The sequence below is a fragment of the Macrobrachium nipponense genome, chromosome 39 (assembly GCF_015104395.2).
Source record: "Macrobrachium nipponense isolate FS-2020 chromosome 39, ASM1510439v2, whole genome shotgun sequence".
NCBI classification, from domain to species: domain Eukaryota; kingdom Metazoa; phylum Arthropoda; class Malacostraca; order Decapoda; family Palaemonidae; genus Macrobrachium; species Macrobrachium nipponense.
In genome coordinates this window covers 12,680,662-12,752,750 of record NC_061099.1, presented here as the reverse complement: position 1 = coordinate 12,752,750, position 72,089 = coordinate 12,680,662, and the positions used below count along the sequence as shown (strand labels likewise).

General features: G+C 37.8%; 2 protein-coding genes across 5 annotated transcripts; one reads left to right on the top strand and one right to left on the bottom strand.

Moving 5' to 3' along the window:
• Nucleotides 1-18,638: 18,638 nt before the first annotated feature.
• On the top strand, nucleotides 18,639-29,002 carry LOC135210136 (RYamide receptor-like). 2 transcript variants are annotated; one of them, XM_064242955.1, is made up of 4 exons: nucleotides 18,639-18,750; nucleotides 20,406-21,388; nucleotides 23,460-23,528; nucleotides 25,896-29,002. In XM_064242955.1, the coding sequence occupies exons 2-4, from the start codon at nucleotides 20,513-20,515 to the stop codon at nucleotides 26,286-26,288; spliced, it is 1,338 nt and encodes a 445-aa protein (XP_064099025.1). In that variant the 5' UTR covers nucleotides 18,639-18,750; nucleotides 20,406-20,512; the 3' UTR covers nucleotides 26,289-29,002. The 2 variants fall into 2 exon arrangements, with proteins under 2 accessions (XP_064099025.1, XP_064099026.1); XM_064242956.1 differs by having other exon boundaries at nucleotides 18,693-18,750; nucleotides 20,453-21,388.
• A 4,061-nt stretch (nucleotides 29,003-33,063) lies between these two features.
• LOC135210134 (C-type lectin 37Db-like) lies at nucleotides 33,064-65,599 on the bottom strand. 3 transcript variants are annotated; one of them, XM_064242951.1, is made up of 6 exons: nucleotides 65,209-65,599; nucleotides 49,857-50,033; nucleotides 42,262-42,365; nucleotides 40,184-40,292; nucleotides 37,486-37,612; nucleotides 33,064-35,484 (listed from the first exon to the last, which is right to left on the bottom strand). In XM_064242951.1, exons 1-6 carry the CDS (start codon nucleotides 65,282-65,284, stop codon nucleotides 35,367-35,369), a joined length of 711 nt encoding a protein of 236 aa, XP_064099021.1. In that variant the 5' UTR covers nucleotides 65,285-65,599; the 3' UTR covers nucleotides 33,064-35,366. The 3 variants fall into 3 exon arrangements, with proteins under 3 accessions (XP_064099021.1, XP_064099023.1, XP_064099024.1); XM_064242953.1 differs by lacking the exon at nucleotides 40,184-40,292 and adding an exon at nucleotides 38,031-38,139; XM_064242954.1 differs by lacking the exon at nucleotides 49,857-50,033 and having other exon boundaries at nucleotides 65,209-65,596.
• Nucleotides 65,600-72,089: the final 6,490 nt, after the last annotated feature.

Below are 72,089 nucleotides of genomic sequence, written 5' to 3'. Positions count from 1 at the left end.
GCTTCTATTCCAGGCTCGTGTAGTCACATCCTGGATAGCTACCCTCTCCCCTATTTGTAGGGGGGAAAGATCCTTGGCTTTCTCATTATACTTGGATGATATTCGTTGCTCAACAACGCTTCTTTCCCTCTCTCTTGCGGACAAGGCTTCCGACCAATCTCGGTGACGAAATGATAACTTTTTAACATTGGCACCGAATCTCGAAGTTGGCGACCCATGGCCAGCTGTGCAGGAGACTTATCTATACCACGTAATGGTGTATTTCTATACTGCAATATCGCCTGAGCTACCTTGTCATTGTCTAGCCCTCCATCAGGTAGAGTATTGCCCATTAATGTTCGTTTGGCGGTGCGCACAGCAGCTTCTGCCCGCCCGTTGGACTGGGGGTAGTGAGCAGACGACACTCTCATAGATACCCCCACTTACCAAAGAAATGTCTCATTTCCATGCTCGTTAGATTCGTGCCCTCGTCCACTGATATTTCTTCAGGTGCTCCCCACTGCATAAAATATCTTCTAAAAACTGGGATCAATCTCGCGGATGTAGTTCCGTTAGCGAAGAAATAAATTTCCATCCATCCAGTCAGTCGATCGGCGTAGACTATATACTGCCTCCCTGCTACTTGAAATAAATCTGCAACAGTTCTCTGAAACGGATATTCGGGAGGGGGAGTGTATATAATACTTTCCCTTTGTTGCGAAGGTGCCGCAACGTTGCAATCATGACACTGTGCCCTATAATTTGCCAAGTCACCCTCAATCCCAGGCCAATAAACCGCCTGTCGTGCTCTTCTGGATCATGGAGTCAGTTGATTGATGACCTGAATGTAAATTGGTTGCAATGCGTAAACGTAGTGCCTCCGGAACTACCAGACGAACATGCCCCTCGTCATATGCATATGTGACTAATCCTTTCCTTCAATGACGCTCAGTCTATCACGTACATTGAAAAAAGGTTTTAGGCAGGGCTCCACTTGAGACCTTGACGACGGCCAACCCCCTTCGCTGACACGTCGCTGCAATAGTAAATAATCAGGATCCTTCTCTGCTTCCCCCTCATGGTAGCCCAGTCCATAGTAATGACGTCATCCGCCAGCGATGACGTCATGGAGGCAATACAAACTTCGTTCATAAGTTCCTCCTCTTCTTCGTCTTTGACGGTAGTTTCACTGCGAATCACTGGGTATCTTGATAACGTATCGGCTGCCGAATTCTTCTTCCCCCGGCAAATATCTTATGGTAAAACTATATTGCATATTTTTGTTTTCTCCTTCAACCTTAGTAGTCTCGGGTTTGCAATGTCTTTTAGGCTCCTATCCCCAAAGAGTTTTACCAAAGGTCTATGGTCCGTGATTAAAATGAAATTCGGGCATCCCAATAAAAACAATCTCGATTTCCTAAGGCACCATACTACTGCAGCCGCTTCCCCCTCAATGACGGCATAGCCGGCCTCCGCCTCCGTCAGGTGCCTGCTGCCACATAATGCCAGTTTCCATCCCCCCTTACAACAAAAAGGGGCATTGAGATCCTCGCAATTGCAATATTGTTGCAATATAACAAATCCCATTCCTTCTCTGCACCAATCGGTAACAACAGCAGTGCGCCTTGTCTTATCATAATATGTCAGTCCGTCGCCCAACATCTTGCAAATGCTGTCCCGGGCTGCAACAAAACTGTTTTGAAGGCGTTGGTCCCAATAAACTTTCCGATGGGGGGATTTCTTGAGAAGATCCCTGAATGGTTCCATTACCGGTGCTACAGCCACGAAAGGTGCAATTTGGTTCACAAGTCCAAATCAAGATCTTATATCCGTGATAGTTGGGCTTGCAGGCATGGGGAAGTTCTTAATGGCACTCATACGGTCATTAGAAGGTCTATAATTATCCCAATCAAGTTCGTACCCCACAAACTCTACCTGTCTTTGACAAAATCGGAATTTATCCGGATTCAGCGTAATACCATTATCTCCACATAATTGCAAAAAATCACAAGTATGCCAAAAGGCTCCCTCAACACTGTCGTCATATAACAACACGTCATCTATGCACTTGTACTTTCTGTGTACATCAATAATGACGTCATCGAACCTTTTCGTGTATGCATCGGGGGCCGCGCAATGACCCATAGGTGTTCGACAATACTGGTATCTCCCCCATGGTGTAATAAACGTTGTCAACTGTCGGCTCTCCTCATCTAATGGCACCTGGTGGAATCCGGCATAGGCATCAACTACAGTCTTATATGTACGAAGTGGCACACCCGAGACCATGTCAAAAGGAGCACATGTGTGATGCGTTTCTTGTTTGCAATTCTTATTCAGCTCTTGATAGTCCACGGTCCTCCGTGGTTTACCATTTTTCTTTGCTACTACTACCATCCTCGCACACCAGACCGTAACTGTACCAGCAGGGACCTCCCTAATTACTCCCAATTTGACATCTTCGTCGAGCTGAGCCTTAACATCGGCCTCCTAATGCTTAGGAACTGGTATAGGTGTATGGCACCTTCCCTCAGGTGAATGTGGTGAGGGGCTCCTTTCATCATCGGCAGAGGGTTTCTTGAAACGTTGAACGTAGTCTTCGAAAAACGTTGCAGTAGCCAGTCCCTTAGCCTAGGGACATTCTCCTCCGTGGCAGCGTATGGCATCTCGCGCTGACGACCACCACCCCCTACCCGTGTGCGAACGTTTTCTTCAGGCGTTTGGCGGGGGTTAGTCGACGCAGAGGGTTTCCGAGTGACGTTATTCACGGTAGCGACAGTATGATGGGGTAACTTTGTATGCACTAGACCTAGTGATTTACACACTCCTAAAGACATATAAAAACGGGTAGCACCTTGCACAACGATAACACTAGTGCTCACTGATTTATCACCCAATTCTATTAGCATATCAACAGACCCAAATATTCTCAATGACTTCTCCCCTACGTGATTTACAATGACATTACACCGGGAGAGATTAGGTACCTTCAAACCCAATTTTGGTAACAAATCTACCCCTACTATACACACTTCTGCCCCTGTGTCTGGAACAGCCTCAACAACGACACACTCACATGAAAACTCATGCTTAACCTTTATTTTCACCATCAGCAGTTTCCCCACTGCCACACATAGGCCTACCTGGCGATTGTCCGCAGGTGGATAGGCAACAGTGCATGACGTAATAGACGCGTTCACAATAGGCGCCGTTTTGGCGGGCTGTTGCCCCCCTTGACGACAGAATTTAGCAAAGTGCCCCACAATACCACACTGAAAACAGTTAACATTATCAGCAGGACATTTTCCCTGCCAATGAGAACGACCACCACACTTTTTACACCTGGTATCTGACTTACTGCTACCAGTAGGTTTCGAGCTACTACGGCCACGGCCGTGTCCCTTGTCACTATTATTAGACCTATAGCTAGCAATAATTTACTTTCACCTTCTAACCCACTTTCAACTGGGCCTAAGCCTATCTCATCCCCATTTACCAAACTAACTACGTTTGCCCTTCCACGAGCGCTAATACTATCCTTTTCTGCGGATTCATAAATTTCACATTTACGTAACAATTTCTGCACAGTATTGAAAACCTCATGATCCTGTAGGATCTCTTGCTTAAGTCCCACATTGCTTAAACCACTTGTTATCCTCTGAACTAACACAAAATCATTCAGATCAGCTCGACAATGAGGACACTTAAACCCACAATCTAAGGCCAATTGTTGGCACCTATGCACAAAAGATTTCGCGGTTTCTTGATCGCCTGTTGCGCTGAGAAAAAACTTGTCCCATGCCACTGCCTTATTCACAGACTTCGTCGTGATCTCCTCCAGTCTGTCAAATGCCTCAGAGGTCGTTAATGAGTTCCACTGAACCTCTGAGTGCGTTGCATCTATAGTCATCCTTAACTTCTCATCGCAGTTTACCGGATACTGATAAGTGCATTCTCTCCTGAGACGTTTCCTAAGGCCAGCCAATCACTCATAGAGCGACACCATTCTCGAAAACTGCTTTGTGTCATCTCATAGCTACACTTCTCAGGGCACATCGCCCTAACACCTGCCGAGGCTGAACCATGTGGTCTTCCTTGTGCCATGAGGCCAACCAAAGCCTGTAACAAGTCCTGTCCCTCGTGGTGCCGGCGTGGCATTCCTGCTTGCAGTGCCCCTGGGGGAACGTCTTGCTGTGCCCCTGGGTGTGTTGTGATGGCCTCGTCTCAGCATCTTGTAGGTCCTGCTTTGGAACGAGAATCACTGCGCCATGTAAGCAGGTTGAGACATACTCGGGACCAGTTGATTCCTTTAATGTACAAGAGTTGATTACAGATCAATGGATGAGCGGGAACTGACTCGTCTTTTCCTGAACCCCGTGCAAAGAGTTACACATAACAGGGAAAACATATCGTACCTCAAATGGAACATTCCTACAGTCTGCATTTTTTGTTAGCTGCACTGGTCATGCTTATCTGAAATGAAAAACATACAAAACTCATTAATACTCGGTACCACTTTTATTGTCTGGGAAATCATTGCCCTCCACATACTCAAACAAGCAAATAAAAAAGCAAAAGTTATTAGCCATAAAAGATACTCTCACCCCTCCCTCCATAACCAATAAAATAAAAAAAATAAATAAAATTCATGACATTTCCATTTAAGTTTTCCCATAAATAAAAAGGCAATTGGGTAACTGCAAGCATAAAAGCCTAATCCAGCCATTCTCAACCTTTCATTAGCCCCCTCGGCTTTATGTATTTCTCCATCAAACCTTTTCTAAATAGAAAATTATAAAAACCTGTGTACGAGTATGTGTGTGTACTGTATAATGCATGAAAGAGACTTTGTATGTAAGTATAAATGTATGTTTGTATGCACGTATGTGGATAGAAAGTTATCTTTCACAAACCTCTTTGGTTGAACTTCAATGTAGTCTCCTCCTCCCAAGTCTATGCTAAACTAAAAGACGAATCTTTTATTGAAGAAGAATCAATGTAACGGTTGTAACCCATATACCGTTGCTATTAAAATTGTTTATAAACATACTAATGGTGGTCGTTCGGAAGTTTACTAGTCAGCATAATCTCTCTCTCTCTCTCTCTCTCAGTAATGCGATATTACATTACTATTACTTAACCCTTAAACGCCGGAGCGGTAAATAAAAAAATGACTCCCGTGTGCCGGAGGGGTTTGAGAGTGAGCGCGTAAGCGGAAAAAATATTTTTTTCAAAAAATCACAGCGCGCTTAGTTTTCAAGATTAAGAGTTCATTTTTGGCTCCTTTTTTTTGTCATTGCTTGAAGTTTAGTATGCAACCATCAGAAATGAAAAAAATTATCATTATCATATATAAATAATGCGATATATGATAGCGCAAAAACGAAATTTCATATATAATTGTATTCAAATCGCGCTGTGCGCCAAACGGTTAGAAGTAACAAGTTACTTTTTTTTTCGTTGTAATGTGCACTAAATTGCGATCATTTTGATATATACACCATTGTAAAACGATAAAAGAACACAGAGAAAATATTATCACAAAATGATGCATGAATTCGTAGCGCGCGGATGTAAAAAAATAATTTTTTAAAAAATTCACCATAAATCGAAATATTGTTATAGAGACTTGCAATTTGTTTCAAAATGAAGAAAAATGATTGAATATTACGATACTGTAAGAGTTTTTAGCTTACAAATGCAGTTTTCGACCATTTCGAACGAGTTAAAGTTGACCAAATGTCGAATTTTTGTTTAAAAATTTTTTTTATATGCAAATATAAAAAAAATGAGAAATGCTACAACCTTCCAATAATTTTTTGTTATATTGTGCATGTTTTGCGCACATTTTCATATATAAAACTTTAAAAAAAGCGTAATATGAAAAGGCACAAATATTAGGAGAATGTGACCTACGCGTTTCCGAGATTTTCGGCCGAGAATCGGCGCGCGGACGGAATAAAAATATTCTTTTCAAATATTCACCATAAATCGAGATATTGTTTTAGAGACTTGCAATATGTTTTAAATTGAAGATAAATGATTGAATATTACTAGACTGTAAGATTTTTATGTTACAAATGCGTTTTTTTACCATTTAGGTTGAGTCAAAGTTGACCGATCGTAGTTTTTTTCGTACTTATCGTACTTTATATGCAAATATTTAAAAAATGGTAAATGCTACAACCTTCCAACCAATATTTTTTGTTATATTGTGCATGTTTTTGCGCACATTTTCATATATAAACCTCTAAAAAAAAACGTAATATGAAAAGGCACAAATATTAGGAGAATGTGACCTACGCGTTCCGAGATTTTCGCCGAGAATCGGCGCGCGGACGGAATAAAAATATTTTTTTCAAATATTCACCATAAATCGAGATATTGTTCTAGAGACTTGCAATATGTTTTAAATTGAAGATAAATGATTGAATATTACTAGACTGTAAGATTTTATGTTATATATGCGTTTTTTGACCTTTTCGGTTGAGTCAAAGTTGACCGATCGTAGTTTTTTTCGTACTTATCGTACTTTATATGCAAATATTTCAAAAATGAGAAATGCTACAACCTTCCAATATTTTTTGTTATATTGTGCATGTTTTTGCGCACATTTTCATATAATAAACCTTTAAAAAAAGCGTAATATGAAAAGGCTCAAATATTAGAGAATGTGACCTACGCGTTTAGGAGATTTTCGGCCGAGAATCGGCGCGCGGACGGAATAAAATATTTTTTTCAAAAATTCACCATAAATCGAGATACTGTTCTAGAGACTTGCAATTTGTTTTGAAATTAAGATAAATGATTGAATATTACTAGACTGTAAGATTTCTATGTTATAAATGAGTTTTTTGACCTTTTCGGTTGAGTCAAAGTTGACCAATCGTAGTTTTTTTTCGTACTTATCGTACTTTATATGCAAATATTTCAAAAATGATAAATGCTACAACCTTCCAATATTTTTTGTTATATTGTGCATGGTTTTGCGCACATTTCCATATATAAAACTATAAAAAAAAAGCGTAATATGAAAAGGCTCAAATATTAGGAGAATGTGACCTACGCGTTTCCGAGATTTTCGGCCGAGAATCGTCGCGCGGAGGGGAAAAAAATATTTTTTTCAAAAATTCACCATAAATCGAGATACTGTTCTAGAGACTTGCAATATGTTTTAAAATGAAGATAAATGATTGAATATTACTAGACTGTAAGATTTTTATGTTATAAAAGCGTTTTTTGACCTTTTCGGTTGAGTCAAAGTTGACCGATCGTAGTTTTTTTCGTACTTATCGTACTTTATATGCAAATATTTCAAAAATGATAAATGCTACAACCTTCCAAAATTTTTGTTATATTGTGCATGGTTTTACGCACATTTCCATATATAAACCTTTAAAAAAAGCGTAATATGAAAAGGCTCAAATATTAGGAGAATGTGACCTACGCGTTTCCGAGATTTTCGGCCGAGAATCGGCGCGCGGAAGGGAAAAAAATATTTTTTTCAAAAATTCACCATAAATCGAGATACTGTTCTAGAGACTTGCAATTTGTTTTAAAATTAAGATAAATGATTGAATAATACTATACTGTAAGATTTTTATGTTATAAAAGCGTTTTTTGACCTTTTCGGTTGAGTCAAAGTTGACCGATCGTAGTTTTTTTCGTACTTATCGTACTTTATATGCAAATATTTCAAAAATGATAAATGCTACAACCTTCCAATATTTTTTGTTATATTGTGCATGTTTTTGCGCACATTTCCATATATAAAACTATAAAATAAGCGTAATATGAAAAGGCACAAAATTAGGAGGAATGTGACCTACCATACGCGTTTCGGGTATTTTCGGCCGAGAATCGGCGCGCGGAGGGAATAAAAATATTTTTTTCAAATATTCACCATAAATCGAGATATTGTTCTAGAGACTTGCAATTTGTTTTAAAGTGAAGGTAAATGATTGAATATTACTAGACTGTAAGTAATTTGCTTACCCCAAAAAAAATATTTATAATATATATATACTATATATATATATATATATATATATATATATATATATATATATATATATATATATATATATATATATATATATATATATATATAATTTTTTTATACGTAAAATATATATATTACATTCTTCGATTCTGGTACCAATACATAAATAAAAGGAATGCAGGTGACACTTCTCTTTTCGCATACAATGAAATGTCTTATTATTATTTTATCATGCATACATACATTCAGATATATAAAAAAATTGTAATAAATATAAAACTAAATATAAAATAAATGCAGAATACTCACTCGTAATCCTGACTCTTCGTTCTATTCTTGTTTTCTCCCTCCTCCATTGAAGAGTCTTGCATTTTTTTCCACTCGACATGACGAGGTACAGGTGGAGGAGGGAGACGCGCGCCCTTACTGCTGATGGACCCGGCGGCCCCGTGCGCCCTCCGCTGTCGGTTTAGGGGGCGCGCTCCAATACATGACCTTAGTGTGGTACTTTCGGTCACACTCCCTATCCTGCAAAGAGCAACTTTGCAGAGACGACAGAAGAACCGGGTGTCTCTCCTTCTGCCATTCATATGGCACACCCGGCACCGTTTCTGCCTTCGCCCTTGTAAGGCCTCCAGTATGTGTTCCCCTGGCTGCAGCCGACACGCAGGGTCCACTACCCGACGAGAAGCAGTGATGGCGGGGCCGGCAGCAAGAGGGGCGTCCGGCAGCAAGGGGGCCGGCGGGCAGCAGGGGCGTCGTCAAGCAGGGGCGGCGGGCAGAAGGGGCGGGCGGCAGGCAGGGGCGTCGTCAGGGCAGGGGCTGGTCAGCAGGGGCGCGTCAGCAGGGGCGGCGGCAGCAGGGGCGGCGGCAGCGGGGCTTCGGTCAGCAGGGCGGCCGCAGCAGGGGGCGTCGTCAGCAGGGGCGTCGGTCAGCAGGGGCGTCGTCAGCAGGGGCGGCGGCAGGTCGAGCGAGTTGGCCCTCCTATCTGCCCTTTCCTCTAGGGGCAGATCTGCAGCTCGGGGCAGGGGGTCACTTATGGAAGGCCACTCATCGGGATCGAAGTTGATGAGGGCATTCCCGGCTACTTCTAGGAACTGTATGTGGGTCAACCTCGGAAGATTGTCACCGCGGTACCCACAGTACAGTATGTAGGCATTTTGGAGGGCCAACTGAAGGATGTATTTGAGGAGCTTCTGTGTCCACCTTCTGGTTCTCCTGGCGAAGGGATAGTACTGGATGAGCTGATCAAAGAGATCAACTCCTCCCATGTGCCTGTTGTAGTGCCCAATGACAGTAGGCCGCTCGGTACAAAACTCCTCAAACACAACTCGGCCCTGTCAACGTGTCTTCTTCCGCTGTACGATCTCTTTCTTGGATGGGTTCATGACTCGTCGTAATCATGGGGACAAGTCGGACACCCTTCCAACAGAATGACGAAGACAGCGCCCTTCCGCCGCCACTCTGTCTCTCCTCTTGCCAGGTGTTGCGGATGACTAGCGAACCTCTTGAGGACATTCGGGGCCCACGCACCAACTGAAGGGTACCACTGACATGAACACCTGCTTCATACAGTTCCTGGGCCAGGGATAACCGAGTTATAATAATTATCCATAAAACAGGTGATATCCCTGGTTACGGAACGTCCCACAAGGTTGAATACAGTGTCACGCAGCGTGGAGAAAACCCCGGTATACACTGAAAAGTCCACAACGTATCCAGTGTTGGCCTCGGTAATGAGAAAGAATTTCACACCATATTTCTTTGGCTTCTTGGGGTTATACACTTTTATACTAAGACGTCCTTTGTAAGGCATCATCCCCTCATCCAAAGACAGGTTCTTTCCAGGAATCACGAGATTACTACACCGCTCACGGATATAATCCAACACTGTACGCACTAAAATGAGGCGATCACTGTTATTCCGGGGTATGTGGCCCTTCGGTTGAAGGCGTTGAAGTACCTGTCCATCGCCAGGAAATTATCACGGGACATAACGCCAGGCACATTCGGCATACATAAAAAATAATTTCTCCTCCAATATTGCCTGACGTCGACAGCAGGTGTCAAACCAAAATAAATGTGGAGCCCCAAAAAATGTGCCATGTCAATGAGGTTGCAACCCCGCCAGTAATACGACAAGGTCGTCTTCAGCTCATACCGGCAGTACCGAGCGTAGTCCACCGTCTCGTGTACCAGGTATTCCAGCAATTCCCGCGTCAGGAAAAGCTGGATGAACCCCAAAACAGTCAGGGGTACTGGTACGGTCATCCCAGGGGTTGCCGTGAAGGGGTGCATGTTAGGAGGGTGGGGTCCTCCGTCCACCCCTCGTCACTCTCCGACGACCGACCTTCACCTTGGCTGGCGCGACGAGCCGACCTTCTACGTGCCCGTGCGCGCGCACGCGCACGGGTTGCGGGCACGATCACAATACCCCCCCCCCCCCCCCCGTTGGCCACCATCACCCCTCACTTAGGCCCTCACTTTCTGTATCGTCCTCTGCGATAAAACTTGAGCCCGTATCCCCACCCTCCCCCTCCTCCTCAGATTCCCCCTCGTATGCACTGAATTCGAGCTCACTTTCGGGATGTGAGCCTCGAACGGACATTGGGGGCAAATATTCATCCTCACTTTCATCGGGACTGATGTCCTCATCACTCGATGACCATCCGCCATCAAAATGAGGACTTGCGACATGTTCCCGATCAAGCTCCGAAAGATATTCGTCTATGTCCCTTGGTTGGAGGCCTCCCAATGCCTACGGAATGCCCCTAAGGATGCCCACATGCTTCCTAGGGGTAACCAAAGGCATACGATGTGTTCCCGAAACACTTTCAGCCACACGTGGCCGCACAGAACGGCCTTGAGGCGCGGGGTCATGCTGGGTGCTTGGCCCTCGCCAGCATCCAGGTCCAAAACTCGCCTTACACGATCCCTTCCGACGGGTAAAACGCGCCTTTCACGGTTCACACGTCGTTGAGACATATCTAGGAATGTCCTGTAGAAATACAAATGCTCAAAGTCTCGCACAAGTCCAGAAAAACACGCTTTTCACGAAAGATCGCTCTCGGATGGTGCGCTACTGATGCTGGCTGGAGCGAGAAGAAGGGATATCGCGCATGCGCACCTGGGTCACGCTTCAAAACAAAACAAGGCCTTGATCCGCGAACTCCCAGCATTCCCCAAGGCGCGTGATTCAAAAGTTTTAGGCTGGTAGGCCTATAAGTATTTTCCGCGAATTTTTAAAAAAACTTTCGTACGTCGACGTAAAATACGTCCAGTCGGCACCCGACAGACAATTTAACTTGACGTAAAATACGTCCAGTCGGCGTTTAAGGGTTAAACAGAGAGACTTAAAGGTTTTTGTCAAGGGTCATAGTTCAGCCTTTTACCACTCTACCTCAATCGTTTACTGCTTAAAAATTTCATTGGCAACTAGAGAGAGAGTGAAGAGAATATTGAATATTTCATTGTCTGCAAAAATTACCATGTATATTGAATCGAATGATGTTTAAAGTAAACTCAAGCATGATAAACAGAATTTTCTGTGGTTCCCATTTTTCAAATTTGGCCTTGTGGCCCCTGAAAAAATATCATGGCCCCCGAGGGGGCCATATATCCATATGGCCCACATTGAGAAACGTGGTCCTAGCAGACATCACACCACATTTTCATTAGGCGATGGCAGGTGTCAGGTGGACATATACACATCCACAATCGGCCAACAGTTAGCTAGCCATCTATCTTTTTACAAAGTTCAGCTACCGATTCAAGCTCATGCGGAGAAATACTCCTAAGGAGATGGTATTATTCCCATAGGAACAAAAAACTGTTTTTGAAATTGTCCAATACACAATCTATGCGTGACATATTTAGGCTAACTGATCTGATCTGCATATTGATAAGTAAATGGGTTGTACAAACTTCAAAATAAAGTTATAGCAGACTTGCTTGAATATGTTAAAACTACATATATAACTGGTCACTAAATGGCAAGGTATGGGGGCTTCACTAAGGAGGGATTAATCTTTAGAGGAAATTCGAAAATGAGAGGAAGACGCCACCGGCTACCATGGCAACGAGTTGCTGTCCTCTGACATGATTAAATTTCGAAGTTTCCTTTACATTATAACAGTGCATTAATCTATTAAACTCATATACCACTGTATTAACCTTCAGTTTTATTTTTGACTATTATTGCATCTAACAGCGGCGCTCTACAATTATCCAAACTGGCCTCTATACAAATTTTAAAGGTAACCTCTGTATTTCTCGTCATCACTGTATTTTTTATTTTTTGTATGGTTTATTTGACATTGTTATTATTGTCCTTCTTCCAGACGAATTTTCGTACACTGAGAGATATAAAAAACATTTTGGGGATAAAAATTAAAATCGCCATCATATGTAGCCTATATGTATGTATATATATTTATATATATAATAGATAATAATTATATATATATATATAGTATATATATATATAGATATAATATGTATGGATTAATAATTATAATAGCTACTATATATATAGATATATATACAGTAGAGATATATATAGATATATTATATATACCATACATATGACATATAATAACAAATGCGTAACGATCATTATTTCCTATCACAGAGAAAGAAAAACCTAATAACCAATGTATTCAAATCATAAAGGACCTGCTGTTTATAGACGACAAGAAATCCAGATAAACGTCACAAGCATTTTATCAGGATAAAAATATATTTGAAAAATAATTAAATGGAATGCTGTAAACGCAGTTTCAAACGTGCTATATAGAGACCACAACCAGTGACGGTCAAAGACGGAGTGACACTGTGACCGTGGCAGTGTGACGGTGGTGATCGTTTCGGTGGCAAACTGGCAACTGGTTGGTGGTGTCTTCACTCTTCAACATATCTGCTGTTCTTCAAGTTTCCGGTTTTTGAATGACATTAATGAAATCACAGCGTCTTGCCTCACAGGGAAATGTTTGTTTTCAGTTCCAACATATCCAGGTAAGTCTACTGTATGTTTATTAACCATAATGTTAATCCACAGGCTCATTGTATTAGCATTTTTAATGGCAGCTAGAAGATAAGCCTATAGGCAGTAGGTAGGTAGTACTAGATAGAATTTTAATTTACTTCACGTGATTGCATTAGCATATTTTGCTTATTTAAGTGTATATAATTGTCTGCGTCATGGTGCAGGCCTTGCCTAGTATTAGGTAATTTAGGCTAAGATATTTGGTAAATTCAGTAGGCCTATCTTAACTTATCGCCATATTAAACAAATAGCAAACCTACAGCTGCATAGCCGCTCGTAAGTTAGCTTAGATATTCACAAACATTAGGTATAGGCCTAGAATAGGCCTGGTTGTTGTTAATGATTGCACATAGATGGTAAGTACCTAGTATATACCTAGGTAGCCTATACTCTGTTTTTTTCCATCTGTCCATCCGCCTGTGGTGTTTGCGCATGGTAACACTGTATCCTGGGCTTTAAATAATATCTTATTCCGAATATTAACGGTATTAAGGGTGTAATTCGCATACAGTAAATCATTAAAACACTTTTCAGTTGCAAATGTACACCCAGATATCCTTTTATTTACATAAAACTTACACATAGAGTAACTATTTAAAGCCCGGGATGCAGTGTTACCATACGAAAACACCACAGGCAGATGGACAGATGGAAAAAAACCGAGTATAGTGAACTTACCTAGACTCTAACCTTGGGCCTAGGCTAAATGTTACAGATTAGGACTTCTTTAATTTAGCCTACTTTGGTAGGTAAGTAAGATCACAGTATAGCCCGAGCACAAGTAAACAAATATTTGGGTCATGTCTTAGGCAGTGCTATGTGGCTAACCCTATCTAAAGTGTTGTAAGGCCTAGACCCTGGGTATGGCTTGGTGAGATTTTGATAATGTTCAATGAGTTAATTTCTTGCTAACACTGTTAACAGTACCAATGGTCAATTGACGTTCATCACTGTGCCAAGACACAAAATAAAAGTGCTTTTATTTTGAGAGTTTAAGCCCCCCACCCCCCAAATAAAAATAAAACTAAGAAACTACAAAAATATATACATGTGTTATAGTTGATTATATCAATTTAGCATCTTCCTTTTATCTGAAATTTAGAGCACTGTATCACTGGCTATCAGTAGACCAGGGATAAGCTGTTAAGAAACATGACAGAAAGAAGCATGTGAAGAATATGTACTCTTTAGCAACTTTTGGGATAATGAAAGGGGCTAGGTAGTAGTTCAGAATCATCCTAGTTGCATTCGCCTGTATTGTTATGCACGATGTTACGCTGAAGGTCCAGGAGTGCAGAGCCCTCATTGGCCAGGTAAGGGGACATTGCTCCAGGTTAAGGTTGGCTTAGGATGTATACCCAAGACATTTTTTATTAAGTGAAAGCCACTGCCTGGCTGTTTTTTGTTTATCATCAATTTTTGGCAGGAAAACCAATCATATCGTGTGTTTCTCCATGCATACAAAACATCTCTTATGTAGGAGTAAATCCTTAGTGTGAGCTGGAATTGGTTGTTGCAACATGGTAACCATGGCTGAGTTAAGGTGCCTTGCTGTCAAGTTGAAAATACCCCTTAAACGCCGAATGGACGTATTAAACGTCGAGTCAAAATCTCCCCCGATTTCCGAATGGACGTACCATACGTCGGCTCAAAAAAGTTTTTTTAAAAATTCGCGGAAAAACACTTATAGGCCTACCAGCCGAAAACTTTTGAATCACGCACCTTGGGGGATGCTGGGAGCTCACGGATCAAGGCGTTGTTTTGTTTACAATCATTATGCAGGCGCGCAAGCGCGAATTTCTTTCTTATCGCACTAAAAAGTATCAGTGACACATCTCAAAAATTATTTTGTCACTTTGACATAATTTTTGCACCGTTTTAAATTATCCGTTACATGAAGTATTATATATGAAAATGTGCGCAATTTCATTTAGAATAAAACAAAAAAATACTCATGATTGTAACTTTTATCAGTTTTGAAATATTTCCATATAAATAACGATAAGTGCCAAAATTTCAACCTTAGTTAGGTCAACTTTGACTCTACGAAATGGTCGAAAAACGCAATTGTAAGCTACAACGCTTATATTGTAGTAATATTCAACTATTTACCTTAATTTTGCAACAAATTGGAAGTCTCTAGCACAATATTTCGATTTATGGTGAATTTATGAAAAAACTTTTTCCTTACATCCGCGCGGTAACTCTTCCGAAAAAAATCATACATGTGATTGTGGTAATGTTTGCACCATTTTAAAATTAGCCGTTACATAACGTTTTGTATATGGAAATGTGCGCAATTTCATGCACAATACAACTAAAAACAACCCATGGTTGTAGCTTTTATCAGTTTTGACAAATTTTCAACCTTCGTCAATTTGACTCTACCGAAATGGTCGAAAACGCAATTGTAAGCTAAAACTCTTATATTTTCTTTTGTAATATTCAATCATTTAACTTCATTTCGTAACAATTGGAAGTTTTTAGCACATATTTCGATTATGGTGAATTTATGAAAAAAATAACATTTTCCTTACGTCCACGCTGGTAAACTCTTCCGAAAAAATCATACGTGCGATTGTGGTAATTGTTTGCACCATTTTAAATTAGCCGTTACATAAAGTTTTTATATATGAAAATGTGCGCAATTTCATGTAGAATACAACGAAAAATAATTGAAGGTTGTAGATATTCTCATTTTCGAAATATTTGCATGTAAATCACGATCAATAGAAAAAAACCACGTTTGGTCAACTTTGACTCTACCGAAATGGTCGAAAAACGCAATTGTAAGCTAAAACTCTTATATTTTAGTAATATTCAACCATTTACCTTCATTTTGCAACAAATTGGAAGTCTCTAGCATAATATTTCGATTTATGGTGAATTTATGAAAAAAACTTTCCTTCCCTCCGCGTGCGGATTCTCCGCCATAAATCTCCGAATTGCGTACATCGAATTCTCGGAAAATTTGCTCCGTTTCATATTAGGCATTTCATAGAGTTTTATATATGAAAATGTGCACAATTTCATGTAAAATAAAAGGAAAAATATTTGAAGGTTGTAGCTTTTCTCATTTTCGAAATATTTGCATATAAATCACGATAAATAGAAAAAAAACCACGTTCGGTCAACTTTGACTCTACAGAAATGGTAAAAAAACGCAATTGTAAGCTAAAACTCTTACAGTATCGTAATATTCAATTATTTGTATTCATTTTGAAAGGATTGGAATTGAATTCCTCTAGAACAATATTTTAGATTTACGACGAGTGAATTTTTGAAAAAACATTTTTTTACGTCCGCGCGTTACGAATTCGTACATAATTTTGTGATAATATTTTTCCGGTGTTGTTTTTATTGTTTTACAATGTATTATATATCAAAATGATTGCAATTTAGTGTACAATACAACGAAAAAAAAGAAACTCGTTAGCTTTTACCGTTTTTTGCACAGCGTGATTTTAATACAATTATGTATGAATTTTTTTTTTGCTACCATATATCGCATTATTTACATATGATAATGATATTATTTTTCATTTCTGTTGATTGCATACTAAACTTCAGGCAATGACAAAAATATGAGCCAAAAATGAACTCTTAATCTTCAAAACTAAGCGCGCTGTGATTTTTTGAAAAAAAATATTTTTTCCGCTTCCGCGCTCACTCAAAACCGGCTCCGGCATTCGGGGGAGTTTTTTATTTTTACCGCTTCGGCGTTTAAGGGATACTTAAAAAAATTTTCATATCATGTATGGCATTTGTGTTACTTGTTCTGCATGGGTTTGAGCAAGAAGATGAACAATGAAAAGTGTTTAGGACATAATGGTTTAATGTGGTTGCTTTATGTCTTAGTTGTTAGTTTCAGTACTGTAGTTTTGGTGCTCAGCAGTGGTAGGTCCAGCATTGACTGTTCTCATTCACAGGTGAATCTTTTTACCTCCATTCTCCTGGGTTGCCTCACCTCTTACAATCAATTCATTCTCCTCTTACTTCTGGAAAAGGCATGTGCTTGAGGATAGGCAACCACTCTCCTACACTACAAACCCAGGTGCATGTGCTGAGCTCTCCTCAGGTGAGACTGGGGCACAAGTTTGTGGTTCATTGGTTGCTTCTGGGATTTCAACTGCATAGGTTACCTCTGCAGATGCCTTCTGTTAGTATGAACCGCATAGCTACAGCTAGTTCTCATTCTGTGGTAGAGAGAGAAAAAAAAGACAGACATGAAGTAAGCTGCACCTTGTCCTCCAAGTCGGCTCCTCATTAAGCTTGCCCTTCTGTAAGAAGAGGTGTAGGACATCCCCTCATGAGAAGTCACTCCGGATTACATGTGAGCACCTTCCCTTCCCAGGGGTTGCTGACCTTGTTTGCTCACATTTAGGTGAGGATGTGCCTCAAGTAGGATTGACATGGGGATTCCTAAGACTTTTTTTATTTTTTTTTTTTTAAGATATTAAAAGGCAGGAGGCTGATAAAGAAGTGCTGTACACAGTGGCTTAATACAGTATGTGGGCACATCACAGGAATTTCTTAGTTCTTTACTAGTAGTTTTAGCACAAAAGCGTCAGTGAATATGGGTCTTTACATGACACTTTGTTCACTGAGACACCATTGTGCAAAGTATATATATCTCTTGTAGAAAGCATGACTCTTGGAGAAAGCCTGTCTCTTAGAAAGAGCTTGTCTATTAGAGAAAGCTGCGGAGAATCAAGTCGAGTGGACAGTTATTCACTCCTGATAGGCTGTCTAAAATACTAGAAAGAGTTAGAGAGAACTATAACCACAGAATTGCATTGAAGGATGATCGTCCTGTCTTGACTAGAGCTAATTTGAAATGAGGAATGTTGTTTCATCCCTAGCCATATAGAGGAAGTTTCTGTTGCTCAGTTAATGGCAGGTGTGTAGGGTTGCCAGACAACATTTATCTCATCTTACATTAGGTACCAATTTCTTGGACACCACCTTAGGACCTGTGTTGGTTGCTCAGGAGGTTATGCAATCATCTAAGCTCCTCTTGAACAGAAAAGCTTCTTGCTTTGGGTGCTCGGAGGGCATAAGACTGGACATTGAATGGGTGAGGACTGGCCTCTCTCTCTCTCTCTCTCTCTCGCTGTTTGTGTGTCTATATATATGGTTCTGGGGTGCGGGGGCCGGGGGTTGGCGACAAGGCTTCGTGTGGTGCGGTACTGTTTGTTATTCTTCACCAGAATAAATCTCTCGATGTGTACTTTAAAGTTATCATTTCTAGCTCTGTTCTACTTGATTAGATTTCAGTACTTGGGAAAAATAAGCGTTCAGGAAGTGTAATATAATGAAGAATAAAATGATTTCCCCTGATCCATCGAGATTAAAGGTAAAGTACTAAAATACAGGTGATATTCAATTTAATGAGATGTAGTAGCAACAGACTTAACAATCAAGAACCAGGTAATTTCAGACTTGGGATGCCATTAGTATTTTCGATAATTTTCTTTAGGAGATACTTGATGGAATATCACTCAAGGAATTGCAGTTATAGAAAATGGGTGTGGAAAGGGGGTGCAGGAAACGGGGCGAGTAACAGGAGGCAGTGGAGTGGAGTCTCGTTCTAAGTCTACCAGTTACTTATCTCTGAACCTGCCATGTGGAAGTGAGTGGCTCTCCCTCCTCCTATCTGTTCATTCCGTCATTGACGACAGTTTGGAAAACTTGTGCGCATTCGACTTGAGGTTTTCATCGTGAGGTTCGAAGGATTATATTCACGTTTAGAGGAACCATTTATGTTGACGTAAAAGAAAATTTTAATGTGACGTAGAGAAAAGTTGTTAGAAAAATTATGATTTGATTTGCGTTTCACCTAATGTGAATCTCAGATGGATAATTGCCGTTATTGTGAGCTTCGTCCGGTGCAGCGAAAATTTGTTTTATTTTTAGTGTTTGATTCAAAATAACCGTCCATATCGTCTCTGGGTTTTCCACGAGAACCGAATTTGCCCGGTAAATATATAGCTAAAGTGAATGCAAAGGAATTCTTCCATTTCAGTTTGGAAAATAAGCAAGGATTTATAGAGACTCCTTACTAGAATATACTATCACATTTTAAAGACAATGTTTAGATGAATTATTCACTATAAACCATTCTCCCAGTCATTTTATCTGGTGTAAAAACAGGTGTTGTGATATGTTTTTTTATAAGGGCTCTGAGATACAGTGAACCCGACCTCCTTGATGATAAGATAATTATATATATATATATATATATATATATATATAGATATATATATATAATATATAAAATATATAATATATATTATATTATATATATATATATATATATATATATATATATATATAATTTGGTTTGCCACAGCATTGTAAACAGTTTTCTCCAAAGCTGAACCCATATTTTATAATGATGGAAGGAAGTCTAATACATAACTAAATTCCCTCTACCATTAAAGAGATGTTTGTGGAACATAATTAAGTTCTTTAGAAATTACGGAAAGTGAGAGAGAGAGAGAGAGAGAGAGAGAGAGAGAGAAGGAGAGAGAGAGAGAGAGAGAGAGAGAGAGTTACAAGGATTAGGATGTCTCAGAGACTTATTAATCCATCCGAGGAGACATTATGTGCTCACCTATCTCTAGGAGCGGGTTTTATTGTGCATTCACAGTGTCGTAATGCTTTCTTTTAAACTCTTCCTCATTGTTGCTGTTTACAACTTCTGGTGGTAGTTTATTCCATGTGTCACATTATCTTGTATGTGAAGAAGTCCCCGCAAAGAGATTTATTGTATCTCTTCAGTTCTAGTTTCTATCTATTATTTTTTGTCTGGTTTTCGTTTAACGTAAATGGGTTACCGTCTACTTTTGTTATGCCTTTCTCAGAGAAAGAGAACATTGGCAATAAAACTTCATGAGATGTACTGGAAATGAAATATAGGGAACATTTGTTAATGTTCTCTTCTGGTATTCAGAGGCATAACAAAAACCTTATTTTACTCCAAAACGTTTTTATAGAGTGAATTTTCGATTGCTTCAGGTGTGAAGGTTCATTTAGATTGATTTTTTTTTTAATGTTTTGATATATTTTGGCATATATAAGAATATATATATATATATATATATATATCTATATATATATATATTATATTTGTTATGTGTGTATATGTATATGTATGTATATGTGTATATATGTATATGTATATATATATATATTATATATATATATATATATATAATTTATATATATGTGTGTGTGTGTGTGTGTGTGTGTTTGTGTGTGTGTATTCGAATAATTCTCAAACAAAAATCTGCGTGATATTACAAGATCTGAAATATGAAGCTTATCATTATATTCTAACGGTTTAGCTCATGTGTGAAATAATAAGATTCTTTCTAGGCATCTGCAAAGAAATCTAAAACAGAATTATCGATGAAATACTCCAGGAATCACATACGACCAGGTTTTTGCAATGAGAACATCAAAGTCTCTAGATAGAGAAGAAAATGGATGACATGGATTTTCGACTGAAGAAATTCCTATCCTTGGATGAGGAAGAGAAAAGGGACATTGAGGAAGTGGTCAACCTGTGTAGCCCGAACCTCACGAACGTCCCCTTTGGGGAGCGGTTGTCAGTTGCGTGCGATTTCTGTGATCGTGAACAAGACGTTTTACGTTTGTGGAGCAGCGAAATTTGTGATTCTCCGCCCAACTATGGCTTTGACGTTACAATTTACGTCATGTACTTGTTAATCTTGATCATTGCCATCACTGGAAACTCCATCGTCGTGTATGTGGTCGGATCATCCATCAAAATGAGAACGGTTACTAATTACTTCATCGCAAACTTGGCTGTAGGAGACCTGTGTATGGCTATATTCTGCCTGCCCTTCTCCTTTCTCAGTACCCTCATCCTCAAGTACTGGCCTTTCGGAAGCCATCTTTGTGTCACCGTCAACTATCTACAGGCGGTGTCGGTATTTGTTTCCGCTTTTACACTGGTGGCTATCAGCCTGGATCGCTATCTAGCCATTATATACCCTCTGCGACCTCGCATGACCCGCTTCCAAGCCAAGGTCATCATCAGTGGCGTGTGGGCGTTTTCGCTCCTAACGACTCTCCCGATTGTCATCTACTCCAAGCTGATGATGCCGGGCGTGAATTTCTACCGCTACTTCGGAAGGGAAGTTTGCACGGAGGACTGGAGTTCGAATCCGTCGTCAGGTGCGGCCTACAGCGTGGCCCTCATGGTCTTGCAGTACTTCCTGCCCCTGGCAGTACTGGTCTTCACGTACTCGAGGATTGCTGCCGTCGTCTGGGGCAAGACGCATCTGGGAGAAACGCCTGCCAGGGCGAACAGGGTCGCCAGGAGTAAGAAAAAGGTCAGAATCGCTCCTCTGGGAGATTTTCTGTACTTTAATGTAGTCAAGTTTTCCAAATGGTCTTAGAAACATATTTCTTAAAATGTAACTCTTTTTCAATAGAAAATCAAAATCAATGTAGGAGTCAAAGGTAGACTATTAATATGCCAGAAATGGTCAAAATGGTGGTTGTAGTAATTTATAGTCCTTTACCCGGCATTTTCAGGAGATTACATAAAAAATTACCGTGTTTGTTTACAAAGATTACGCTTTATTTAAGACGTTATGATTAAGGTTAAATAAAAATTAAAAGAATACCATCGCAATTTTATAAAGGAAATTGCAGTGCCTTTGAAATATGGAAAATATTTCTGCACTTTTACATTCGATCATAATGGAGGTATATATATATATATATATATAATATATATATATATATATATATATATATATATATATATATATAATATATATCTAGATATATATATATATATATATATATATATATATATATATATATATATATATGTATATATATATGAAAGTAGAGGTACGCGTAGACTCACACTAGAAAGGGTTCGTTAATTAGACATGAGGGTGCGAGAGAGAGAGAGGGAGGGAGGGAGGGGGTCAGGGAGCTTCTCAGGCATTTTGTTTACAATACGATCCATTTTCACACCTGCCCAGAAGACAAACAGATCCGATCGTGTAAGCCGGCTTTTAATGATGGAGATTAAAGGTAAACTTCCTCTCGAATATTTGCGAGACATTCTAACGCGTTCAATTTCTGGCAACTCGAATTTTATACACAGTTGAATTAGAGCGAAGATATGTGTGTATGTGTTCGCCCTCAATCGCGATCAGGCATTGGTTTGCTTGTTTTAGCGTTAAAATGAAGTAAACAGTTGGCAGTCTGTTTCCGTTCTTTGCAAATTATATTGCCATTTCTGTGTATATTCCAGTGGTGGGTATAGTGCCGTCAGTGCACCTCACGTGGTGCAAAGTAGACATTGCTTTAAAGCGTCCCCTCGTCCCCAAACTTCGCCCGCGTTTTAGCCTTGACCTTCCTTTCTTCGCTGTCGTTGCTCAACCACTCCAACTTCAACTTCCTCTCTTCACTGCCTTCAGCACTGAACAGCTGAGAGTGCCACAGGGCTTAGCTTTACAGCCTAATTTTCATTAATCAAGAGTTTCTAAGTGTAAAGACAAAGTACTTCATCAAGAGACAGCTGGCGAGAGTTTACTTCTCTGTCAACCAGACAACTTTCAGATGCGTTAGATCGTTACCGAAGGCATGGCCAGATTCTGTTTTTCTTTGCATGGTTATTAGAAGAATTGGGGACAGTCTGTAACAATGATAGCTTTTAGTCTCGAAGAAAAATGATTTTTTTTTTTTTTTTAATCTTCAGGAGTTTCAGGTTAGTTCTTGTTCTTTGGAAAATTGATCACGTGATATACTAATATGAATACCGGGCGACACAACTCCAATGGTCACGCGAGCTAATTCGCATAAAAAATACAATATACTTAAATGTACGAAACCACGTTAAAAGTGCGCAGACATGAGTACGCATTCTGATTCTTTTGGATGGAATTACCTGCATAGGAATACCAAGAGCAGGCTACATAGGGAGCAGTAAAAAATTATGACACCATGTAGATTGCAGCAGCAGAAGAATTGATTAACTGTTCAGTGTTCAGGAAAATGTAAATTAGAATGAGAACTGTGTATCACTATCGTGCCTATTTTATCAGTTTTAAATATAGAACGGTTTCATTCATTCTATCCTGGCCCCCTGGCCAAAACGATCTTTCATAACTTTGGATGATGGGAATGCTGGGGGGAGAGTAAAATGGCCTTTGCTGATGTACAGTCCTGTTCAAGTGCAGGAATGTCATCAGTTTATCATTTTCATTTCATTTCTCATTTTTCCATCTAGCCATACTTTCATTTCAGCGCTGAATGATCTTATAGGTCCTAGCGCTTGGGCTATGCCCTAAATTCCATAATCCTTACATTCATCCATTCATTCTATCCATAAATTTCAACAGATCAGACTAAGATTACAATTTCCATATTTTTTTCTTCCAGACTATTAAAATGATGGTGACAGTTGTACTGGTCTACACCCTGTGTTGGCTGCCTTTCAACACGTTAATGGTAAGGTGATCTTCTTGTTTTGTTGACCCTTTAAACCAAACCTGGGGAGATGGTAATTGTCATTATTATTCCCAGTTTTAATAGGTAGCACAGGCCCTCAGGTCATAGAGCTGATAAGCTCCTGGAAAGAGACTCGAGAGGAGTGGCGGTATTACAACCTCAAAGATTTGCTAGACAAGTACTTGGCAAACTAATATTAAGTCCAGGGGACAATAAACCAATGCTTGTGAGCTCCTGATTGTAACGTGATGTTTCAGAGATATTACGGAAATCTTTACCTAGGAGACCCTTGATCTTCAATCGGGATATGTCCAGCAGAGAAGTGATAGGCCTAAATGAATAAAAGTAAGACATTGTTCTAGTCATGCGTTCCTACTTTGTTCCCAAGTTAATGTTCTCGCAACCTTTGTTTTGGTCTGGAGAAAACAGGAGGTAGTTTGGAATGAATCAGTCAATGATGTCTTTATCTTTCCTCAGTTTATTCCGTAAAGCAGGTTAAAAAGATTGCACAAAGACTCCAGTAAGATGTTTTTAATTGTACTTAAATAAGAATATTTAATTGTCCGCAAATCCGCTGGTATAGTGATTAGTGTCGTGGCATGCCACTCAGATGGCTCTAATTCATTTATTGCGTTTATTCGTACCCTTCTCTAAACCGTAGTCTTACATTTAAATTAGATCCTCTTCATAATGCAGGTTTGAGATATGCTACGGGTGCATTTAAATCTACACCTGTTATTTCTCTGTATAGTGAAACAGGTCTGTGTTCACTTGATCAAAGAAGGGTCGAATATAGTTTAAACTTATATTCGCGGACATTAAGATACCCATCAAAACTGAGTAGAATTATAAATAATACCATAATTCCAAAAACAATTGGACTACGATAATTTTATCCATCTGTTATACGACTGAAAATATACATAGAGAAATATAATAATCCACCATTAAAATTCCTGAACCATTTACCAAATTCAACACCTTTTTGGAAATGAAATAAGCCTCATGTATGCCATGAGTTATTCGATTTAAAAAAGATGAAATTCCAAGTTACGCTGTCAAACAAATCTTTTTGGAACACCAAGAAATCCATGCAAATACTATCTCCATTGATACAGATAGTATTTGCATGGATTTCTTGGTGTTCCAAAAAGATCTGTTTGACAGCGTAACTGATGCTGCTGTGGGGTTCGCAGTTATTACAGACGAAAAATACTATCATGGAAGAATGCCTATTTATAGCTCCATATATTCCGCTGAATTGACAGAAATTTCATTGGCTCTGTATAAAATCCCTAGAACTCCCAGCAAACATTACACTATATATAGTGATTCAAAAAGTGCTATTCAAGCAATAGATTCTTTTAATCATCATCACCCTGCTATTAGAGCAATACAAGAAAATATTCATTTTTAAACCATTCGAAATATCAAGATATCCTTGTGCTGGACACCAGGCCATGTTGGAATTGAAGGCAATGAAATTGCTGATAAAAATGCAAAGGAAGCAGCATTAAATGATAGAAATAAAATGTACAAAACTTATTATAAAGACAAAATTATTTTGAATTTATTTTAGACAAAATCTGGGAAGACCAATGGTTATCACTTGAAAATAACAAACTTAGAGTGGTAAAGACCACTATCATTCCCTTTAAAAATTCTTTACAGAAGCAGAGAAACCATGAGGTCGCTTTGTGCAGGCTGCGTAATGGGTACACAAGGTTAACTCATGGCTTTCTTATGTCTAATCAGCCACCTGTCAGACCAGAGTAACTGTGAAACACATTTTAATTGAATGCTCTAAGTATTCACATATTAGACTTAAATACTTTGGCTCATCTGCTAGAATGCAGGACATTCTAGGAGATGACGACTCAAATATTTGCAAGATTTTAAAATTTTTAACAGATATAGATCTATTAAAACATATATAAATAATTTTATTAGATACAGATATATTAAAATATATATAAATAATTTTATTCATACAAATTTATTTTAAATGTGTACAGTAATGTTTTATCAATTTATTTATTTTTTAAAAAAATAAATGACTAAAAATATATTTATTTAATATGGTCATTTTAACAGATTTTATCTGCATTAAGCAGCCGATTGGACTTAGTCGGAAATGGCTGCTTAAACAAATAATAATAATAAAAAAATAACTTGCTTATTGCTTCTTCAGTACTCAAGAGGAACATCCTTAGTATGGGGCAAAACATGTTTTTTTTTAAATAAGTGATGTAGTTGCTCATATATCCTTAAGCATCATCTTGTTTACCAAAATTTGTGAATGAAAATGTTTTCTCAAGCATAAAGTTTCCTTCCAGTTTCTTAAAAACTCAAATTATTTTCGTTCAGGTCATCCGTGGTATCCTTGACATAGACAACTGGCCCCACATGCTGTACGTGTGGGCCTTCTTCCACTGGCTGGCCATGTCACACACCTGTTACAACCCGCTGATCCTTTTCTGGATGAACACCAAGTTCCGTCTGGGCTTCTACTGCGTCGCGCACAAGCTCCCCTGCTTCAGGAGTCTCGTGGACGGCTTCGTTTCCAAGCTCCACGAGTCTGAGTCGCTTCGAGTGAACACGTCCAACACTCCAGATGGTTCGTGCTCTCCTCAGGTGGACACTTCCCTCAAGGACGACAACGTCTTTTTCAAGGGCCACAAGACGTCGCAGAAAAATAAGAGTCTGCCTCCTTACAATTACAAGAGGAGTTCTAAGGCCTTTGGTGAAACAAACCAATAAATTACTTTGAAAAGGACCTCTGCATTGTTTTGTATTTGTGTCTAAGCTAAAGAGCCAATGTTCTTTAGAAGGACTGACGCGTGAAGCGAAATTGAAGGAAGTCATTGCAGTCAGTTAAGAAGAAGAGAAGGGAAATACGTCAAACGTCAAGTTAGAATTCATATTATATTTCACATAATGGAAGGCCGGTATGAGGCCGGGAAGAGGAGAGAGTAACTGGTGAATTGAAGCATCAGGTAACTTCTTAATTGACGTTTGTATACTCAACATTTTAGCTAGAATAAACGTTGCTTTGAAAATGGATGGTAGTGAATGTGAGGATAGAATTGGGAGGTCTTAATAAGCTTTTGTTTAATTGTAGATCAGCATTTCGAGAGCGACCAGACGCACCCAAAAGTCTAAGATAAACTTCTGTGTGGGAAAGAGAATCTAAATAATGGATTATTTTTTTAAGAACGAAAACGATATCCTATCCCAGTTCAGAGTACAATAGATTAGTTTTGGAACTCTTCTCATAGCTAATGTTCGAGGCTTTTGCAGGTAATCTATACTTATTTATTTTTGTTTTGTAATGATTTTCAGCATAGAACATTATGCAATAAGTTATCGCAAACTTGGCGTAATTTATCTTGGTCCAGTTCAAGAGGAGCTATGAATGTTCTCGGTACTAAATTTGTATATTTATAAAACCACGGACTGTGAAAAAAGGGGAAAAAATTATGGTTGAATATATTCTTTTGTTTTGTGATGCAAAATGTTAACATTTCTCCCTGCATCCTGTAAGTGGTCTTTCCTGAGAATACTTATCTTATAGGCAGCGTATACACGGTGATATTCTTGTTGCATTATTCCGACTCGTGATTTGCGAAATGAAATTACTGCCAGCCTTAGCAGAAATCTGAACTGTATGAAAAGTGTCGAAGTCAGCTAGGTTTGTCACTTAAACCCCGCAAATTGAATATTTCATCGATAAACTGATCTTGCAAATCTCGTGAATTATTGACTGTAGTTAGTAATGCCTTTAACTCGAATATTTCTTTTTCGCATCGTTTAGATAATGTCCCTTAATGCAGCAAAATAACCAGGTATGGTTAGTAAGCGGTAAGGCTTCATATATCTACAGACAATGTTAATCATGCCACATACTTCGCATCCCTCGTTCAACAGTCATTGGAATGCTGTTTCTTTTTCTGGTTGTCAGCAGCCTCACTGGATCTTGATCTTTGAGTCGAGAATGCTTGCAGTGGTGACCTCCTTTGTCCTGTCAGTGGCTAGGAGCCTTGTGGCTATCGGAAAGTTATATTAGATTGTCTTCGGTAACTTTCATCTCGACAAGGAACTTCGATTAGGCATCAGCACGCTTTTAGTTCTCTGTCAAAGAAGATTCTTGAGATGGCTTTTTGCCTGTCCGTTCGCACTTTTTCTGTCCGCCCTCACATCTTAGAAATGACTGAGGCTAGTGGGTTGGTAATTGTGTGTTGATCATCCACTCTCCAATCATCAAACAGACCAAATTGCAACCCTTTAACCTCGGTAGTTTTTGATTTATTTAAGGTTAAAGTTACCCATGATCGTGCGTCTGGCAGTGCTATAGGTGCCAAAAACACAGGCTGATATTTTCATGGGCCGCGGAAGAGAGTTCTGTACACCTTTATACGCATTACAGAAAGCTTAATTGCGCCGAAGAAACTTCGGCATTTTTTACCGTTTCTGTCGAGTTTCCACGTTGTCACATTCAGCTGTTGTCCATCAGAGGGTGTTATTGATGCTGACGATTCTTAATTAAGTTGACAGGGAGGTTAATTTTTAACTGAAATGCTCATGTTGTCATTTTTGTTCCAACTTATTCTCTGTATATGACGCGTATAGATCAAAGTATGCTCATTTGTCTTTTATTTAAGCATTTTCAAATGTGTTTTCTCTATCTTTCACGTTGGACATTCTTTGCTATGGTGGATATCTTTGCAAGTAGCCTGTCAGACTTGTTCTATATCAGTGTTTGTGGTTTCGAATATGATGATAATAATAGTAGTTGTAGAAGTAGCAGTAGTAGTAGCAGCATTTGTAAACTAAACCTGGACAGAGGCTGAGCAACCTCCTCCTCTTCCTCCTCCCTCCCCGATTCCTTCGCAAAATTCTCGTTCTTATCCCTGAAAAGCCAGTCACTTGGCAAAGTAATCGTTCAATCCACACAGCGTTTTGCGTAATCCTGGTGATAAACAAACAAACAAACCGAGCAACCATATCTTTCTTAATGGAAGTAATAATTATGATGATGATGATGTATGTGACAATTTCGTTAAGGTCGATTGCTTTCCGTTTGCAAAGAAAGTGCGATGTTTAATGACGTGTTTTCTGTATCATTATGGAAGTGAATTTCAAATCTTTTATTCCATACACTGTTCCCTTCAATGTCAGCATTGAATGACTGTAGTTATGATGTCAAGTAGTGCAATCCATACGGTGAATAGGCAAATCCATCCAGTAATCTTAGGTTCCAGCGGGATGTCTCTTTCTTGGGGTCGTGTTCATATGATTTGGTGTTTGAATATTTGTAGCCCAACCTTCCATGTTTAGGTAACATATATAATTAGCCCTCTCATTGCAATTGTGGTATATTTCCACCTTTCAGCACTTGTTTCGACAAGATGTTTTAATATCTCAATTATCTGTGGAATAAAGGCGTGTACCATAAATACCTATTTCTATTATACCTGTATATATTATGTTTTTTGTGTAAGAACTTAACATGGATTAACCAGTCTGTGGATCGAGTAAGTTGATCTGAAAGGTTTTAGCCAAAGTCGCATTTTGTAATTTTTCCTCACAAGAAGCGAGTTTTGTCAATGACTGGTCAGTTTATTATATTTAGAAATTAAAATTTTTTAAAAATTAATAAGGATCTGGATACACATTCAGGGAATATTCACTCTAGAATTATGTCAGCTATTCCACCTTGAAAGCCAATGCGGCCAGAGTTTTGCTGTGATTATCTCAGCAAAGGAGATTAATGTGTAAACTCTTGTTGTCTGTCTAACTTCGCAGGTTTTGTGAAACAATGACTGATTTTGGTGAAAATATGTGAATTCGGTTTATCATTCTTGGGTGAATCCAGATCCTTATGAATAACTAGAATGGTTTCCTTTTCTTTTTGGATGAATGCATGCTTTGACAACTTTTTTTCTTCTGCTTTTTAACTTAATGCTAGTAGATTATGAGTGGTTTACTAAAAGCCGGTTATGCTTAACAAATAAAATATCACTAATCACCTCATTTTGACCATTTTCTTGTAGACATTTCTATAATTTCCCTTCCTTTCGATCTAGGCCCGGCTGTCTGTTCCTGTCTGCACCTCAATCGCACAGAAGTTTCTTTACTTGTCTGTGGATCGTTCTTCCTGTCAGTGTTGTTGATGTTATGCTTCTAAGTTAAGAGAGAGAGAGAGAGGAGGAGGGAGGCTGAAACTACCTTGAAGTCTCAAGCACCATTGTCATAACACGTTCTCAGCAGCTACTTATACATGTATGTATATTTATCTTATGTTGGTTTATATTCATTATATCATATATATATATATATATATGTATATATATATATATATATATATATATATATATATATATATATATATATATATATATATGTACACACACAATATTCCTTGTACACTTTTTTTTGTTTACTTATGGGAATTATTTAGGTACAAGCTGGCTTAGTAGCATTCATCTCTGTAGCTTATTACAGTATATGTAAAATGTGGTTTGCATTGACTACTAATCATACATTATAATAGCCACATGAAATCTCAGGTTAAATAATACAGAATTCGGTTCTAATCTTGATAACACTTTGCACTTTTAATTTTATGTAAAATTAACTATTGACATGGCTATTTGTCTGTCCGACCGCACTTTTTCCGGCCGCCCTCATCTGCTATGCCCCTTGAAACTTCCAGCCGCGCCCGGTGGTGGCCTGTGTTGTTGGCACCTTAAATAAAATAAAATCTACTGAGGCTAGAGGGCTGCAATTTATGTTGATCATCCACCCACCAATCATCAAACATAAATTGCAGCCCTCTAGCCTCAGTAGATTTTATTTATTCAAGGTTAAGGTTGTCCATGATCATATGCCTGACACCAGTATAGGTGCCAACAACACAGGCCACTACTGGGCCATGGTTGAAAGTTTCGTGGGCTGTGAAACTTTTTTTTTTTTTTTTTTTTTAAGAGAAAAGTTTGATGTTACTACTATCTCAACGTAAATGTGAGCATTTTTGAGTGGTTACAAACAGCTTTGCTCCAGACTGTATCGTTTCTAAAAAAAAAAAAGGCTAAGTAATTGCATTTTATCCATAACGCAATCTACCCTTTAGATTGAGTTTAATATTAATTATTAATTATGATTATTGTAATATTGAAAAGATGAACCCTATTCATTTGGAACAAGTCCGCCGCTGATTTGAAATTCAAGCTTCCAAACAATATGGTGCTCATGAGGATGTCAGATGCCGCAAGACTTAAAGGTGAAACACGATAAATGAGATTTAATAAATGGATTAAAAAGTGAAAGGAAATAAGCAATGACGAGTAGTGACGTCGTCAGTATATAAAAAAAAAAAAGTGATCGACCTGACGAAGTCGTACTTCCGTTGCCAGAGATGTGTTGAAAAGTCGTTACGTCTGTTACAATAAACAGAACAGATAGTAGTAACAAACGTAGCCGTTCTGTGCGTTTCTGAGAGAGAGAGAGAGAGAGGTGAGAGAGAACGTATTTTGTAATGGTGAAAGAAACCTTATAAATATATAAAATGGAAATTCCCTCTACAAATAAAATAAAAGATAAAAAAAATTGTTCCTGGAACATAGTTAAGTATCGTTGAAGAGAGAGAGAGAGAGAGAGAGAGAGAGAGAGAGAGAGAGAGAGAGAGAGGAAGGAGTTAGTTTTATTTTCTGATGGAATTTTCTTTGATTCGGTTCTAATGACAATGGTATTAATTTAGTAATCAAAAGCCTTGTTTTAGAAAGGAGGTCATTGATGAGAATTACTTTTTCAAATGAGCTGATGGAAACATTTGTAACACTTAATATAAAATTTTGCTCCTATATTGATATTCCTTGGAATCTGTTGTGTTTGACCGGTGAAGCCGTTACTGTTCCGACATTAATGATTCAAGTGTCGTAATTATATTACCATGAATTCGTGCTTAATGCCTTGTGTGTTTCCTAAGTAACTCAGGGATTACGTTATTATCAGAAGAAAGTGATAGTCAAAGATCCTGATAACTGTCTTCATTAATGGAGCGCGCGTTTTAACGTCATTTTCGATGAATATACGTTACCCAAAGTGTTACTTACTCTGATTTGTGTCTGCCAATTAATTCTGGGGTTACGCTTTTATCAAAAGAAGCAGAAATTCAAAGATACTAATACAGTCTTCAGCTGTCATCATTGATCGACCTATTTTAAAGTTATTTTCGATTATACGTTACCTAAAGTGCTTGTTTACTCTGATTAGTGTGTCTGCCAAGTAATTCTAGGGACTGCGTTTTAAGCAGAGGAAACAGATAATCAAAGATCCCAATATTTTCTTCAACTGTCATCACTGGTCGAGCGTGTTTTAAAGTCGCTTTCAATGATTGCGCGCTGTCTAAAGTGTTTACTTAATGGGAAGGAACATTCGCCACTGAGTTACGACATATTGGAAAATATCATGGTAATTGGCCCCACCACTTGACGCTGCTCTCACTGAAGTATAACATATTATGGCGAAATTTGTGCAGCTCGAAGAATCCGTGGCTTCCTTGCCTCGTCTGCATCACCTATTTTGTGAATAAACAACAACGGTTGTTTACGCAAGTCGAGCACACTGCAACGGAATGCATAATCCTAACAATGAGGAGAAAGGGGAAGGAGGAGGAGGAAGAGAGGAGAGGAGAGGAGGTGAGAATGGAAGGGATGGAAAGTGGAAAGAGACAGAAGAGGTTCGATGGTCTTGGTGATGATGATGGCGGTGGAGGTGAGGGCGGGAATTTGTTTATTTGAGTTGGAGGGTTGATACCTTCGTTTGCTCTGTGATAAGGAAGTTGTAATGACATAGATTATGCAGTACATCTTATTATTTACTATTTAGAAAAACAGGATGTCTTTCATCACTGCAGATTGATATTCAAACCCTGTAAGATGAACCATGCACCAAATTTTTCCAATGCAAAATTTTTCATGTGGGAATGACTTCGGTTTCAATACTCCTCACTACCCATCTCTCTCTCTCTCTCTCCCTCTCTCTCTTTGAGACTAGAGCAAAGGTTGAGCATCTCCCCCTAACCCCACCCCACATATACACCCACAGACGCTTAGGTTTGTAAATAGATACTGACCTATGACGCTAATGAAATTAATGCTCTTCCGTCTTTTTTCTCCACTTAATTAGGTGTCAGTATTAAGTTTCCAGTCACCTGTATGTTCGTTTGTACTGTCACTCTAAATATTATATTGTTATTTATACTGCATGGTTCTAACAGTAGCATCCTTGCCTATCGGCTGAGGAACCCAGGTTCGATATCGGCTGACGAACCCAGGTTCGACTCCTGGGTGAGGACGGAAGTGTGGGGAGATATATTTATGAATCCATTCTGCCTCGTTAATTTCTTAGAAAAGGCTACATGGGAGGCAAGCAGCCTCATCTCATGTGAACTGCTAAAACCCAGAGGTCCAGCAACTCTTACATTTTTGCCTTCAAAGGATTAACTGCATTATTACCAAGAAAACGACTCTGGTGGATTTGTTACACACTTTATAAAGGGAATTCATTTTGTACAATATATAATCTTAAAGCGAAAATTATTTACATATAAGTTTTTCTATTTCAGTCACGTTTATGAAAGGTAGTATTAGTTATCTGTACATAAGAATATTTTTCTTCTTATAACACATCAAGTATTGTTCCTCAACAACTAAAGAAATCTGATAAAGACAAAATTTAAATTCATATGAAAGGAGCGGTATAAATTAATTTGTCAGGGGAGGGAACACAATTACATAGGAGAGACTTATATGTTATATGCTAGTGGGAGTGTAATTTCCACCTGAGAATGCTGCATCAATTTTAAATAAAAAAAATTAGAGCGATTAAATGAGAGAAAAACATCGTCCGCATCAACTATAGTAGAATCACATCAGCCATGCATATGATGTCTAGGCCAGTCCCTTACGACGCTCCTGATTGGCTGTTGATAAGCCAATCACAGGGCTGGAAACTCAGTCTCTCTCGAGAGTTCATATAGGGAGGTTGTATGTTCCACCTCTCCCGAGGGATGCTTTGAAAGACGTATCCCTCAGGAGAGGTGGAACATACATCCTGCCTGTGTGAACTCTTGAGAGAGACTGAGAGTTTCCAGCCCCGTGATTGGCTTATCAACAGCCAATCAGGGGCGTCGTAAGGGACTGGCCTAGACATCAGATGCATCGGAGATATGAATCTACTATAGTTTCAAGACCAGTATCATTCTTAAGAGGGTCTCCAACGCTACTTTACATTTACTACTTCTGGTTGTCTGCAAGAATGAAATATTTCCATGACCTTGTCTTAATTTCGATTCAAGTACATACTTGTCCCCCACAGGAAAGATACTAACGCAACACTAATCACTGGTAAGAAGAGGTTTCTATCGCAACTGAAAATCTTAGAAAAACATACAAGCAAAACTGATTACGTCTGTGCATTGTGTCTGTCGACTCTTAGATTATATTACAAAATTTTACAGAATTATCTTAGAAAATTTGAGTTAAATATAATTATACATACGTACATTTGTGCCTGTAACTTGTAATCACATTTACTAGCTTTTTTTTTGTCATCGATTCACATATTTCATAATACTTCTGGCTCAACTAAGCACCTACAGTCGCGTGCAACCCGGAATGGCTAACATCTGGGATTGCAGAAAGAGTTCCAGCTATCCCATACCGGAGGAATTTACGCAGAGACACTTAACCAACCTCGTACTTGAGTTGCACCTTTGATTCTTTAAACTACTGACTCTTGAATCCTGTCCTCTGAGCCTCTTCGACTACTCAGTCTCTTGAGTGCAGAGCCGAACTCTTATTGTACATTTTATACTACCTTCTTTCCTTCTCTCATTTTTTTTTTAAAAGGAACGGCTTTTATAATTAAAGTTGCTTCTCGAAGAGTTGGTATAAATTTTTTTCTATAGAGTAAGATTTTTGTTTTTAATTAATAATAATAACGAAGTTCATTCACTATTACGATACTTTTCCACAGCTATCGTTTTGAGAAGAGGCGACTTATGAACCTTTATGTAATTCGAATTTGATGTTACTTTTTGCGCTCGCCAGATATTGAAAATATGAATGACAAAACTACCATTTCAAGAGCAGTTAATCTTCTAATTGACTTATGGTAAAAAAAAAAACCGGATTTCCTCTGATGGTATCACTTTTTGTCGAAATGGCAGTAAGTGTTCCTAGAAGGTGGTTTTAATATATTTGAGCAAGCACTTTGGTAAACTAATGTTTTGTGTGCTTAATTGAATGGAACTTTTGCCTTCTTAGAGAAGTGGTGGGAAGCATAACTGTAAATGTTTTGTGGGGAACAGCTGAGCCAGAGATGAAGTCTCTTAAGAGGTAGTTAGGATGGAATCTGTGAATCTGAGGTACCACATAGAAGGCATTTTGATGCTTCAACGTCATGGAGTCAGTCTTTCGGAAACTAATAACAGCAATAGGGTCATTTTGAGAGCATTGTAAAGGGAATTGACATTGCTTTTAAAGCAATATTTTGAAATCGCAGTGAAACCACTGACATTGGGTATTCAATATGATACCTTGAGCGAAATCATGAACGACTGTATCCTATCTATAAGCCAATGCACTGCGGCTGCTCGAAACACTTAGAAAAATATATATATAAAAAGTAAAACAATAATTTTTATTTATAGTAAGACCTTAAATATAATTATATTACGATCTGAAGAAACCGTCGGTGAATCTGCATAAAACACCTTCCGGTTTGACGACCGTCATTTTTCGATCTTGTCATTTCTGTACAGGTCCTCTTCCGCTATGCCACCTCGCAAATGAAGAAAGTCTCGAAGGAACAGGGGCTGTCGTTCCACTTCAGGCCTTTCCCGTCCCTGTTCCACAGTTCTAGACAGTGCTCCTGTTCGCCGTTTTCGTACCTGTGGCGAATAATAATAGTAATGAGCGTTTTCCCAGCGACATTGCCATGAGCATGTTAACCGTAAACAGGAGGAGACTCAGTGTCTCTGACTGGAAGGTTGCCTGGTTAAAAAGAGAGAGAGAGAGAGAGAGAGAGAGAGAGAGAGAGAGAGAGAGAGAGAGAGAGAGAGAGAGAAGAGTAATTAGAAAAAAAACTTGTCGAGTGGACCGGAAGCAAACTTAATGTCAAATTATGCCTGTAAAATGTGGAAAAATGCGGTTTATGTCTTTCAAAAAGTCGCGGTTACAATACGAAAAACACAACAAATCAAAATGATAACAAAACGTGGCGATAAACATAACAAATCAAAATGATAACAAAACGTGGCGAAGCCACACTGTGACAGGGAGGAAGAGGATCAAGAGAGATGAGATGAGATCCAGGGACACTGAACGTGATGTTTTGAAACGTGGAAGATGAATAAATTTTACTACGTTTAAATGTTATCCCTCATTCTTTAAATACAGATTTAGCACCCTAAACTGAGTCATATCAGGACACGTTTTAATTAACCTCACTCTATACACTAACAGAAGGGACTTGCAGATTTCGTTTTCAATAAAAGTAAAATAGAATGGATATGCGCAGAAGCAGAGAGAGGTAGACCTGTCTTTTGGACCAACTGAATTTTGCCAAGCTATAGAATCATATGTAAATAAGTTTTCAAGACCAGAGTTCATAGATCAAGAAAGAGTATTTCTGGACTGACTTTAATAAGCAACAGAAGATGACCGGGTTGAGATTTTCGAATTATTGGTGGTCGAATCATCAGAAAAATGCGCATGAAGGACAAGATACATTAAAGAAGCTTCTTATGAAAAAAAGTTAAGTATATTTTAGTTTAACCAGGCGACCACTGAGCTGATTAACAGCTCTCCTAGGGCTGGCCCAAAGGATTAGATATTTTTATGTGGCTAGGAACCAATTGGTCACCAAGCAACGGGACCTGCAACCTATTGTGGGATCCGAACCACTTTATATCGAGAAATGAAATTCTATCACCAGAAATAAATTCCTCTGATTCCGCTTTGGCCGAGCCGAGAATCGAACCTCGGACCACCGGATTGGTAGCCGAGCGCGAGAACCACTCGTCCAACAAGGAACTAGCTCCTTATGAAAAGTAGTAGTGACGAGAACAGAAACTCGAGTAGCCCCAATAGAGATGGGTATGAAAGCAGTGTCAGATCAAAAAGCTTGAAATCGACAGATTAAAGAAAAAGACGAGGCTTTGATTCAAGGTACTAATAGAGGAATAGGGAGTTGAATAAGTTTTCAAATCCATCATAAAGTAACAAGGTCATTTAGAAGCATTAAAGCGGTCGTGCTACTTAGGATAGTAGGAAGAACTATATGTTCAGAAAGAAGAGTAAAAAATGGATGTAATATAACTACACACGTCAACAAACGGATCATTGTACGCATAAACAGACCAGTAACATCGCTAGGAAGACTGTTCCTTTTTTACTAGAAAAATTAATGGAGACATTTAGTAAAGAGCTTTGTTACATCGAGGACCGAAGTAATAGAATATTGGTTATTTTGCTCTGAAAAGAAATATGCCTGCACTTGCTCAGTAAGACGGTCAAGTGGGATATCGCCAGACGACAATATAAAGTAGGTACATCTTGATTACCACTATTGGGAAAAGATAGCGGTCTGCCTGAGCAACTTTGTCTTAAAGGTAAACATCCTGGGTGCTAATGACACACATAGGAGTGAACAACATTCCAAGCATTCCTCTTTGAAGATACCGAGGTTTATGTACCAAAAATATCTGTTGAACACCCTGCTCCCCAACCCCTCCCTCTCCGGCCCCCCGCATTTAATCTTGAAGCCAGATAATACAAAACTAAAAGAAAAATAATTGAAAGGCGCCTTTCTCATACAAGCCCAGTCGTAAAAGGGTTGCAAGCATATAAGCGTGATGGCAATGCAGCAAGAGAGGATGCAAGAGTCTCACTCGAAATTATTAGGTTCGCCGGCATTCCAGTTGGTGAAAGTGACGGGCCTTCCGTTGGACATCCAGAAGAATCTCCCCTCCTCTCCCTGGTCGGTTCCAGAAGTCCAGAAGTGCTCGTGTCCTAGTCCTTTAGGGTGGAATAGAGAAGATCAATTTGCATACAGTAATGAGGTCGAAATTGGATTCTTAAAAATTAGGTTATACAGATATCAACATGTATAAATGTTTTTGTGAGACGAAAAGTTAAAATCTATCAATCAAGTTGAATGTGAAGTTAAGTCCTTTTGTACAAAGGCCTTCGTTACATAATTAAGTTCCGGCAGTAGTACCGTCATAAAAAGTAGTAGGCTACATATTGTATTCATTCATTGTCCGCGACAAATGTAGTGGTTAAGAAACAAGAGCTTGACTGAAAGCAACAAATACATTGGTTAAGAACTGAAGAACTCTCCTTACAATGAACTGATCACACGACTACAAGAACTCTAAGCAAGCATTACAAACCTGGTCACTAGCAAATGAAGAACTCCACTAGTTATTCTTACCCATATCCTGGACATAGCCTTCCAGCCTAGTGTTTTCCCTGGGGTTCTCGATGGAAGCCAGGTGCATGCCATGAAATCTACAGTACTGGGATGCTTTGAACCAGTTAGCCTGGAAAAGTTCGGGTACCGGGATTGTCAGTGAGAGAAGTGTTCCAGGGAAGAACTTGGAAAGGGTTCACCGGTCGGTGTGTTGGAAGGTAGTGAGAGAAACTGATGTACAGGAAGTGATAAAGATTAGACATGAGGCAAGTGAATTCATTAACCAAAAGAGAGCAGACAAACAGAACAGATGCGAAACTTCACATAGACATGCAAGTCATCATACGAAGCCGGCTAATGTTCTAAGCACACAAACATGCAAGCTAACAAATGAAGATAGAGTAGGATATGTTTGTGAGTATGCAGGTACATAAAACAGTGAAATGCGCCATGCTACCAAGACTTGGAAATAATGAGTTGAAGACCGAATTGATGGTATATAGTACTATAGTGTATGGAAGAATTATGTTTTATTTTTTTTCCGAAAGACTTGATTGTTCAATTCTTCGTGTCAAGACGAGAAATTTCCAAGTGGTGTTTATGCTGCTGAATTTACTGTACAGTGACATTGCCTATGAGTTTATTCTGAAAGACCCAGGATCTTCATAAGATGTGGTTGAAATATGCCTGTCTGTTCCCATTTTTTTTTAATCATCGCTCTTTTAGTCGGTAAGCAGTGTAAGAACTGGTAGCCTATGAACCTCACCCCTTCTCCCTCCCCCTCCCCAGAGCATATGTAAAGTCACACGCACATACAGTATTTAAGTATATATGTGTATATATATACACATATGTATATATATAAATAAATATATATATATATCATGTATATATATAAATAAATATATTGGTTACACACACACAGACACACACACACACACACACACACACACACACATATATATATATATATAATTATATAATATATATATATCTATATATATATATATATATATATATATGTGTGTGTGTGTGTGTGTGTGTGTGTGTGTGTGTGTGTGTGTGTGTTTGTGCAAACACCATCCATTCCACACCCGATTCACGACTCATTTTCGATCTCACAGTTAGTTGAACACCTACATCCGATAACCTTTTTCAGACCTCTCGCATTACGCTATACATGAAGATATTAAACAGCCATGGAGGCGCAACACACTCGAGTCTAACCGTCGCGCTCCTCTCTACATTTTATAAGGCCCTCTTCACATCCATCATTAAAGCTTTTTAATCACTTATCTACTAATCTTCTACACCATAGAATCATCATCATCCATTACAATTCTGCTGTGGCATTCTGTCATAAGCCTTTTGTAGCTCCACTTACGCTACACGCAGCTTTCGTCATCACAGTAGAACAGTTTTTTTTTAGATTAATGTTCATAATTCTCCTATAAAGTTTTGGTAACCTGATATTACAGAGTATCTCTGACTGTGTACAGTGGTAGCTTCAGCATATCTCAGAATTCATGTCTTAGCAAGCCAACAGTTCCAATTTATTAGAAAATATAATTCTTTACCATAGGATGACAGAATGTGATAAATGTTCAAAATCATGATCAGAGTCTAATTTCTCGAAGCATTTTGCTAATTTCATGAACTGGAGTTTTCTTTATTTCCACAATCATTGCCTGATGGAATGACTGAGACAGATGTTTAATTATAGGCTAACGACATAAATTATGTAACTGTTGTGTACGAGCATTGATATACTTCTAGATAATATATGGGACTAATTCATGTGTTAGGAAATATAGAAGTGCCACCCACTAAGTCGTGCATATTCCGTTGATCAGCAAGTAGAGTAAGGAACCATTACATTATCCCAGTCTAATAGGAAATAGAGTATGGGTCAGAGTGGGGCAGTTCTATTGTAAATACAGTGCAGTACCTCTTAATAACATAGGATGAATTATACTTATCCGCCAGTGCATTCGTTTCTTTTGTTAGAGGAGGATTAGAATTTTTTTATGTACACTGTATGTATATATATATATATATATATATATATATATATATATACATATATATATTATATATATATATTATAATATATATATATATATATATATATATATATATATATATAATTTTTTTTAAACATTACTCATGCTGACCTGCTTCCTGTATGTGTTGCTCCAAGAATCTGTTTTCCCTTTCATCTTCGATTCCCGCCAGATGCATTCCGTGGAAGCGACAGTACTGTGCAGCCTTGTACCAGTTTGCCTGGAAAGGGCCTCGTTAGTAAGCAAAGGTGCCTTAAAGCATGGTGGTCGCTGGTGAAAAGACAGTAGTTGTGTGTGCTTGTGGGTGGGTTGGTTTATTTTTGTTGTGTGAGCTTTAGACATTTTTATCTGGGTGTTTCATGGTTCAAATTGACTGGAAACAGAAAGGGTTCGTGTGAATATCTCATTTTGGAAAAATTCCTTTTGCACACATCACAAGACAAATATTTGATTTAAGAATTATTTATCCTTTCCTTTTCATTAGTCACTTTGTGTTTTTTCAGATCTTATCATTGACGTGGCAACGACTTTACATTTATGAATTTTTTCCTTGAAAACTTTGTAATTATTCGTTATTTAATGCTAAGAACCTAAATAGCTGTAAGGTACCAATTTAAGACTGACTGCATTTGTAAAAGGAGTTCTTAATAACGATAGTAATGTTACAGAATTAACCGCTATCTAGATATAGGCGGTAAAAGACCTGGATGTTACCGGGAGGTTAATTTTGAAAATTGAAAATTATTTTGCCAACGTTTTCACAATAAATTAAGAAAGACGGATTACGTTGACCAGTAGAATATTGACCAATTTATATGAAGCATAATGATCCAGTTACAAAGATTTTATTTAATTCCTGTGTGGGGAACCTGCCTGTTAACTGAAAGTATAACATAAGATGAACAATTTTACGTCTATATTATTAGCTTAGTTTTTATATTGATAATAGAACAGAATAATATGTTTTTTTACAGATTTGTACAAGTTCAACTCCAGGGTTAGTGATTTTTTGTTGTTATTTACTAGATGTCTCGTGTGAGGGTTTACATGAAAAATAAACATTACCTTTTTGTTTAGCATAATGTAAAATCTTACAATTGTTATTCGGAATACTTAATACAGCTCCATATCTTCCTTGTATTAACACTTTGCCCAAGCAAAAACACACTCGGAATATTCGGACATACATGAAGCTGGGACGGACAAGAGTACGAAACTTAGTGTTATTTACAACTCCGGAAGTAAAGAAGGACTATAATATTCATAGCTCCCCTGAATGCCAGAAATCAAGGTCATGATTGCAAAAATGGCATTAACTGTTGACTGTGTAGTCGCAGTAGTGTGATTGGAGGAGTACTTTAAACGTATCCTTCCCAAGAACACAATTCCACCGGCATATCAATCTTTGGTTACTATGGAAGACTACAGTATCTTAATTGAAGAAAGTCCAAAACATCTTTGAGAGCTATGAAATTTTGAGTCCCGGTTTTCAAACGAGGCACAGAAACCTTGTTATAAAAGTAGGTCATTGGTAAAGGGTCAAATAATCTTTCACAAAGTTATTTAGAGAACTTAAGTATAAACTGTAAAACTGAAGTACAAACAATTCTTTAAAAAAATTCTATACAAGTTTATAAAATATAGAGACATAATTTTCTGAATAATGAACAATAATAAAATGGTTTCATTGTCAAGATGATAATGAGTAGTTGGTACAGATGATGTTAGACCACCTTTCCCTTTATTGTTTTATTGTATCTCAGTATCAAAACCATTTAATTAAGCATTAAATTAATAGTTTAATTAATATGATCCCCACTGAGAGTATATATATATATGTGTGTGTGTGTGTGTGGTGTGTGTGTGTGTGTATGTGTTTGCGTTTGTTTTTGTGTTTCTGTGATATACATTTTTCACCAAGAGCCTTTTCCTCCGTGTAGGGGCAAATGGGTAGAGCAATCCTATCCAGCCGTTCTTGACTCTCAACTGGTGCTGGTACCCATTCACATCCCTATACCGACTTGTGGTGGCAGGACTGACGCAAACCACTGCCCTTGTAAATGAAGGTATGTCTGTCTGTCTATGAGGTTGTATGTGACTATGATTCTTCAATGAACTGGTTGTTAAGTGTGACCTTAGTTACTTAAAACTGTGAATGTAAATATTTCCAAAAATGAAAACTTCGTTACCTTGAAAAAGATTCCCAGGTAGTACTGCTTATCCCCCAGTTTCATGAGAGGCATTGTCCATCGGGACGCGAACGATTCCCCTTCGCAGTTAGGTCCGGAACACGCTGAAACAGAAACAAGTGTAAATATCGTATATATCAGTCTATTGTTGCAAGGTCAGCGGAGATAGATAGCCAGATGAAGTAGGAGGTGAAACAAAATATAAGCGGTGTGAATAAGAAGGGAGTGCCCCAAGGTAGCGTTCTGGGTTCAATGTGGCCTACAAAATTATATCTCTGTTTGGTTTGGAGATGCATATTTTAGAATCACTTCCATGTAAATTATAGATTAATTTTTTTAAGTAAATGTGAAAAATAATTAGTTTCTGTGAATTGCCTATTACTTATATCTATAAATGCACTCTTACTGAGGTAGGACACATTGAAACCGGGTAGGCCTTCTACTATAACAGAATAAAAAAGGTAGGCCTCATACTATAACGGCACCAAAAAGGAGGACTTACAATTTGGAACAGGTTAAAAAGAAAGACTTGTGTGATCAAAGGTTTTATCGATGTCAAACTCCTAAGTAATGGAGTACGCCGCATCAGAAGGGAAGACTAAATTGCTCTTTCATATTAATTCCCTTCCACAGCGGTAGTGTGGGTAGGACGTGTCTGTAGTGTTCAAAATGAGTACGAAGAAAAGGAAAGAAAAAGAAAAAATACTGTAGGAATTAAATCAAGTAGACGAAAGATCAAACGGAGATTGCTCTGATGAAGTTGATGACGAAGGAGCTTGCTGTGAAATACGTGGTACATAGTTCCACTACAGATGTTCAGGTATTGAGGACAAATACACTCTCATACTTCGGAGTGACAACATTTTGAACATCTGTAAGAATTGCAAGATGCCTGGACAAAAACACAAAAAACTAATTGAAGATGAACTTGAAGATATAAAAGCAAACACAGAGATATTAGCAAAGTTGATCCAGGATTCGGCTCAGAAAATGTGTGGCGTAATGATCAACATCGACGAAATTAAAAACAAAGTTGAAAATTTTATAAAGATGTAACGACTATGACAAACAGATGAAACATGTGCTGAATCAATAAAAAAAGAAAAAAAAAGTGCTTCTGATTAAATCTGCGAACGAGGAGAGGGCAGCAGCAAATGAAAAGAGGCAAATTAGGAGTAAAATAACGGCGCCAGTTGAACAGTTAAAATGACAAGTGACGGACACTTATATGTAGGATTTCAAGACGGCAAAAACTTAGAAAGCATAACAGGAGATTCAGGAAATCGACAATATATCGGTGAATGAGAAGGGTAAACTTAAACCCAAAATAAAAGTAGTAAAAAGATAGAGTCTATCATAGTTTAGATAAGGAGGACCCTCCAGATCTCCCAGCCCCAGTGATCATAATGAGAAGTAGCAATCCAGTCAATTTAGACAACTGAATATGAATTACATCGAAAAAATGAGAAAAGAAAGAAAAAGTTGTGAAAATGACCTGTTTTCCATAAGTGATTTTAAAAGAGGCAAAAAACTTTAATCAGTTGCGGGAGCCATATTTTGAGTGTCAAAATGAGATTAGCATAGGCTTCCTTCCCAAATGGCGAAAAGCGTGCTTGTATAAAGTCGGACTATAAAGGAAAACTTATAGGGGTGGTGATTCACGATAAATGTGGATACACTTGAAACAACTCAACATTATACATGAAAAAAAAAACACACACACACTCAACAGAGTCCTCGTTGTGCACAATTATAAACGAAGTGTTACAAATCACAGCAAATGAAAAATTTGGCATCTGGTTACGCTCGACCTAAATCCAGCATTGGACACAGTTGACAACAATCTGCTTGGGATTGCAGTGCTTATATCAAATGTGAAATCAGAAAGGAAAGACCTAACGAAAGGAACTTTCAGATAGTTCTGAAAGTTCCCCAAGGCAGCGTTCTGGGTTCACTGCTACTTGGCATTTACACAATTGAACTATATAGAATTCAAAGTAAGCACAAGGTTAATTATAAACTGTATGCTGATGATACTCTGTTCTATTTTCCTGTTGAAAAGGTATTAGATGCCATAAGTAAAATTGATACAGTAATGAAAATATCAAAATATGGATGTCGGTGCAGAAACTGAAAATGCCTAAACGAAGATACTCTGAAAATAGCAATTTGCAACCAGATACTTTCAAGGCTTGGGTACTGCAACTTTATGTACTACGGTCTCCCCCAACTGCCTACTAAGAATATTGCAAGGGGTACAAAATAGTCTGCAGATTAATAAAAGGACTACGTTCCCGTGACAGAATAACCCCAGCACTAATTGAGCTACATTGGCTCCCAGTAAAAGCAAGAGAGAATACAAAATATTTCTTACAGTCTTTAAAGCACTAAAATATGGTGAACCAAATACCTGAGAAACTACTGAAGTTTCTTTAGACCTGAAATAAATATTGTGATCAGACATGCAAGCGAAGCATATAGGCTATTTGAACCTGGAACAAATTGTAAGTCAGGCGAGAGAGCATTTGAACGTTGTGCATCAAGGCTATACACAACAAAATACCGCTTGAAGTGAAGACCATACAAGAAGAAAGCAAATTTTAAAAAGACAGTTATACATATATTTCGGAATCGTATAAGGGCCCGCCAGAGAGGGAATCATCCCTGTGGAGGGCTGTACATAAAACCAAACGAAGTGAAACTATGTGGGGAATGCTCTTGATCAGCTTCAATGATTCAAAAGTTAACATCGCCATAATTTCAATACACTCCGCGCTCCACTGCTGTTTTATTAAATAGTTAACTAATTTAAGTAGGTTTTAGCAACATGTGTCGTACCAGTAATCAGATAATGTTCAACATCATATTACCCCTTCTTAGACCACAAGAAGCAACATCAGTCTCGCAGCAGCCAAGTGGTATATTGAAGCCACACTGAGCCAGACCCTATCGCTAGAAAAGCCTCGTTTATTCTTTAATTAATTAGTGCATTTGGTGCGCTGCTTATTTAAGAATATAGTATTTCTTTATGATGTTTTACTCTGATATGCTATATGTGTATATGTCCTTTTAGTATGAAGAATCACTTGGTTTCATAATCCGCATTTCATTCATTTTTCACCACTTTTTCAAATTAATTTCTCATAATAATTTTCAGTTTCATCCCTTGAGAATTTGAAGGTTTTTATGTATTCTTATGTGTATGTTTGTCTATGGCCAATTGTGTCCGAAATAAACAATTTGTATTTGAATTAGCTATAATGGTTCACAAGAATTACGGCTGGGATATCTTTGTAGCTGAGAGGCCATAAGTAAGGAGAAAGGAAATAAGAATCTGAAAGCATTATGAGCAAGGCAGCGAAATGCCACTTAATCACTACATGTTCCACGGGAAAATTGACTTTTCCATCAGCGCGCAGTTGTCCCTACAACTGAGACCAGACAACTTTTTCCTCGGTTGAGACTCGCCTAGATTTTTCTGCTATTAACTTTCTCTTGCGTGGGAACCAGTTGACTGGAGTTAAAACCTTCGTGTATCATGTCTCATCATACAGATACAGATAGTTCTGAAAGGCAGCTCAAAGAACAACGGGACAAAGATACCAAAGAAGGATTCGTCATATGTTCATTTAACATCATTTCCGACTTTGGTTGTTCTCACATTTTTTTAAGTGGATTGAAAAGTTCAGTTTATTCAATGTGTATTTGTTATATGAGTTACCCTGGTGTTTTATTTGAGATTATATATGTATATATGTACACACACACACACACACACACACACACACACACACACACACACACCACACACACACACACATATATATATATATATATATTATATATATATATATTATATATACGACTGACTACTTTAATAGTACCCTTTTGTTCCCCGTCAACTCGTGATAGCCTATTTCCGTGAATGGGATTTTATCGTTGTTAGGTACCTTTCAAGTTCCCGAAAGCCAATATGTCTTCGAATGACACTGCAAATCTTAGGTCTTCAACTCGTTTGTGATATCTACCTTTACGTCATCATTTGGAAACCCAGTTTTATTTTAACTTAGGATTCAAATCTCATTCCACTCGGCCACGAAATCGTTCATTTTACAAGGAATTCTTTTAGTTTTGTTGTAACTTCCGAAGATACGTGATCTTAGCAACCTTGGTTACCTCACTTCCTTATTAAAGTCTAAATCTGAGGAAGACGCTTTTAGAATCAATGTGTAAGATTTTCTGTGTAATTAATGAAGTTTTCATGGCTTTGAGAGAGGGATTATTTTGAAACGTTGGGAGCGATGCATTAAATTTTGAAGTCTTCCGTAGTATTGCCATTTTCTGTCATGAACCCATCTTTTATGATTAAGAATATGGTAAACTAAAGAAGAAAATAGCAACAACCATCGAAAGCTGAGCATAGAGAAATTGAGTTTAAAGGAAGAAGTCGCAGAAAGCCAAGGTAAATAGAAATGAGGTTGATTTCTAAGCATGCAAGGCCTAACGAAACAGAAGTCGGCTGAAATGATTACCGTATTTGGTATATTTAAGTATTTATATATAGGATATATATAAGTATATATATATATATATATATCTATATATATATATATATATATATATATATATACATTTATCCCAAATTATGTTTATAGGGTGGTCAGTATTACATGTAGAATTATACTAGTACAATTTTCAGCAGAAGTACTAGGAAGAGTATAATAATAATAATAATAATAATAATAATAATAATAATAATAATAATAATAATAATAATAATAAAAACTTGCAAGTATAAGGAATTGTAAAAGGTATAGAAAACCAAGATTAAGCAGAAATAAAGTCTTTGGTCTGAAACTACATGAAACGGGAAATAATACTAGGTTGTACATACTATGTACGATCAAAGATTCAAACTATAAAAGCCAATGCTAAGCACGAGAACAGATTGGTGGGCGTTACTTAATAGTTAGATTCCAGAATCACTAAGAAAATGTTAAGATTTAATGAAGATCGCAAACAACAAACTGTATATCGTAGAGTTGCCAACAGTAAACCCGTTTAATTAGGTGCTTCTCTGTCTCACGTTAATGTATTTTTATTTGAATCCGTTTTTTTTTTTTTAAAGCCTTTGAGTTTTTAAATGTTTTTAGTTTTGTCAACTACATCGTATGGAACAACGGAAACCATCCCTTAGAGAGTCATTATTTTACTTTATAAATCAAGAACCTTGACACTATTTTAGCCTACTTATGAAGTCGGAACTAAGATCAAATTATCTTACCGTTAGACACTTATAATTGACAACGCTTTTAGCGCTAAAATTATATATCCTTTGCGCTGGAATTTCTTTTCAGATTGTTACGTCTCCTCATATTATGTCTGAAATGCTGCGCAGTAATGAAATGTAAGGTGCTATCAGTAATAATTTCCGTTCGGTAATCATTTCACGATATAGACTTCCAGGAACATAATCATAGTCTTTTATGTTCTACGTTTCTGCTTTCACCGAGTATTTTGTAATTAATACTCACATTTCTTTCCTGCGCAAAAGTTTGTTTATATTTTTGGCTGTTGCACCTTCACCTATGCTTCTTTCATGTTCATGTCATTTAGATATACCGTTGTGTTTATATAAACAAAGTGACTGAAGTTTTAACCAAAGAATGTATGAATCATAGAGTGTATACATACTTAGAGTTGCGATCTTTATACCAACACTACGTAGTTCGGTGGTCTTCCACCAGTGCGGCGCTGCAAAGCCTTGGGGCCATTTTTAAAGGTCTGGTAACCCGCAAATTGAACAAGGTACGAGTATAAGTGTGACAGTGAAACCTTTTTTATCGTTAATATTTAATTAGTAAGTGTTTAGCGAATTTTTAGGGTTTGGTGAGTAACTGTTTAATGAATGTTTATGAGTAAGTGTTTATTGAATGTTTAATTTAGGGTTTTAGTGAATGTTTAGTGTGTAAGTATTCAGTGAATGTTTAGTGAGTCTTTATGGTTTGAGTGAATGTTTAGTGTAAATACTTAGTGAGTGTTTAGTGAATGTTTAGTAAGTTTAGTGTGTAAGTATTCAGTGACTATTTAGTGAATGTCTTGTGAATGTTAGCATTTAGTGAATGTTCAGTGTGTACATGTTTAGTGAGTGTTTAATGAGTGATGAGTGGATGATAATTTACTGTTTAGTGTTTAGAGAGTGTTAAAGGGTTTAATGAGCATTAGCGTTTAGTGAGTATTTAGTGTTTAATGAGAGTTTAGGGTTCAGTGAGTGTTCAGTGTACAGTGAGTGCTTGGTGAATGTTTAGTGAATAGTGAGTGCTTAGTGATTGTTTAGTGTTTAATAAATGTTTAGGATTTAGTGAGTGTTTAGTCAATGTTTTCCGAGTGTTTGGGGTACAGTGTTTAGTGTTTTATGAGTGTTTAGTGAACAGTTAGTGTATAGTGAGTGTTGAGTATTCAGTGATTGTTTAGTGTTATTGAGTATGATTGTATGTTAAGTGTGATTAGTGAGTGTGAGCGTATAGGAAATGTGTGTTTAGTGAGTGTATAGTAAGTGTGAGCATTCATTGTGTGTAAGTGTATTGTGAATGTTAAGGTTTAGTGATTGTACACTACTGTTTAGTTAGTGTTTAGTGACTGTATGCAAAGAAAGTCTTGTAATTTACAGGAACCAGTTATGCAAGACAATGCTCAGATCCAAGAGCAGATGCTTAACTTAAACCTAGACCACAATGGTTGGACTGTTTAGGCCAACCTGTTTTTGTAAGGTAATTTTTCTCTGTGAAATTGCCAGGAACACTAATAGTAATAATAGTAAAAATAATTTTATTACTAGTATTAAGGTAACAATAATAGTAAAAATATATGAAAAATAATAATAGAGGAAAAATAGTAATAAATATAATACTATGAGCTGGACCGAGACCTTTCAATATGGCTGCCCGAGGTCACACGCTCGGCAGGGTGATCGCCACTCCAGCGATTGACACTATGGTATGAATACATGCCTCACTTTAGTACTTGAATTTTGTATCACATTGTTTTTCTACAAACGTCTTTTAAAGATATCCCAGTGCCATCCATTACATTTCAGTCATATGAACATATAGGAAAGATTGCTGTAGGAACCTGACTTCTGATGACATAAGTACAAACACCTTGTCACATCAAAACATTCACTACCATAAAAATAACTTATCTGCAATGTGCATTGTCATCGACAATTTTATTATTGCCACGTTGAGGAGTTTTTTCATAAAATACAACAGAACTGTAGTGATAGTAAAGAATAAATGTTTAAATTGCGATTTTTTTAAATGGTGGGAAATGAAAGAAAGCAGAAAAGCATGCTACTTTCCCAGGAAAGTCAAAGCTGTGGTTTCCTCTGAATCTAATTCAAGTTAAGTAATTCTGTCAGAGGGACATTTCACTGAAAATAATTAGAACGAGTGCAGTTGGCTAATGAACTACTGAAAGCATCCGTCATAGCGCTGGATGGCCTTAGTTGGCCTAGTGCTTGGCAGAGTTGCCTAAAATCTATTACTGAAAGCATCAACGGAAGAGGGAAAAAAAAACACACGATTATTGCCTACTGAGAAAATGAGCTAGTTCCTCAACCTCTTGGTCAGTGTCTCCGGCCACTAGCTCATTGTTGCTGAGCTTTGATGGACGGTTGGCGGGCGCCGGCCTTGAATCCACGGACTTACTGGCTGACTGAGACCTTCGGAGTAGCAGTTGGGCAATTAGTTCTTTCGGAGACTGATTTCGCACTGCAACAACGAAAAGACAAAACTGTCACTGTCAGTCCCTTGCTGTGTTTTTGTATAAATTAGGATTAAAAGGTTATGCTTATACATTTATTTATTTTTTCTTTTGAACTTTCGAGCAGTTTATGCTGAATTAGTACTATTAGTGTAATTCCTAGTCTGTATTTCACAATAACATATTGGAAGAAGTGCCAGTGCTATGGCATTATGGCAGCCGGTTCTATCGAGCGCATTTAATTTATTCTCACTACAATTACCCCAAGAATTGGCAAGGAAACAAAGACTTTGTCTATTATTTCGTAAAACCGAGATGCTTCGTAACGGTAGTTTGCGGGATTTGGCAGGCCAAGTTGCTGAGGTAGGGCTGCACATCCAGTTCTAAAAAGTTTTGAGAAATTTAAATCGAAAATGGCAATTTTATGTGAATATTGGAAATAGGAAAGGATATTTTAACCCCTTATAACCCTCTGTGCGGCTGTGCATGTAATATTTCGGTTAATAACCTTTCTTATTTCTCTTTTCATACCTTTTATGTGATGAATGCTCTCAAGCCTAAGTATTTGGCGGAATCACATTTCTGCTACGCTAAATACCACAACTTTGTCCATCCAGATCCAATATATCTTGTTTGTTTGTCCAGATTATGCAACCAAATACCGCCCGAAATGAAGATCATACAAGAAGAAAGCAAATTTAAAAAAAGAACTGAAGACTCTCTTATTCTGCAGGAGCTACGATACTGATGAAAAAATACTAAAAGACTTACATGAAATATAAGAAGCAGCCTATTTAGAAAACTTACAAGGGCCCGCCATAGAGGGAGTCATAAAACCAAAGTAAACAGAACATCCAACTCCTCAAATTATTCTTATATGTTCCCCAACCACTTCCATTCAAAGCCTCAAGACTAAATATGTTAGTTTTATATTATTTTTTGAAGTAGTTTAAAGTATGAGACTGCGAATTCTATTCCCTCAGCCCTAAAAGATAAGAAACGTTTCCAACATTATTCTAGAGGATGTTTCTTCCTCCATGGGGTCCACAATCATCTACTAAACATTTTTCTACCTAGCTGTGCCGTGCACGAGTGTCAAACCCTACTTGCACTTCCCATGGCAGATATCCCCTGGTAGGACTGCTTAAGGTTAGGCATTCTAATCCACTTGAACCGCGAAGGTTTGGAAGCTTAACTTGAAAGTTGTGGTTTCTCATTTTTTCTTTGAGTACAAAAACATCCTCTCCTGGTATAAGGCTTTTAGGTTTTATTAAATTTATGAGAGATTTTACGTAAGGATCTGCATAGTTACCATATATAGCAATAGTTAAAAAAAAAAGGAAAAAAAGATATGCGCCAAGGTAACAGAGCGTCTAGAAGTACTGAAGCTGTTCACGATGTAATTCCATTACAGAAAAAGACTAACTTACACCATTAACAAATTTAAGGACACAAAGAAATGTAAAAATAGCATTGGTCAACTTTAGCGTAAGAAAAGTGGGTCTCATATTACTTAAAAAGATTTTTACAGTCCCTTCCCACACATTTGCCCATATCTTCTTTAGCAAGAACTTGGGATCTACGTACTACATGTGTACCGTAGTGTTAAGGTGTGCATTTTGAGTTTATATATATATATATATATATATATATATATATATATATATATATATATATATACTTTTGTGCAGCATTTATGAAGTTTTTCCACTTGGTAATAACGAATTATTCCGAAACTCAACCGGGTTATTTCAAAGAACGAATAATGTTCGAATGCTGTAGTGAATTTTAATAATCATTTTCTCTCTCTCTCTCTCTCTCTCTCATGGGAAGTTTCTACGTATAAAGTACAAAAAGGGGAACAATAGTGACTTGTGAAATCTTGGGGAACTCTCGTCGCCTTTTTTTTTGGGGGGGGGGGTGGTGGTGGGGGGGGGGGGGGGGGGGGGGGGGGGGGTTGAGTACCGGGATGGTCACCTAATGGCATCTCGTTACGTCATCTGTAAAGCAAAGTTTTCGGCAACCTCACCTTTTTAATATAACTTTTCTTGTCTTTAAAGCGAACAAGGAGACGACGTACTGAAACGTCGAAATATTATATAAGTATAATTTTGAGCAGATATATATCCAGACTTTTTCAAGTTCGTATGTTTTATTTATGAATTTATTTATTTATCAGTTTATTTTTGGAAATACACTGAAGAAAACTTACTAAATGTAATATACTGAAAGCCATTCGTCTCTCCAACTTACAAAATTTATGAGTTTATTTTTGGAATTACGCCGAAGGAAACTTAAGAAATTGAACCTCCCCAACTTAGAAATTTGGCGCCATGAAAGACGTGCAGAAGAGACATTAGGCTTCAATCCTCCTCCAGCTATCGGTATAGTTTTTCCGGGTTCCCGGTGACAGTGACACGCTCAGCAATTTTGTACTTTTTCTTGGCAATTTAACAGGAATTCACTTTGCCACGATTTCATTAGAGTAATTCCCTTTATGTTCGCGGTTTCCTCCCTTTCCTTCCACTTTCCTTTTCCCCATCTCACAGCGGCGAATGCTTCTTTAACTGCTGCCATTTCCGCCATCCGTTCAGCCTATACGAGTACTTTTCCTCCGGAGGGAATTAAATTACCGCCTCTAGGGATAAGTCGTGCGGTATTGCTACTGTTACGGAAGTATTTAACTCTCTCTCTCTCTCTCTCTCTCTCTCTCTCTCTCTCTCTCTCTCTCTCTCTCTCTCTCTCTCTCTCGTTATTTCTGTGTATTCCCATACATTCTCTGCTGTAAAATGTCCTGTTAGATTCATTTCAGTTTCCGTAATTTTCTTTACAGCATTTTCTTTTTTTATGTTCAACGCCATTGGGTATTCTTCCTTCACATCATTTACCTCCTCTCTCTTTTTCTTGTATTTTGCTTTTCATATGTAACGTGATTCTAAGATACTTCACTGGCATATGTTTTCAAGTACTTTTCATCATTTGAAACCAATTTTTCATTGATCATTTGAAACACTAATTTTTCATTGTTTCCTTAAACAATCATAATTAGTATAAGAATGAACAACATTTTTCTTGGATTTATATAGAAGATAGGTAACCATTCGTTGTCAGAGAATAAAAAGAATTCCTTAGTGTAAATCGTCTTGTGTTACACGAAGTCTTGTATAAGTGATCCTGCCTTGCGTATCAAATCCCCCTTTCTTCTCTCCGCAAAAACGGTAGGTAGCGCAACATCAGACATCATCAACTCCTATGGACTACACCCCACAACGTAAACTTCACACGGTCATTTTTCTTCTTCATAATAATAACGGTAAACATGAACTTTCTCCTGGGGGGGAACGCTGTTCTCGATTGCACAAGATCCTGTGTACTACGCGCTGCTTCTTCCATAGAGACTATGTAATTTTCTTTAAGAGCTATGATGGATTAAATATATTTTAACATCATCATATCTATGATAATTAGCTTAGGGGGTTTACTTAAAAAATTGCGTAATACGCTTGAAGGTTCGAATTTTATTCATAATCTAATGTACATTCGTCAGTAAACAAGGCCGTGCATGTTCGTGCATTTGCTTGAACCATTGACGAGGAATGGTCAGTAATTACATAACTGATTTTTCTATTGTTTTCTCGAAAAGCATGAGTGTTCATTTCCCTACATAATGCATACTTTAATGAATATTCAGTCTTGAAGTTCAGAAAATCGTCGAATACCTGAAGTTCCAGCAATTTTTGAACTGAGACCACCTCTGTGAAGGATAGTGCATAATCAGGTTTCTGTTGAAAGGTCATGAGAATCAACAGCCGGTTTTCAGGCAGACAGACTGGTGTTATGCAAACGAGAAAATGACAGGAAAATTGGCTCGGACATTTTTGTCCATTGAAGTTATTTACTCAATGTAAAACACAAGATGTGCAATAAGCGTTGTCGGAAGAAAATGTAAGAATCGTGGAATTGCCAGAGGTGGATGTTGAAAAGTTGACGAACTTGTTGCGCAGGCACACCGGCAAAAATTTTGGGATCACTGGTAATACAGGAAATATACTCGTTTCCACTTCCTCGTGAGAATATAGATTATTTTCACGGTTTAAAGACACTTATTATGGATGAAACGTGTTCCGTAATGTGTGCTACTCTAAGATTGTCAATCTTGTGGTAAAAGAATGCCATTTAATTATAGTTTAAAAGGGATATCAAGTTTTGTATGAAACTGCCATTCTTGCTCTTAGTGATACTCGTGAACAAAACTTCCCGGTTGTTCAGGCTTTAGTGCTTGGACGAATCAAAGTAAGCAAAAAAGAAAAATTTAGAGCAGGTGAAGAGCCATGCAGCTATCAAGGCCATGTTTAGGTGCCTGATAAGTTAAATTGAAAAGACATCAGTTGCCTAGTACAAACGCCATATTCGTAATCCTGAGAAACACAGGTCACTTAGTATTTGATCGCTTGTCTCGTCAGAAGAAGAGGAAATGAGGCTTTCTCTCCTCCTTTCAATGGGTCTTCCTATCAGACAATTCTAGACGATTCGCCTCTTGTTTTCTTATTCCTGTCGGTTCTATTGTGGCTGAAGGTTTTCCAAATGAAGACCGGTATCAATTCAAGTAAAATTGCGCCTCTCAACTCATTATTATTATTATTATTATTATTATTATTATTATTATTATTATTATTATTATTATTATTATTATTCTTGTTGTTGTTGTTGTTGATGTTGTTGTGTTATTACACCTATGTAGATTTAAGTCAGCCACAGTAGAGAGTCAGATTTTTTTTCACAGTGAGCTTATGCTTTTCATGGCTGGAATTCCAGGCAGTAATGTTCTTGGATCTGTTATTTTGGTCCTGTCTAACGATACGATTGTTGGTATTTATGAGCTTTCCCTATGGCAGATGAAATGACTCTGGGAAAGTCAGTAAAGATTAACCAATTTCGTACGGTGCTGCTCCTTCGTGATTTAACGTAAATAGGTTGGTAACGCTGCATTTAATGTTGTTGTAACTTGATGTTGGATGATCATTGTTGTAACTCTCGACTTCTAGATCCCTTTTATTTACAGCAGTTAAAAGACATAACATCCAACTCTTCTACAAACTAGCAGTTGTTCGCAAGGCGCTCAGGCTAATAATTTGACAGTGTGAAGCTCTGTGCTAAAGATTCTAGCTAAACGTTGGCAGAATATTACTATTGTTTCTAAATGGCAACAGCATCCGTGAACTGTTTCCCGCCAGTGGTGCTTGTTACTTTAATAGTCGTCGGAAGTTGTCGCTCACGGTCATTTCCCACAAGCTTAAATTGAACAGGAAACTTTCACTGCTACCTTTAGCGCAAGCTGCTACCGGCTTTGCTCTGCAGAGCATCAGCATCCTAGTTCCTCACGAGACAGGTACTACCAACCAGGTGTCTTTCATTCATCTTACCGTGGAACCGTATTGTGAATGCTGATGCTCGTAAATTTAATGGAAATCATCCCGTTGCTTCCCTTTCCCTTAATCGTAATTACTTAATTGCTGTGGAGGTTTGGTCATCAAGATAGTGGTCGTTTTTTTGCTGGTGCTATTTGAATGTATGTGCGTGTGTGTGTGTGTACATTCTGAGTGAGAATTTAACATCATGAATGATTTAAGGATTTCAATTGTAAAGGAAAAAATAGAAGCATAGACAATCTTGTGAACTGCTAAGTGAAACTAAGTTCAGTCCCATAAGTTCCTGATGTGTCTTCATCCTTTGAGGATACTTTCTAAAATAAAGAGAGTATAATTTTAATCTGACTTTTAGTTACTTAATAATTTCCATACAAATTCTTTTTAGAACCTACAGCTAAAACAACAGAATCAAATTGATGATAACTCTAAAATATATTTTTAATGTCATCTAAATCAAAGTATGCAATAGTCGCTTTTTTTCCAGAAAGATTCCATAGCTTCATTGTTTACTAATACTACCTGTTGTAGTTAGCAGCATTGAAAAGTAAACGTTACCACTGATGACAAATGGAATGAACGTCGCCTCTTGGAGGAAAACGAAAGTTTCAGTTAGGTTTGGCGAGGCAGTTGATAAAAGTGTAATGGAAGGTGGAAATCAATTTGGTTTTGTTTACTTCGGTCCCACTTAGGGGAAATTCCTCATTGTGGCCAACCACCGTGTTAGAGAGAGAGAGAGAGAGAGAGAGAGAGAGAGAGAGAGAGAGAGAGAGAGAGAAAGGCATGGTCAAGTAGCTCAGGTGACTTATCATATAATTTTACCACCAACACTTTTTAAGTGTTTTCGTTATTACAAGTACCAAGTATATGTTAAGAAACACTAAAAATCTCTCTCTCTCTCTCTCTCTCTCTCTCTCTCTCTCTCTCTCTCTTATGCACACACACACACACACACACACACACACAAGAAGCAAAGATATTGTGGTTCTCCGTTATGTAGGCTAGCCACGAGAATTCGAGCCATGGGAAGCAGCTTATATTTTATTTATTTATTTCTTCTCTGTCTACCTCTCATTTGTTTTAGAAGTCGCTGTATTTGTATAATTAGCTTATTGTTTAACTTCGATTTATGTACAAACGATGATTTTTTGCGCTGTGTAAATCGTATTATTATGGAGAAACTAAAAAAAAAGTCGACTCTTGTTTTAGCGGAGAAATGGTGTATACTAGTATGTTAGGTCAGAGCTGGAAGTAGAGAGAGAGAGAGAGAGAGAGAGAGAGAGAGAGTCTGGGCGCGTAAAAAAAAAAAGAGAGAGAGAGTTACAAGGAGTTACAAGGATTAGGATGTCTCAGAGACTTATTAGTCCATCCGATGAGACATCGTGTGCTCACTTATCTCTAAGAGCAGGTTTTACTGTTCATTCACAGTGTATTAATGATTTTGTCTAGCTTTGTTTTAAACTCTCCCACACTGTTGCTGTTAACAACTTCTGGTGGCAGTTTATTCCATGTGTCACATATCTTGTATGTAAAGAAGTTCCCGCAATGAGATGTGTTGTATCTCTTCAGCTCTAGTTTCCATCCATTGTTTCTTGTCTGGTTTTCGTTTAACGTAAATGGGAAGAGAGAGAACAAGTGTGTTTGTGTGTGTAAGAGAGAGAGAGAGAGAGAGAGAGAGTTTGTGTGTTTAATAGAGATAGAGAGAAGGGGGGAGGGGTTGAGGGAGGGAGAGCCGTAGTGATGATGATGATGATCCCGAGATCCAGAGTTCATCCTGGGGCATGGAAGCTTGGCCGCCGCCGCATACCTCTCGCCACCAACTTGTAGGTCATTGAATCTTCATGACCCAAATTCGCGTCGGCACTCCAGCTGGCTTCCTTGTGGAAGTTGCTCTCTGCTGCTACTGTCCCTTGCCGTCACTCAGTCAGTGTGGTTTGTAGAGTGTGCGATTGGTCAGAGATGGCTGATTGTGGGCTATGGGTCTCACGCTGTTTAATTAATTCGGTCAGTTTCCTTTCCTGGAAATTACACACTCTCTTCTCTCTCTCTCTGAACGTCTGATTTGCTAGACTATTTCCTCTCTATTTGTTTTACACTTCTCACCAATAGGACGAAGTAATCCCTCCAATAGACAAAGTTCGTAACAAAATCCGAAAAAATAAAAAAAAAGAGGCGATATGCAATCCCTCTGGTCTGAGTTTAAACACAACTTTCGCCGCGTAGATCTTCATGGAGACACGTGAGGGAAAAGTTGCAAATTTTTAGCAGCTGCTCTCTCTCTCTCTCTCTCTCTCTCTCTCTCTCTCTCTTTCTTGACTCCAAAGTTGGATTTGCTCATTCAGTCCCTTGTGAACATGCTTTTGCAGTTTTAGGAAATGCGGTTATTTACTAAAAAAAAATGATGACGGTCACATAAAAAATACTTGATACTATTAGCTATGCTCTCGTTGGTGTCAAATTTCTAAAATTATTCTTAAAGTTTTGTTCTCAGTGACTTCAGTCGAAGGAAACCACTAATTCCTGCAGTAAATCCTAACTTTTTGTTTCCAGAAATTTAGGTCACTTTGTCGAGTATGTGCAAATTACTCTGGAACATTTTGTTAAGAGATGTTTTCAAATCTTAATTTGTTCGAGAGATGTTGATACGTTTCTAACAACGGATCGAAGCCTCCTTCAGTCCTACATTGCATGAGTTGTATATTTTCTTTTATTTTTATTCAGCTACGAAAATAAATCGTAATGAGCCTAAGATTCAGAGAACCCAACGTTCTATAGCTTGTGGGAAATGTCATACCAATACCAATCAGAAAATGATTATAACCATGAAAATGTTGCTTTTAAAGGAGAGAATTTCCATTCAGTTAAAACCACATCTTCGTTAAATTCTGGCTGGTTCCCAAGAGCTTGTAGCAGCTTCTAGGTCATTCGTCGACACGAAAACGCGAGAGCACGATGAGGATAGGCTGCCCAACCTGGAATCACACTTCGGTTTTCACTTCGTAATCTACCACAGTCCAGTGCACATAATAGTAAATACAATATACTTATGTATATATATATATACATATATATATTATGCATGCATGTATGAAATGTATATATGTATGTATGTATGCTTGACTTTGCTTTTGAGTATGTCCATGACAAAAGGAAACCCATATGTCAGATTACTAAGTATATTAGTTTACTTCAGTAGCAGTAAGATGTTCAAACTAATCAGTGCAACCTCATAAAGTACCAATGGGCTAATGTATTGTAGGACAAGGCAGAGGAGCGCCCATAAAGGAGTTGTATGCCCCTTGGAGGGAAGAAATGCCTCTAAATGGCAGATGATTTTCTTTCCCCGAGGCCAAAGATAATCATAAATTTCATTTCCGAGTGGTGCCTTAAAATATAAAGTATATTTACCATCTTCTCTCTTTAGGGTGTGAAAGGTACCAGATAGCTGGTGCATGTGAGAGGAGTGCAACTCTTTAACTTTATTGACATTGTTTTGGATATAGTGTAGAACAGAGTTAATGTGTGATAATAGATTTGTTTACAAAGAACATGGCTAATGTTCTGACACCGATAGAAAGGTGAAAGGGCAGTGTGTGCAGGAATGAAAACAAAGAGTGGTTTAGGGTTTGTCATGTTCGAAAAACCTTGGGGACCCACGAAACAATACTGATAGGTTAAGTCAAGGATTGTGCAGGTAAGACTGGGTATGGCAGGAGAAAAAGTTGTGATAGTGAATGGATATTCCCCACAAATGAAAATGAATGAGATTGGAGAACTTGAAAGGGTGGTGATGTACATATATATATATATATATATATATATATATATATATATATATATATATATATACATATATATATATATATATATATATATATATATATATATATATATACACACACACATATATATATATATATATATATATATATATATATATATATCTATGTATATATATATATATATATATATATATATATGCTATGTATACACACTTGTGTGTTGAAGAAAAGCACCTGTGGTACTGATGATTGTGAAAGTTCCAGAAATATTTTGGATAATGTTTAGTCTCTGGTAGTTGATAGTCATCAACGCCTCAGCTTATGATTGCCTTTGTCTAATTGGAGGAACAGTGGTGAAGTTCTTTTGTTTAAAAAAGTAATTTACATCTGTTGGGAATAAATGGAAGAGTATGCTGATAAACAGAGACTTCTCTCCTTTAAAGATAATATAGTACGGACAAATGAAGATCAGAGTTAATGGGGTTTTGTGAACCCAGGGAAAGATAAGCCACATTTGATTCGACAACAATGTTGTATCGACGACACTTTGGCATATACACTGACAACAACGTTAACCTTTAATATTTGCCATTGATTGAATATGACTACCTGTAATATGAGTTTGAAACTATGCAAGCTCAAATATCAACGTTTTTCCTTAATGAAGTTGACCTTCTAACTTCATGATTGTCTCCCGTAAAGTGAACCCTTTTCCACAGGAAATGTTCAGAAATGCTCTTCGCGATCTTGTAGTTGCTTCTCCTATGTATGGCACATTATGTATTTGGGTTCTAGATTTCTCTTTATTAATTTTTGGGGATTCCCGGAATGCGAGCTCTGGCTTCTAGATCAACTTCTGGAGTCGTGAATGATATATGTTGCACATTGATTGCTTCCTTTCATTTAACCAGTTGTTCCACTTCCCTTTCACTCCGTAGGGGGAGGGGTTGTGGGGGGGGGGGGGAGGGGAGGGGCGGGCCGGTGGCGCCATCAGAGCACCTCACGAACGTTACTTTTAAGGTTCTTTGCAGCGTCACTTTGCCCCCCAAGTTAGAACCCTTTTTTATTTCTTTTACTATACCTCATTTCATATTCTCTCTTCCATCTCACTTTCCACCCTCTCCTAACAGTTGTTTCCTATTGCAACTACTTTGAGGTTCCCCTCCTACTACACCGTACAAACATCTTTCACGCTCAATTTCCTTTTCGGCACCGAATGACCTGTAGGTCCCAGGCCTGGGCCTTTGACCTGAATTTATATCCCATTCTATTCCACTTCCCTTTCCTTTCTTTTTATTGTCGGTTATAGGTAGAACATTAAGTATAATTAAACTTTATTAAATGAGAAGACTTATTTGGTAGTTTCCATTCATTAGAACTAAAGAGCCCATTTTCTCAGTGCCCTGATGCCCTCCTTTTCATGCATAATAATCTGAGGAGCTGTTATCAAATAAAACCTTTAATAACAGCATTAATTCAGCATTGCTATAAAAATTTTGGACATTTTCAAGTCGTGCAAATAAGTAAAAATTGCTCCGAAGTTTCTTCGGCGCAATCGAGTTTTCTGCACAGCGTGTAATGCTGTATGAAACTACTGCTTATTATGCAGGATGATACTCAGCCCTATAGCGATGCCAGACGCACGATCATGGCTAACTTTAACCTTAGATGAAATGAAAACTACTGAGGCTACCGGCTGCAGTTTGGTATGTTTGATGATTGAAAGGTGGACGATCACCATACCAATTTGCAACCCTCTAGTGTCAGTAGTTTGAAAGATCTGCGAGTGGACAGAACACTAAAAAGGAATGGCAGTAATATCCAAGAGCTAACCGAAAACGACAGGAAGAGTTTAGATTTTACGTATGATACGGGCGCCGCATCCATGAAAAATGAGAAGGTATGAGTGAGTTAGACATGGTAACTGATAAGGTGGTAAAGGTTGCATACTAATGCTCTGCAGTACAGTGGGTGCATCTGTCAATAAGGTGTGGTCACAGCTTCATGGTACGCGATAATGAAACTGTCCTCCTGAAATTTCAAGAAAGTTGTTGGCTCTCTATAAGCCGGACACCGACCATACTTCAGAAATAATAAAAATCGAAGCAAAAGTAAAAAAATGGCGAAAATAAAAACAGTTGGATTAAGCGCGTCCACGGAAAACGAAAGCCAAAGGTAAAAGAAGGAAAGCTATTGAGATACTGGTATGCGATATGGGGATAATCTACTTGACTTCTGAATTGAATGAACACACGACTGACCGAGTCGAGATAAAGCTTATGGTAACCTTAGAAAAACTGATCATGGTCTAGTGTTCAACATTGAGAAGTGTAGGAACAGTAGATGGAAAAAACTGAATTATTGTAAGATAAATTTCCTTGTTGATGTTATAAACTTGCTGAAAACGTTTGGCCTATGATTCGAAAAATTTATGCAAGACGCCTTGTTTCATGAATGCCGTACCTAGAAAATGTGGATAGTGCCTAATGCATAGACCACTGTAATTACTATTTAACAAAGGATGCCATTGTAATAGGCTGTTTAATCATAAAGTTAACACATTTTATTCTATTCTTCATTTTTATGTATGAATATACTGACTTGCATTACTCGTATGTGTCCGTCATCGTCAAAGGAGGTTTTTCACTTGTTAATGTGTTTGGTGGAGATGAATATGAAAGGGGAACAAGATGAACGTTTAGGGTCCACATTCTTCCAGAAAATTCTGAGTCTTGCTCAACTACGCCCCTTTATCATCTTATATCACGTGGTTTACCTTGGATTGAGCTCAGGGAATTCTGTGCACGCCGTTTGCTTGTTCAAGCAAGGTTAACGATAGCCCTCAAAAGAGAGAGACTGAGAGATCGAGATGAGAGAGAGGAGAGGAGAGAGAGGAGGAGTGAGAGAGACGAGGAGGAGAGAGAGAGAGAGAGAGAGAGAGAGATTCGTTACAGCGATTTGTCCGTTTTTATGAGACTAGCCTCAGTAGTGTAGGCTTTAACCGAACACTACTTCCGGGAATTGTTGTATCAGGCCCCGATCATTAGACCTAGCGTATGAAAGACTGGAATTGAGATCAAATGAATAAATAAATGACATAAAAGATGATGGAGTGGTGTAAATATACGTTCTATGTGTTGGTAAGAAAGCAAATAAACTGATGCAAAACTAGATACCCTTTCACTTGCATTCAGGTGCAGTGTTGCCTAAAGATCACGGAAACTGAAATGCCATTCGCAATAAAAAGGGATAGAGCTGTAAAACAATTCATTGAATGGCAACTAAGTTCATTGTTATCTGATTTTGTTATTCGTACAATCTCTCTCTCTCTCTCTCTCTCTCTCTCTCTCTCTCTCTCTCTCTCTCTCTCTCTCTCTCTCTCTCTCTCTCTCTCTCTCTAAATATGGGCCTTGAGATTAACAATCTTCCATTTATTTCTATATTGGTTCCGGGTGCTAAAACTTTTTCGTGATTTCAGAAAAAGTCGAAGCATGGTTTGCCAGAACTGGCGTGAGTTGAGAGAGAGAGAGAGAGAGAGAGAGAGAGAGAGAGAAGTAAGAGAGAGAGACGAGGAGAAATCGAGAGAGAGAGAGAGAGAGAGAGAGTTAAGTCCTTTAACCGATTTGTTTTTTCTTTTTTTGAAGAGGCAGATGTCTCAGGTGTGTGAACAACAGCCTGGTTGAAGCCTAATCACTTACGATTACTAAATCGTTTCCTTTATCATCCATATGCTAGCGTCCGAGAGAAAATTTTGTTTATGATAATTATTTATGGTTCCAACAGATGGTACTATAATGACTCGCGGCTAATGTCCGTGAATTTATCAACAACACTGACCAGTGCTGTTGTGATGGTTCTCAGTAAATCAGCATATTCCAGATTCCATAAAATTGTGAAGCTAGATTGTTTCAAGAAACATCCAGGAATTTAATGCAAACAATTATTCCATACAAAAGGAGAATATAGTACCATGCAAAGGGTAAATTGTCAGAATTTGAACAAATGGTCAGCGGTGGATTAGCGTTTAAATTCATTCAGACGGATGTGCCATGGAAAAGCTATTCATCTTCAGCAAAATGAGACGTGAACGATCCCAGCGGAACTGCCAAACCTCTGTTCAAAGTCTCTGTGCGACAAAAAGATATTAAACATTTGACAGAAAATCATTGGAGTATTTTTAAATACGCGGTGAAACAAATAACGCAGCTTTACCTTCAGTGTACCAAATTATAAGTTTCCGTGATCATGAGTTAATGCTGATAACAACAGTTAACCAACCTTTGAGACAGATCGGGATGCTTCTGAAGACCTTCAGAGAAGACACGTCTTCTCGGTACATGTTGTCGTGACTTCTTTTAACAGTTTTACATTTTGGTCAAGGATAATCCTTAGGTGGAGCTGAGAAGACCCAAATGGGTTTTTTTCTCCAACAGTTATCTCAGAAGAAATATCATGTACCACTTTCTCCTTGGTATGATTTATTTTACTGATATGATTTATGAAAAAATGTTACATAAAAAATTGCATGCTATTCTCGGTGTGTTTTCTATAGCTGCAGAACTGTTCGTCGTCTTGTTTTATATATAACAGTTTCTCCATCTCTGTGGTCGCAAGTTCGATTCTCAGCCATTCCACGGAGTGAGAGATGTGTATTTCTGGTGATAGAATTTCACTCTCGACGTGATTCGGAAGTCACGTAAAGCCGTTGGTCCCGTTGCTGAATAACCACTGCTTCCATGCAACGTAAAAACTCTATACAAACAATATATCACAGTTTCTTGAATATATGAGTTTACTGCATGGAATCCAATATGCTTACAGAAGTCAATGACATAGTTGTATAGTATCATTTTAGTCCCAAATAGTTACGATATATATAAGATAATCTTGACAGCAGCCATGAACCTAGTATTATCCAAGCAAACCTCGTGACTGTGCAGGAGGCTGTATGGACTTTTTCACCTCGATCATTTTTCGAGCAATACCACGGTAGTACCACCAAAGAATTGTATATGGCGCCTTTAGTGAGCCTATACATCTCGATTTCTATGTTGCATTTTTTCCTCGTCCGTACTTAACAGTTATCTCAAAGGGATCGGCCAAAGGGCCTCCTGGCATTGTGAGACCAAAAAAGAAAGGGAAAAAAAAAAAAAAAACTGCGCTGATTACTGTTACTCGTTAACCTTGATCCTGGACCTTTTGAACTTTGACATATTTTCTCAGAAGTTTATCATCTGAAGGTCACTTATTGATGTTTGCTCCCATCTTTATCATAATCCGTTCGTTACGTTTCATGTAGTCCTACAATCCTGCAGCAACTTTATGAAAAGGTCCCGTAATGGCTTTAGTGTGGGCACATGAACGTAGGAGGAATATTTTCTCATCGCAGTAAAAACATAGGCCAAAATAATACCTGCAGACAGCAAATAGCCGACCACATTATGCTAACAATTGCCCTAGGTCATTTCCACCTGAAGGATAAAAAATTAACCAAAGTAAGGAGGCATTACTCTCAACGTGGATGTTTACAGGCAACATAATGTTTGAGTATTAAATAATCAAGGCGAGGCATAAAAATAACAAGATGGTTGCACAACAAGTGGTTTCCTAAGAGGCAGCAGGTACATCCACACAAGAGATGCGATTTCTCCAAGGCAAGCCAGGTGCTTACCGGACATCAGAAGCAAAAAATCAGCGGCGTTTCATTTTTCTGAATTATGGGATTGCGTGTTAAGGGAAGGGAGAGTATGAATAATTCATTTTATCATATTGATATAGTGTGTCATTCTTAACAGTCAACAGGTCATGTGATGATTTGACTTGAGCAGTACATTGAACAAACAGTAGTTGCGAAATTAGATGTTTATTGTAAATCACTTCGAGGTATACTATCGTAATTTATCTGTAAAATAAAGTCAGCTTTAGCAAAAAGTTATGAGTATAAGAACTGGAAAATTATACATTGATGTACTTACATTCTCGCGCACCCAATCCGACCAGCGGTGTTGTTAGCGTCAAGAAGATAGCGAAGAGAACGGCACAATGGTTCATATTGTATCCGTAGATTTACACCAAATGTTCATGAAACGTTGGGAAATTAACCTTTTATCCTGATTTGTAAACCTTAGCACTTCACATCCGCCTTTTCCTTCGTGTTTACGATGTCATTACTGACTGAGTCTAAGCGTGTCTTCGTTGTATTCCATATATTTCGGTCCGTCGGAACAGTTGAGACAACCCTCCTCTACCGTAAGGCCAGACACGTCGGAGCGCGGCGCATACCTCTTATTCAGCTTCAGGATACAGACTGGTTTTACGGATTCCCGAAGACCTAAACTTTCACATCACTAGGCCAGTAGTGGTACCGCGACATCCTGCATCTCAGTGAAACCTTCATCGCCGTTTTCTATGAGCTGCGTTGCAGACCCTAAACCTACTTTTTCCCGCGCGATAAGAGATTTCATTCTTTTATAATGATTCAAGATTTTAATGAATAAGGCTACTTATGATATTCATTCATTCTGTAAAATCTACCGATTAACAACTGAATGCACGATTGTAAATCCATTTTAATGGCAACTTAGACGCTACCGTAAAGCTGTCATCCAAGAATCGCATTCCTTGTAGAGAAACCTGAAGAGGCGAGAGGGATTTTTACCCTGCGGGATAACTTGAGCCTCCGTAACTTATAATTGTTGTTCTTATGATTTATACACAATTTTTCATGACATCCATTCAGTCATACAGACGTATTATATATATATTTATTATCTCATTTTTATTACACATCCATAAAACCACAAACAGCAATGTCCTGCTGACCAGACTGAGTGGGTGGAGATGCCATTGTTTGCATAGTTTAATTTGTTTTCGATGAAATGTCTAACAGCTAAGCTTACGAATCTTGGTATATAGTGTGACTGAAAAAAAGGATGGGGTGGGGGTGGGAAGTGGTTGTCAACTGAGACTTGAAAAATCTGGTTAGACTTTCCTATCAAATCATTTTACATCACGAAGGAATGTTGCACTTCAAGAAAGATTATTATTGCTTTGCCCTTCGGCTAACGTTCACAATAACAGCTTTCGTATCTTGCTGATTAGATAAAAAAAAAATTAACTTTTGAAAAATTGGTATATTTAAGTTCTCTAAATACTGTAAAAAAATGCTTACAAGTATATTGAATGAAAAATACAATATCTTAATGGATTTTGTGCTGGAATGAGACGCCGTCAATCAGTTTTGCTGGTTATTTGATATGCAGTTGTGTGAACATCTACTTGTGTACAAGGATTTTTTTATTTATTTATTAAAACAGGTTGCAATAAGGATTTTTAAGAAGCCCTCATAATTTACAAGAGAGCTAGATATTCTTGTCTAACCATTCCTGCCATGAATTGTAGCTCTGCAGTTGCAATAAAAATTTGTTCGTTAATAATTATGGTGAAAGTTGAACTTGAGAATTTATTAGGCAGAATTTCCTCCTCTGGTGTGGAGTAAAGAACCTTAAATCATTCGGACTCGTTTCCTTCAGTGCCAGTTATTACATCACTTCTACATTCATGTTTCTTCAGTAGGGTGTTAGTTTCATCAGTGCACATCACACGGTGCACTGTAAGCATTACATGACACACACACAATATAGTCTGAAGGAACTTGAGGAAGACATTTGTAAAAAAATATATACAAATACATTAAAACATCATAAAAGACTTGACTTAAAAATAATATGCTGGAAGCAAATACAAAATAGCCAGTTTAAATGCCAAGAGAAATCTATTACAATCGAAGTGGAAAGAAATAATACGTGTGACAAGGAGAAAAGTTGAAAGTCCAGGGTAGACTTATGCTAGGGGAAGAGGGCTGGAGGCAGTTTGGTTGTTAAACTTAAGGAACGACCTATTTTATAGACACTCGAGGATTGGCTGCTGCTGAGGGGAACGGGCTCTCGACCAAATGTGGATACGCTGGTCAGATAGGGACTAAGAGCCAAATAACTATGTGAGGAAATTTCGATGCCATTTAATTATTTATTTGCGTCACAGGCTTTGTAGGGATAAGCGTATGCAAAAGTTGAAGGAATCGAGAAGTTAGGAGGGCATTATGGTTATTATTATTACAATATATATTTGGCAAAAAGTAACTACCAGTAGTAGATTCTACACACACACACACACACATATATATATATATATAATATATATATTTAGATCTATATATATATTATATTTATATATATATTATAATCTATATATATATAGATAGATATATATATATATATATCTATCTACTATCTGTATATATATATCTATATATATCTATATATATAGATTTTTCTAATATAAAATATCTAGATATATATCTAATATAGATATAATATATATATATATATATATTATATATTATATACCTATATATATATATCGATATATATACATTCTATATCTATATATATAGATATATTATAATATTATATATATATATATAATATATTATTATTATTATAATATATAAATATATATAATAATTATATATATATATATATATATTTATATATAATATATATTATATATTAATATATACTATTATATATATATATATATATATATAGAATATATATATATATAGAATATATATACATATATATATATATATTCCTATATATATATATAGATATGTACACACACACACATACATACACCCTCACACCCACCATATGTGTGCGTGTACTGTATAAATACATAAAGATATAACTTTTATTTTTTATCAAGCGAATCCTATGATTTTTTCATATAGTTATACCTTCTTATCTGTAAGTAAAATTCTCTGGAATTTAGTTTTTTTTTTCATTCGAGCATGATATTAAGAAAAACTGTTATACCAAATTCTAGAGAATGTACTTAAAGATGAGTAGTAGAAATATAAAAAAACTTAAATGATTCGCTTAATGAAATATTTATAAGGAAAAATAAAGAGAAGATTGAGTAGAAATAAAAGAAAATAAAAATCCTTAAAGAAATAAACGTTAAGGAGTAGCGCCTCTTGACTATGGCTGATGGCGAATCAATTCCTTCCTTCCTCTTACGTTCGATTCTCTCCTTGAAGTTGTCACGGAGTTAGCGGTCTTAGTGATAATACTTTCCATTTTTAGTTCAGTTATTTTATATGTAGTGCGTGAGTCTTACACCATATGAGGTTATGTTCCGCATAGTAGACTTTGGAAATGTAGACATTTTTAGTTTGTGAGCTTTACCTCTCTTATCTGTGCTCCCAAAATGTTGGCAAAAGGGAGACGTTGAATTATAGTTACATCAAAAAGAACCACCAAAGCACTGGTATCAGAGTTGATCAACGACAGAATAGACAGACAAAGAAAGGGCAGATTAAGACAGTGCGGATAACAAAGGAGGGTAGAAATGTATGAATGCAGTCAAGGACATATATATAGCTTTCCTTATATTCAAGATGACGAATTTAAGACTATTCTCAAACCTACTATTGAAAAGTATTACAGTATGTTACAGGTTATTTTAATCCTTAAAAATCCGCTGACAGTCGGTTCATTTTTAAAATTTAAAAATAGGCTCTGCCCAACACTGCAATCGACGATCGTTTACAAATATGTTTGCCCCAAATGTGATTCGGAGATCTATGTCGGATCCAGTAAACGATTGCTGAGGGTCAGGGCCGATTCACATACAGGTGTCAATCATTGATCGGGTTGCAGGCTGCCCAATCCCGAATTTTCTAATAGCAGAAACCATTCTCTTGTTTGTAACACCGATGTTAAATACTCTGACTTTTCTATACTGGGCCAAACAAGCCATTCTTACGAACTGCCTTTTCTTGAATCTCTCTTTTTAAGCAGATCAAGAATACCAGATGGTTAATTGTCAAAAGGGTAAAAATTAAAAGAGATAATCGGATTATCGGATATCACACGGTCTTGATCTTGTTGTGTACCTGAGACCTTTCTCTCCAATTGTATTTCATTAGCTCCTTGACAATGTCTTAGTAAAGACGAAAGCGCTTGGATTTCTGACTATCATTTTCCTGTGGTATTCGCTTATTTAATGAAGTCACGTGCATCTACTGTGATTTTTTAAGCATAATGGAAACCACACGCAACTTCTACGCCTTTTCTGTGAATTTTCCGAGCCTTGTTCTATTCGTGACATCCTTCTGTAATGCTCTTATCATCGCTCACAAACTGAAATTCCGACATAACTTTCTACAGAAGTGTATGAACAAGCAAGTGATGCCCAAGTCGATTTTACCAGTGAGAATTCTTCGTCTAGCAGAGCGACCTTTCGATGAGTTTCAACGCATTATACTTCAGGAACACATCGATACCACAAAAGTGGAAGTAGATGATGCGTTTTGTACACTTAGAAGCAGACGGTATGGCTTTAATCAGACGGTTCCTGTCGATTGGAAGAATCGGATGCTGGATTATTGCTACGGAAAATTGAGAAAGTGCTGCAACCATCTTGAAAGGAAGCTTCAAGTCAAGCTGAAGAATCTTATTGCTGAAAGCAACTGGACTAAGCATGCCAACGTGGACTTCATGATTAATTTATCAGACAAACCAGTGGATAGTGCTACGACAGTGGCTTTGGGATATGGGTTAAGCTTTGGTGTATTTAATGGTAACCTGGACTGTGTCGACATTTCAAAATCTTTTGTTATTTGGAAAAATTTAATAAAAACCTATGCCCATGGCTATGGGTAATCCCTTATCTCCTGTCCTTAGCAATATTTACAGGGAATTTTTTTAGACAAAACTCTTACCAAGAATTTTGCCCCAAAAAGTTATATGGTTTAGGTATGTGGATGATATTTTCTGTATTTGGCCAGTTCACGAAAATCTCCAGGAATTCCTTAATAATCTCAATAATTTAGTCCCTTCTATAAAATTTACTGTAGAGGAAGAAAGAAATTGTAATTTGAATTTTCTTGATGTAACTGTCCATAGAAATGATAGAAATTTCACCTTTTCAGTCTTTCGAAAATCAACTAACATTGCCTCTTTTGTTCATTACTACTCCAATCACCCCAGATTGCTATATAAATAGGACTGACAAAGTAGGAGAAATCAGAGATCATCAGTGAGAGACCAGCAGAGATCATCAGATCATCAGAGAGAGATAAGAGAAAAAGGAACTGACGAAGGATAAGAGAGGAAGTTGGCACACGAGAGTTTGGTTGGATTCGGGTCAAGTCGTCCAGTTAGAGAGAACGACAGAGGTATTTCGACGTTGAGCAAGCCCTCAGAGAAGAAACATTCTACAAGAGGTTTCGAGGAGTTCCTGTCCTTTGAGTATCAAAAATAGACATTGTTTTCTGCAATACGGAGTCAAGAAGACGTCGGAAGTTACAGCTCTCCTTTTGTGAAGCCATCGCTTCGAGCATCGTTTTCTGACAGCTGCAAAACAGCTCAGCAAGTATTTTCATTACCTCACTGTTTCCCCGTTCACGCAGTGTAAGATTTTACTTTTGTTATGTAAATAGGAGAAACCATTCCGCATTTATCTTTGTTAGTAAGCTTGTAAATAAACCTTTGCTTTGTTTGTGTATCTTTCTATACAGACAAAAGGCAAAACAATTCCCTGGCTGAACTGGAATTACTCTCACAGTACCTGGAAATCCTGGGCTTGGTAAAAATGCCTGGGATTTCCCCAGAGGAGACAGGGGGAGCAGAAAGGGGTGAAGTGGTATCTGCAGGGCGAGGTAGCAGGAGCCTCTGAGCTCTCCAAGCTCTGAGAGGTTCTGAGCTCCAAGGAAGTTCTGAGAGTGAGCCGCTGGGTCCCTGCCCTTTTAAGATTTCTCCTGGTAAGCTCCACTCAAATCCCTGTGGGGGGTAAATTCAGGACAGCCAATGGGAGCAAAGATAGCTTTCTATACAATGGAGGCTTTCAGTTCAGCAGGGCAACTTGCATATAGACAAGGATGAATGAATCTTGTTATAAGAAATCTTAACTTTCCTTGGTTCTGGCTTAAAATCTTGAACACCCCCCCATTCTAGAGGACATTTCAAATGTAGACGGGTTGGAATGGACAAGACAAGCCAGAAACAAGGACAAATGACAAATATAGATTACTGAGCCTTCCATACTCACTTGAGTGGACTTATAATATAAGCAATATTCAAACTGTGCTGATAATATTCATGACATCTTAATACTGCTAGCTTAATCTTACTTTTTTACAGAAATTATCTACATCATTGAGACTTTGCTCCTGCAAGTTTTTATCTTTGAGTTTCTGTCAACTTTGTTTTTTCAGAAGTTTTCCTGAAATATTTTAATCATATTTTCTGTGTTAATTTTATCATTTTTGGGCACTCTATTAATTCTGTATGTAACAAATCATATTAAACATTGAATATCCGTTTACGCTTTGGACATTTGTATTTATACAGATAGATTGATAGGGTTGTTAGGAACCGTAGTGATAAGAAAAAACACAAAAGACAGTGGAACACCCGTACAAAACTGGATAAATTAGAGGTAACACTATTTCAGGTCAGGACAATAATTGCTCCTTTGCAAGGTCCCGGAGGCAGGTTTAGCCTTGAGTTCTTCGAGTTTTATGCTTAAAAATCTAATCTCTATGATTCAACTCAACACTGTAAAGAGGGCGGCACTAATTGCTGACCGGCTGAATGAATATCGGGATAGTTTGTTTAATTCCATTTGGGTTACGGGAAGGAACATGGCTGTGAAAGATTTTATTTGGCTCACATATTTAACCTGCTGAAAGCCTTGGTACATTGTTTTGATGAGAAGCTATCGCCCGACAGTACGGAGCTAGACATATATAAACAAATTAAGAAACATAAGTCTAAATGCACAGATC

Bases quoted from the DNA above. Each gene is read 5' to 3' on its own strand.
- LOC135210134 (XM_064242951.1), bottom strand. From the start codon at position 65,284: ATGAACCATTGTGCCGTTCTCTTCGCTATCTTCTTGACGCTAACAACA. The intron at 37,613-40,183 runs GTCAGCATGAGT...TCCACCCTAAAG, and splicing joins GCAACACATACAGGAAGCAG to GACTAGGACACGAGCACTTC. The intron at 35,485-37,485 runs GTGAGACTCTTG...TATTCGCCACAG, and splicing joins GGCGAACCTAATAATTTCGA to GTACGAAAACGGCGAACAGG.
- LOC135210136 (XM_064242955.1), top strand. From the start codon at position 20,513: ATGGATGACATGGATTTTCGACTGAAGAAATTCCTATCCTTGGATGAG. The intron at 21,389-23,459 runs GTCAGAATCGCT...TTTTTCTTCCAG, and splicing joins TCGCCAGGAGTAAGAAAAAG to ACTATTAAAATGATGGTGAC. The intron at 23,529-25,895 runs GTAAGGTGATCT...ATTTTCGTTCAG, and splicing joins TGCCTTTCAACACGTTAATG to GTCATCCGTGGTATCCTTGA.